Raw genomic sequence first — 66,791 nt, 5'->3', positions numbered from 1 at the left:
GGTTGGAAGATCATCCTTCTTCAAAGTGTGGCACAGAAATACCCCTTCCTTCCCAGGAGCCCAGCATCCCTACCCAGCTTCTTGCCTTCCTTCCTGTGAAGGACAGAAAGACAAGGGAGGATAATGTTTCCCAGCTCAGCCTCGGGCTGCTGGGAGACAACCGGGAGCCTCAGTCTCCTGTCCAGCCTTGCTGGCCGGGCAGAGTTTCATGAGAGCTCCGGGACCGCAGGCTGCCGTGACTACAAAGACAGCAGCAGCCTCCAGTGGCCAGCTGGCAAACAACACCAGCGTGGCAACACGGCCAGAGTTCCACACAAATTGCCTCATGGCAAACGTGCCATGGTCAGCACCAGCATGGCTTCATCCCCAGTGTCCCTTGGCCAACACCACTGTGGCCTTGTGTCCAGTGTCCCACAGCCAGCACCACTGTGGCCTTGTGTCCAGTGTCCCACAGCCAGCACCACTGTGGCCTCACACCCAACACTCATGTCCAAGGTCCCATGGCCAAAAACAACGTGGTCTCATGTCGAGTGTTCTACAGCCAATGCCAGTGTGGTTTCATCCTCACTGTCCCACAGCCAACACCAGTGTGGCCTCTTGCCTGATGTCCCACAGCCATCGTCACCATGGTCCCATGTCCAGACTCCCACGAAAATGCCAGTGTGGCCTCGTGTCTAACCCACAGCCAACATCAGTGTGGCCTCACACGTGGCATCACACACCAAACACCAGTGTGGTTTTATCCCGTGTCCCGTGGTGAATTCCAGTTTGGCCTCACATCCAATGCCCCAAGGCCACTCTCAGTGTGGCCTTGTGTCCAGCATTCCCTGGTGACTCCAGTGTGGCCCGGTTCCTGACATCCCACAGCAAGCACCAACACAGCCTCGCACCCCAAACCCACGGCAAACAGAGTCTGTGTCTGTGGCTGTGCACCCTGTGTCCTCCATGTAGCACATCCCTACCATCCCTCCCGTCACATCCAAGCCCACAGGGGCTCACAATTGGCCCAAGGCCAGAAAGATGTCACTCACTGAATCATGGAATCACTAAGGTTGGAAAGGCCCTCTGAGATCATGGTGTCCAACTGTTCCTTCAGCACTGCCAAAGCCACCACTGGCCCATGTCTCCAGGTGCCACATCCACACAGTTTTTAAATCCCCACAGGGATGGGAACTCCACTGCTGCCCTGCCCTAGTGTGCCAGGGCTGGACAACACTTCTGGTGGTGAACTTTTCCCAGCTAACCAATCCAAACCTTCCCTGGTGCAACCTGGTGAAGTCTTTTCCTCTTGTCCTGTCACTTTTTTGGGGAGAAGAGACCAACACTCGATGAAACCCTTCTTACCAAAAAGGCAACTTTTTATGATGCAAGATGACTCCCAGTCCTCAGTGCCACGGTGTCACCAAGGCCCTCAGTGATCTCGTGACATGGCTGTGCCTGCTTCAGGTCCCCAGGTCTTCACCCTGTTTTTCCTTCTGTACTGCAGGGGGAATACCTTGCAGAGCAGGAGCCCACCCAGGTGCCTGGACAAGCTGCAAAAAGAGGAGTGGGTGAGCTGTTTTCTTGTTGTCTGCTTTCCCTGAGTCCTTTGAAATAATCACAAACACAGCAATTATTGCAAAGATAAAATGCCAAGGATTACAGAATCCTCACAGGCAAAGCTCCCCATCAATTAACTAAACCAAGCCTTGCTATAAAATATAATCCACTACAAGAAGCCACAGCAAGAGAGAATTAATTTTTTTTTTAAAAAAAAAAGACACAACAAATAAATATTTGTGGAAGAAACTGATGGGAAGGAGAGAGGAGGGATTTTTGTCAGAGATCAGTATCATTTTGTGTGCTTGTATGTCACATGCAAGCACCAAAAATATCTCAGCATGGAGCAAGCCAAGGCACAGTGTGGGGTTTCAGATGTAACTGAGCAACTTGGCAGTGTCATGAGTTTGGGGGTAACACACACAAAGAAGATGGGTGAGGGGTTTTAAAAGTGGTGCATAAAATTTGGGTTCTCAGTCCAGTTCAGGGACAAAGAGCTGGAATAACTCTCTGGGATCATCAAGTCCATCCCCCCACATCCTGTTGTTTCATCCTCCCCTCACTCCCACGTCAGTGCAAACCTCGCTCCTCTCCAGGGAGGGCTGAGTCTGGGGATGGTGGAGGGGCTCCTCCCCAGGCCCCCTGCTCTGCCATCAGGAACTGATTGCTGCAGCCAGCTGAAGTTTCTCCCAGTTCAACCCCATTTCTCCCAGTATCATCATCCCCTTGGAACCAAATGAGCCACCAACCACTCCAGTGCACTCTGGGAGTAGAGGAAGCAGCACCCAAACCTCCTGCCAGAACCACAGACTGAGCAATTAATTACCATTGTAATTGAAGTTTTGCCTTGTAACTCTAGTCAGGAATCAAACATCAATATTGTAGAATCAGAGAATCATGGAATGGTTTGGAAGGAACATTAAAGCCCATCTCATCCCACCCCCTGCCACAAGCAGGACACCTTCCACTATCCCAGGTTGCTCCAAGCCCTATCCAGCCTGGCCTGGAACACTTCCAATGGGAGATGCTGACCTGAAGTGAACACGTGTCCTTCTGGGGAGCCCAAAATCGACACATCTGGCAGTGGTGGGCACTGATGAGCACCACGAGGCTTTGGGGACACATCCACCCAAAGCTCTGGGGCTCCCATGACACTTGGGGTTGCACCTGTGTTGCACCAATTGGGGTGGCTGTGCCACACAGCCTCAGCACCAGGTTGCACCTGGAATAAGGATAACAGCCATGTGTGACCGGATTTGGGGTTATGGTTCAGATGAGTCTCCAATTTCTCCTTCTCCTCTGTTTCTCTGTCCTCTGCTGGGTGTTGCACCACATGTTCTTTCTTCCTACACCCATATACAGCGCTGAGCACAAAAGCCCTCGGTACTGGGGGAGCTCTGGGCTCTCCAGGCAGCTACAACCACATCCCAAATCTGCTCTTCTGCTTTGTCTTCCTTTGGAAACCCCAAGCTCTGCTGCTGCAGTGGAGACAAACCATGAGAGACAATCAAAAAGGTGAATAAAAAGTTGGAAACACACTTAAATGACAGCTCAGGCTGGAAATGTGAGTCTTCTGTTTGTTTTTCTTTGTAGCCCGCCCTGAATATCCCTGCTAATTTTCTGACTATTGCTGGAGTGTACAGAAGAATTGCTGATGACACATTTTCCTAACACATGCATTACACAAAAGGAGATTAAATTTTAGCCTCTTTTAGGGACTATAAAATCAGATTCATCCTAACGAAACAGCATATAAAAAGGGGTTTCCCTTTTCTTCCTCAATCTCTTGGCATTTTTCCTCCTGTGGTTTTATTCCTCTCCTCCCCCCTCCTCCTTCTCCCCCGTTATCTGTGTTTCTTGCTCATTCCAACTTGATGACATGTTGCTGGGACAACTAAGTCTCGTAACCTTCTTAACTTTGCCATTGTTACTGCCTGGAGTGTATTTAGGAGAAGTGTTTTAATTTCTTTTCGAATGCGCAGCGCCTGCCCCGTCGGAAGATATTAGAAATGGGAAAAGGGGAGGGGGGAAGCTTTTCTTCTCTAAATGTCTGCTATTCAAATCATCTCTTTTTTTATTTCCTTTAAACCCATCATTTGTATGCTGTAGGTCGCTACTTTAAAACCCAGCTCGCTGTTGCTGAAAGGATCACCCGTATAATGATGTCATCCATATTCAGCTGGAATCTTGGCTCCGCTGGAGCCCAGCGCTTCCCTCCTCTCCCACTGGAAGCTCAGCCGCCGGCTCCCCACTGCTCTGCGCTCACCTGGAGTTTGGGAATGAGTCGGCTCGGCTGGAGGTGGGGGAGGAAGGGGTTCCTGGCGGGAGGTGCATCAGGCACATGGAAAGATGCCGTGATGTGCACATACAAGAGCAAGAAGCAGTAAAAACACCTGGTTTGGAGACCATTCTGGTGGAAGGTCCTTTCTTGGGGTCACCCCATCACAGGAGGACCACCTGCTGTCACTGACATCACAGGAGAGAGAGCTGGGGGTGTTCACATGGAGAAGAGAAGATTCCAAGGAGACCTTAGAGCCCCTTCCAGTGCCTAAAGGGGCTCCAAGGAAGCTGGAGAGGGATATTGAACAAGGGCCTGGAGTGGCAGGACAAAGGGGAATGGCTTTCCACTGCCAGATGCTAGGATTAGATGGGATGGTGGGAAGGAATTCCTGACTGTTAGGGTGGGGAGGCTCTGGCACAGGGTGCCCAGAGAAGCTGTGGCTGCCCTATCCCAGGAAATTTTCCTGGCCAGGTTGGATGGGACTTGGAGCAACCTGGGACAGTGGAAGGTGTCCCTGCCCATAGCAGGACATAGAATGGGATAAGTATTAAGGTCCCAACACAAACCATTCTGGGATTCTGTGGCTGGGTCTGTCCCTGCTGTCCCAGCCCTGCCAGCCTGCGAAGAGCCAGGTTTCATGCATGGAGCCCACCTGGATGCCCCCTGCCCACTCCAGCTTGTCTTTATTAAAATCTTAATTGTATACGTGTCGTGCACAAAATCCCGCAGCCCCTTTCATGTCAGCCCTGATGTTTCCCTGACACACTCATTGTACCTGGATCAATGCTCTGTTAGCAACTAATTGATCTTTTATTAACATATAATAACTTACTTATTAAATAGAAATTAAAGACTTAATTGAGACACTTAATCTAGAGTGGCTCAGTATATCACCCTCATAAGCATAATGTATAATTTAATTAATTGACAGAGCTGATAATAGCATGTCATCTGTCACCAGTTCTCCTGACCTGGGAGCTGTTTGCAGCCGGAGGTGTTTGCCATGGGTGCAAATACAGGGCTCTCCCAGGAATGGTAACATGGGATTTGGGGTATTCCAGCTCATTACGCCCAGCACAGACACCTGCAGGTGATCCCCATCCTGCCAAAACGCACTCAGGGAATGTGGCCATGGCCAGGATCATAAATCCATTCTGGAGTTTTTCTGTGGAGAAGGAGAAGGCTGATGGGATGGACCAGCTCATCCCAGTGCTCCCCAGGGCTGGCAGACGAGGATGCAAGGACATGGTTGTGCTGCCTCTCTCCTCCCTCCAAGCAGAGATTTCTCCCCAAAAACAGGATTCAGGCAACATCCCCCGAGTGGGGAGGTGACCCCACATTCCTTGGACCAACCAAACAGGGATTTATTTTCCCACTGGTCACTATTCCTTCTGTGCCAGCTAAAATTTGGGTCCATGCACCATTTTTCACAGCCAGGCACTTACATCCTGCTCCCCCTTCCCCATCACCGTCTCCCAGCAATAAAGAATTTCATTTTAAAAACTGAAAGATTTAATTTAAAAATACAAAATGGCAAAGGGAGGGTTTTTTAAATAAAAAAATAAAGGTAAAGAGATGATGGTTGGAACAAAATGTTCTAGAAGAAAGCTGTTCCCTTGGGGTTTCTTTTCTTTAAGCTTTGCATATTACAATTTGAAATTTTTGTAAAGAGATCCCCATTTTATATTCACACTGGTAGCCTGAATTTAAATATCTCTCTCACCTGAGATTAATACAGGCTTCACCCTGAATTACTTCCCAGCTCTGAAGTACAGCTCTGGAGAGCTCAACTCTCCACAAATTCACTTCTCTTTTAGAAGCATAAAAGCTTATGAAATATATGAAATATTAAAATAGCATGTGTGCCAGGGCAGAGAGGGGGAAGGGAAGGCTGGGTCAGTGCAGGGGGGCTCCTTTGATATGAAAACACACTTTTCCCTCAAATGAAACCACAGATCTGTTAGCTCAGGACAAGAGCTCCATTAAACACTGGAGGCAAAGATTTGAGCCCACAGGATGATGCTTTTCTTTATTTTATTTAATTATTAAGCCCTGCAACCCACGTGGTGTGGGATAGAAATCATCGTTCCCCTCTGCAATAGAAAATATCAAGTTTCTCTGAAGCAAAACAAAGTATCCCCTGCAAACCAGGTTATAAACAAAGTTGTAAATGCTGGCTCCTTGTCAGGCCAACTCAATAATAACCAAATCCACCTGATGGGGGAAAAATACCTTGTTTAGATGCTGAGTACCCATTAGCTGATTGCCACAGAAATCCAGCAGTTTATGAAAGGATTTAACCCCTGAGGAGCTGTCAGGCTGGTGGTAGGGTTATGCAAGGTGGGACCTCCTGGAGACCCAGCATTGCTCAAATTAATTCCAGGAGCTGGAAGTCCTGCAAATCCCTGTTTTCTCATGAGCCACGAGTGGGAGAGCATGGAATCACAGTCACAGAACTGTTTGGGTTGGGAGGGATTTAGAGATCATCCAGTTCCATCCCCTGCCAGGGTGGGCACACCTCCCACTATCCCAGGTTGCTCCAAGTCCCATCCAGCCTGGTGATGGACACTTCCAGAGATGGGGCAGCCACAGCTTCTCTGGCGGCTTTTCTGTGCATCTGCAGAGAGCACCAAGCCCAGGAAATGGTGGCCCATCTCCAGCTTGGGACATCCTGGATGTCCCCAAGGTAAACGTGGTGGCTGCCAAAGTCAACTGGACAGGCACACTTTGGGAGATGTAATGGTGTCAACACAAGGTTTGTTCTTGGTAGGAGGAGAAGAAATAGTTTCAAGTTGAATCAGGGGAGGTTCAGGTTGGATATTGGGAAAGGTTCCTCTTGGGAAGGGCTGTCCAGCCTTGGCACAGCTGCCCAGGGTAGTGCTGCAGTCCCAATCCCTGGAGGGATTTAAAAGCTGTGTGGATGTGGCGCTTGGGGACATGGATTAAAGGTGGCCTGGGCAGTGATAGGGGACTCAGTGATCTTACTGGCCTTTTCCAAGCTAAACCTTTCCATGATTCCATGATCCTACAGTGGTTTCTCTTCACTGCAGCATTTCCCAGGTGCCCAATGATCATGTGCACTGTTCCTTGGGAAGGTCCCCAGTGCTGCGGCAGAACGACTTCAGTGCAGCTGCTCCATTCTGCCAGCTGCAATAAATTCCTTTGCTGGCGCTGCTTGACTGAATCGAATATAGTTTATTTCATTTTAAGAAGTCCTTTTTCTTTCTTTTTTTTTTTTCATTTCAGGAAAATGAATGTTAGAGCCAGATAAGAAACTATAGTCTGCTTTCAAGAAGGTTACAAGAAAACTGCATCTTGCATTACTAATCCTTTATCTTTCATGTTAACAAAAAGATTACTGACATATTTTTGAATGAAAGAAAATAAAATAGCAAACGCATCTAAAGAACTGTGTAACTTTCATGCAACACACAAATCGGTTGTTAAACGGGGCAAAAAAAAAGGAGGAGAATGAAGGGAAAATTCATAATACATTTCCCTTTGTAAAGTGAGCAAATCAACTTTCTATAATAAGAGAAAACTAGTGGAGGACTAGAAGATGCTCCTTTCATGAGCAGAAAACCATGCTATTTTTGCCCGAGGCTGGATTCAGGCAGCAGAGGAGGAAATGTTCCTTGCCTAGGTTTTCCAGGGAGGGGATCAGGAGATGCCAGCCCTGGCAGGGCCATCCTGCTGCATCCCACAGCCCCCTCCAGCAGATCTGGCTCCGAAGAGCCAATGATCTGCCCAAACTCAGAGGAAGGGGGAACGTGTCCCACCACAGGGACATGTCCAAGACAGATGGCCATCAAACGGAGCCTGGATGGTGGCAGAGGGAGCTCGCAGCAACCCGGCCTAGTGGAGGGTGTCCCTGCCCATGACACGTTGGAATGAGATGAGCTTTAAGGTCCCTTCCAACCCAAACCATTCTGGGATTCCATGACTCGATGATCTCTGTCACCCCACCCCAAATCCAGCTGGGAGGAGCTCTCTGGTGCTTCCCTCCCAAATCTCCCTAGAAATCCTAGCCCTGATCCTCAGCCCTGCTTTTCCAGAAGCAAAAACACATCCCCTTGCCTTGGCACAGAGTGGTTCATTAGGAAACCCATAATTGAATTCCCTGACCATTCAGTTCTAAAACCCCTTTGATCAAGAATTAGTTAATTACATTGGGCCCGGTCTATTCCTTGTCACAAATTTCGCCCATGTCCCCCAGATATGCGGCGGCAGGATCCGCTCCTCCGCATTGTGTCCTTTGAAATGCATTTAGGATCCTTTGAAGCTCTCCCCCCTTAATGACGCATTGTTCGTTAATAAGTTGCCTGTAACGTTTCCCCATTAGGAAATAGCTGTCTGCGGCTCACTTGGGCTTCAATGAGGAATAATAATCCAAATGTAATTGATAATGTTGGAGAATAAATGGGGAGAAGCGGTACCTGGGGAATGGGCTGGAGCGGGGCGCAGGGGGAGAGCGGGGTCCCCCCGCAGCCTCTCCGCCACCGCCCGACCTTGGGCGCGCTCGCCCCGCCACAAAATCCCTTTGACTTTGAGACAGGGGCTCGATCAGGACTCACGGAGCCTGATAAGAGCCGGGGAGATCACAGGTGGGGAGTCTGGGCAGCCGGCCCTGCCCCCAGCAGGCTGGCTCTCCGGGAAGGTGAGAGGAGATAAGGAGCAGCTGGAAGCGTGGCAGGAGAGGAGGCAGATCGGGAGATAACTGCGCTGAGATGGGCAGATCGCTCCTCTCGCCAAGGACGGCTTTAATGAGGCGGCTGGGGGGCTCCGCAGAGGAAGGTGGCGACGACCCTTCCTCCTTCTCCTCTAATCCCGGTGCTGCTCTCTCCAAGCAGCAGCAAGCTCAACAAAAAGCCTACTCCAGGCTCCCAAAAAAACAGCTTTTTTTCCTAAGGACGCGCCCCGCAGCAGCAGCAGTACCGTGGTGGGGTTCTGCCCAAATAACTCCCCCGGGAGCTGCTGCCCGGGGTGTCCGGGCATCCTGCATCCACACAGGATCCTGCCTGTTCCCGGCCACCTGCAGCTCCCACACACAGGGATTCCGGCCTTCCTTCCTTTTGAAATATTTTCAATTTATTTTATATTTTAATTATATATAATATATAATACATAAATATATATAAATTATATATATTAATATTATATATTAATATTTTATATTATTTGAAATAATTGAAATAAAAAAAGACAAGGTCACAAGCGGGAATCTGCCAGGAGAGACTTCCCCGCTGTGCCTCTGCAGATGCCCTGTCCCGGCTGTGAGGGCAGCAGTGGGATCACGCTCCTGCCATGGAATGCTTTCCTTGTAAAACATCCCTGTGTGACTCCAAAGGGTTTGGGGGAAAAAAAAAATAAATTAAAAAGCTTAAAATCCATAGGCAAATGACTTGCAGTAAGCAGTAACAGAGCAGGAGAGGAGGCTCCTGCCCAAGCTCTGTCCCAGCTGGTCCAGCAGCAGGAAGGTGGAAGGGGATCAGGTTCCCAACTCTCCCCTGCCGTGGTTTTCCCTCTGCAGGGAGGAACGGAGCCCGTGGGCAGTGCCAGCCCCAGCCCAGCACATCCCTCCTGCCAGGGCTCGTGTAGAACCAAAAGAGGGCTCCAGGCACGTGTGGAATTCGATTTCCAAGAGATGCAGAAACTGAGCTGGGCTCAGTCACACAATTACCCGTGTGGAATATAATTGGGGCTGGGAATTCTCAGAGCCTTTCCTCCCAGCATCATCCACTGGGTATGATCAGCCATGCAGCGTTTTTCATAAAAACTGACCTAAAATCCAGAAGGTTTAAACAAACGTGCTAAATATTTCCCTCTCCTTCTCTGTCCAACCCTGAAGTGATGAATTTAGGAATTAGGAAATCATCCGTTTGCTGTAACTCCTACCAAAATAACCTTAAATTGCTCTGTTTTGCTCCGACCTCCTTCAGCGCCCCCCCAGCCCCGCTACCTGCACAGCGCCCCGGGTGCACCGTTCCCAGCTCTGGCACATCCCTCTGCCTGTACATCCTCCTGCACATCCCTCCGCTTCCAGGTCCCTCTGCCTTAGAATCTGCTCGTGTTGCACATTCCTAGCAAGGTCTCGTCTCTTCCATTTGCTTCTGTTGCCCTCTGCTGGGCTCTGGCAAAGGGAGGGATGGCGCCCTGGGAAGCGCCCTCCTCTTTCTCTCCTCTCCTGCCTCTCCTCTCCTTTCCCTCTGCAATTCTAGGGGAATCTCAGAGCCCCATTTGGGGTGCCAGCATCCCTCGAGCCCGTGCACACATCCTGGAGAGGCATCTCCTTCCCACTGCCACGCTCTGAGACACAGCCAGCCCAGCACCTCTGGGTGACAGGACGTGTGTGACAGTGGCCAGACACTGACGGAGTCTCCAGAACCTCTGTGTGTGACAGATATGAACCAGCTCCATCTCTCCCTGCCCAGATTTGGGCCAGAGGAAAAATGGAAACCTGGGCTGGATGTGTCCCACTGTCAGGGGCCTGGTAACAATCTGCAGGGGCAGAGCTGAGTTTGAGTGTCCCACCTTGGGCTGTGCAGCAAATTCCAGGCCACATCCCACAGATGTGCTGCTCCATCGCAGTGACATCCATGCCCCATGCTGGGCCACCACCAGCCAGCTCAGGAAAGGAACAAATTGGCAGCATTCAGAGGAATATTCTTAATTTCCAAGCATATAATTTCTGCAGCCCCTTCCTCAGCTTTTCAGCAGCTTTTGCATTTCATCAGCCTGAATCCAAGGTGGAAAAGGGAAGAAACTGGAGATCATTTGCCTTGGAGAACTGGGGAGATTTCAGCAGCAGAGGTGCTCTGGGGGCAGACTGAAGCTCCCCTGTCTGCCTCCAGAGCTGGATGGAAGGGATGGGCCAGCAAGGACAGGTCAAGGAGCAGGAGAAAGGACCAGGATGTCCTGGAATCCACTTCTGATGATGACCAGCTCTGAGGGGGATGTTCTTTCCTCCTCCAACACAGTGCCACCTCCCACCACTGCCCCATCCCATCCAGACCTGCTTTCCCCAGCAGCTGGAGAAAAATTTTGGAGGAGAGTGATACAGGAAGGAAAAGAGGGGAAAATTACAGCAGGTCCTTGGGCACCAAGGGGATGGAAATGCAGGTGATTTCAAAATTTCCAGACCAGCCAGCACCCCTCGGTCACAGCCAGTGCCAGGCAGGCTGAGGAGTGGGGACAGACAGACAGACAGACAGACAGACACCTGCCTGCATGTCTCTGCTTCTAGAAGTCCTCAGACATCCACCGGATTACAGATGATGGAGGAGAGGAATGCCTTATACCAATTAATTCCTAAAGTGTAATTAACATCTGGGCCTGTTCCATGCGATCCCCAGCTGCTAATGAAGCATGGCACCACTTTAATTCCTGCTATGCCACACCATCTTCTCATTAAATCCAGGAGCAGGTTCCATCACACTTCCCTTAGAGGGAAAAAACGGAAAGAGAGAAATTGAGCAGGATTTGTCTCAATGAAGTATGATAGATTAGAGTTTGCTGGATAAAGAAAGTAGGGATGGGGGGAGGGCATGGAATGGGAAATTTAGGTGTGTGCACGAGGGCATCTAGATATTCTCTCTCCCCATGACTTCCTTACACCCCATCCATCAGCCTGGGGTTGGCTTATTCCAAGCAGCAGAGCCTTTGCTCGTGTCTAACAGGCCCACCGGACACAATCTGCATGCCAATTACTGGAGCAGACCCCCTGATACTGGGAAATGGAAATTAGCTGTCAAGGAAAAACCAGCATCAGCACAGCTGGGCTCGGATTGCTGCGCTCCCCGCTCATCTCCACAGGCGCCCTGCTCCGTGTGCTGCTGTGGCAAGGGAAAAATGGAAAAAGTCATCTGGAATAGCAATAAAATAAAAACTGATGATAAAAAAAAAACACCCAAGCACCAGTTTATTGTTATTTGTGTCAGTTGCAAATGTTGAGGACACAACGTTCACCCAAGGGCAAGAGCCTGGAGGACAAGGAGAAGGGGGGAAGACCTGGGATAATTGGGTTTTAAAAGTGGGGAAATCAGCAGTGAAAGGGAAGGACATGAGAAAACATTACCTTAAGGGCAAACCAGATCCAGGTCTGGCTCCTTCCGTGCTGCTGGGTGGATGCACACCAGCAGCCACAGAGCTGGAGCATCCCAAACCCACCAGTGTAGGGCATGTAGGATGGAGAGAGAGAGGGACATTCCCCAAAATCAGGGTGGGAAGTGGCTGGAAATGCACTGGGTGGAGCTCACCCACATACAGGAGATTTTCCATCCACAACAGGAACAGCAACAGGCTTGTTGTCAAAAAAAAATGCAGGAGCCAAGCTGTGCTCAAGCTGCTGCCCTTGGAGAGCATTATCAGGAGCCAGGGGGGGAAAGGGGAGCTGGAGCTGAGGGCTGGTTGGTCCTGGAGAAATATTATGGGGAAGAATACAGTGAAACCTAACTGTGGTTCTGGATCATCTGCATCCTGCTGATCCATGATGGAGAGGAGGGGAGGAGGGATGGAAGTGGGTGAAGATCCATCACCCTTTGCAGGGAAAGGCTGGAATAGGGAGGGGGTTAAGGGAGAGGGGTGACAGCAGGGAGAGGAGGAAGAAGGGGAAGGCAACTCTTCAGCTCTTTGTGCTGGGGGAAGTCCAGGGGGCTGGAGCTGCCCCCTTTTGGCAGCTCCTTCCCATTCCCCACTGGCAGCAGCTTTCCTGGGAGGTGGCAGCCCCGTGGCTTGATGAGCATCACTCACCCTTGGCTCCCTGCTCCATAATAACCTCATACATCAACGGGAGGAAACTGCAGAACACGGCTGGGAGGGCTCTGCTCCCACCTCCAGCGTCATTGCCCCAAAGCCCCTCGGTTCCGTGTACAAACGGGCTGCAGGCCCCCGCGGCTGCCAGGGCTAGGGTGCCCAGCCATCAGGTATTCCTGCCCGGAGCCTGTGCCTGGCACCTGCCTCTCCTCTGCCAGCACCGGGCAAAATGAGACCTTCCTGGTGGCAAACTGGGCTAACTGGGAGCCCCCTCTGCTCCCTGCACACCTCAGGTGGCCAGGGAGCTCTTCCTTCCCCTCGGGATCACTCAGCAGCCACCTCCCAATGCCAGGGCGGCTCCCAGAGGCACTCACTGCCTCTATCCCACATCCAGCTTGCTCTCCTGCTTCCCAGTCCGTTTAAGCAGCAGAATCCCTTGGTTCCCACCGAGAGAGGACATCCTGCACCTGGCACACTGGGCTGCCAGAATCGGGATGGCTTTTTCCTAAAGGAGCAGTGGGACAGAGGGCAGGGGGTGCAGAAGGGGATGGCAATGAGGCGGTCGGGGCTGGCAGGGGGGTGTTTCGCTCAGAGAAGGCTCCGCTCCACCCCAGCTCCCCCGAGACAGGACACATCGCACACAAATCCCAGGAATAAGCAAGACCAGGCGGAGCTGAGCGACTCAGTTGCTTTATTGGGGGGGTGTGCAGCCCTCTCACGGGGCTGGCTCACTCGGAGATGCTGCGGAAGGACTGGACGGCGGGGCTGGCCGCTCCCCACTCCACGGGCTTGCGGTACTCCCCCTTGGGCAGCACGTACTGCCGGCCCCGGTAGTTGGGATGCTCGTAGAACACCCAGACGCCCTCCAGCACCCTGCAGGCGTGCACCTCACGCATGTGCCACTCCTCCATGATGGAGGGGCAATCTTCGGTGGCTTCGAACATCTGCCCGCCAAAATCTCCCTTCTCGAACACCTGGATGTGGCCTCGGCCTCCACTCGGCTAGGGAAAATTAAAAAGGGAGAGAAAATCATAGTCATGCAATGGTTTGGGAAGGGATTTAAAGATCATGCAGTTCTACCTCCCTGCCATGGGTGGGCACACCTCCTACTATCCCAGGTTCCTCCAAGCCCCATCCAAGCTGGCCTTGGACACTTCCAGGGATGGGGCAGCCACAGCTTCTCTGGGTGACTTCATTGGCAAGCGGAGCATCGGATGGGACACTGACATGTTCCAGCTCTGACATGGGGGCATGACTCAAAATCAGGTACCAACCACCCTCAGCACACCAGAACAAGGCTGAAATCTCACATCAGCCTCCAAAAGCACAGGGAGAAGCAGATGGGGTGAATTTTAACAGAGCATCACATGCAGAGTAGCTCCAGGGATAAGGCTGAGTCAACAGTGCTGGTCTCACTATCCCGGGTGGCCTAGAACCCCTCTCAGTGCTCCACGTGAGCATCAGAGAGCCAGAGCCCCTCCAGTCCCCTCTCCTCCAGGCAGAGAGGAGTTTAATGAGCTGCTGACCCCAACAGGGCCATGTTGCTGCGGAGGCAGCACTGGTTCCCACCGGGATTGGAAGTGCTCCTTGCCCGAAGGCACTGCGGCAGCGTCTAATCTTGCAGCAGCAAGGACACCTCTTCCCCCACCTCCTCAGCCCACTCCCTCCTTTGCCAGCCCCAGCCGAGCTCTGCGGGGTCTCGAGGTCTCCCCAGGGCAGGAGGGAAAGCCAGGTACCAGGTGGATATGCAGGATAAGGCTCCCACATTTCACTCTGGTGGAGGAAGCTGTGCTGCTCTCGCATCTTGCACGTGTTTTAGCTCTGTGTCATAAACCAGATCAGTGCTCTGAATGGGCTGGAAATTCTCCCCGCCCCATGAAAAGGGATTTAGATCCAGCTCAAAGCCAGAACAGGCTCAGAGGGGCGTTAGACTCCCAGGCAGTAAAGCAAAACCCGTTCTCAGTTGTGAGATCTGCTCCATGCAGTGGGAATTCATGGCCGTGCTCCAAGTCAGCAACCTGCAGATCACCAGTGTCTGCCCCACTACTGGCAGAACCTCAGCAGCACCAATCCACACTTCACCCACAATCCCAGTTTTAAAGGATGCTCCTCCACCCCATAGGCTTCCCAAAAGGATCATTCCTTCTTTCCTTTCTCCCCATAATCAGTTAGGAGGGGATGAGCAAACCTGCTGTGCTCTCCTAATACCAGGAGGCACCAGGCTGCTCCAAGCATGACCCAGGAGGGCTCCAGGCATCCCTCCCATTTCTGGGCATTCCAGGGCTGCTGCTGGGCTTGGTCTCCCCATGCCCAGGGTGGGGTGGTGACATGGATTCAGTTTCCTGTATCAGAAGAGAGTCCTGGCTTGCTAGAGGAGAAACCGCCCTTCATTCCGAATGTTCCTGCAAAATCTACATTCCACTGTCACAGGCCTTGAGCCTGTTGGATCAGTTGGTTACACACCACAGAAAAGGCGAGAGGCAAACTTTGGAGCTACCTGCATGGACACTGAAAGCCCTAAAGGAACATGCTGATGAAACTACATTGCTGTTCCTGTGGAAACTCACCCACACTCAAAGGGATCTGCCTTTTCCCACTGCAATCCAGAGTGGGAGAGATTCACCTTCTCCCCCCACCAAACACCTTGCTACTCCCAGAGCCGGCCCGTGGGAGCAAATCCCCTGCAGCCACCCCCTGTGTGGTTCCCCAGGAAGATGGGCACCACGTTTCCTGATGTGAAACCCTTTCCACAACAGGTGGAAATGACAGTATCCCCTGGCAAGGGGTGACACCTACGATCTGGATGTATTTGCAGGAGCCCAGGCGGTCGTTGAGGCCCATCCAGTGGTGGTAGTCGGGATACTCCCCATGGGTCAGCACGTACATGTTCCCAGCATAGTTGGGCCTCTCGTAGGCCACCCAGGTGCCTCCATCCACACGGATGGAGTTGCAGCGGCTCAGGTAGGTGTGGAAATCGGGGCAGTCACTGTCACACTCGTAGTAACGGCCAAGGAAGTTCTTGTCTTCATAGAAGGTGACCTGGAATGAGCAGAGGGGGGAGGGTGGGGAGGTGCCTCATCCAGCACATCTCCATATTCCAGCCACATCACGGCAGGAAATGTCTGTAAGCAGAGTGCTCAAGATATCAGAAATCATCAAGCCCAGCAATGGAACGGGACCAGCTGCAGTCAGTCAGACTAATTCACCTCTCTGGCCCCAATGCCTCCAGCTGCCACCAGTGTTCTGCCCTTCCCAAACCTTTGTTCTTTCCCAGTCCAACCCAACACTCCCACAGAGAAGTCCCTGTCCTTTTTCCAGCAAAACACTATCAAAACAATTCCCTCCCACCTTCTCTTCAAGAGTTACTAAATTATGGCTGGAGAGCTGTGAGAAGTCAACGGAATGTACAAAGCAGGATTCTGGGGACATGGGTGGGTCTGGCAGCCCTGGGTTAGCAGTTGGACTTGATGCCTTTAGAGGGCTTTTCCAGCCTTAATGATCCCGTGATTTCCTTTATATTGGCTCACCAAGCATTTGCAGGGAGATCTTTACTGATAAGGGAGTGGAGGAGTCTCTCTCCTCCCAGGTCATGTCTTCCAGCCCATCCTTGCTTCCACTTGAACAATGCAAAACTTCCTTTCTCAAAACCCACTGCCCAAAGCTGGACATCACACAAACTTTGCCCATGCTAGAAGAAACTAAGGGAGCATTCCATGTGCATGGTGGGTAGCTGTTTTATGGACATCCAAGGATTGTATTTGCAGTTAGCTTGTTCTGCTTTGGTTGCTGCAAGTCCACGAAACCTCTGACAAATTCACAGTCCATCCCCACATTTCTTTCCCAAGAGCTGCTCTATAGCCATGCTGCTGACCCCAAAGCACTTTATCCTTGATCACAACCTGGCTTGAAACGATCTTGGGACCTGATGAACCAATCCCACTCCTCCTACTTGAGGCATTACCTACCCAGCCAGCCCTAGAGAGGAGACCCAGTTTTCCATCCTTTCATGGAAATATTGCCAATCCCTAGACCAGACCAGTCCTTTCTCCAGCTCCATTTTTAGATCCTCCCAAGTGACAATTACCCATCAAATGTTGCTCTTCTTCGAGAGGATTCCCAAACCATCATGCTTATCTTTTGCTCGTTTGCGGCACCAGATGGTCTAGAGAGAATCCTTCTGGCCACACCCAACATGCACTGTTCCACAGTTCATTTTTTCCATGTTTTTTTTTTCTGTGGTTGGAGTATTAAGATACACCCACACCTGCTGTACTTCATCTACAGTGCTTTGGCTACTGCTATCAATGTAACCTTGCTCTTAAAAAATCATTCATTGTCAGGGTTTCAACCCAAATCCAGGACAACTTGCTCATTTTTTATTTTTAATCATTTGTTTTGTGCTAAAAATTAAATTAGCCAGAGGGCTCCTGGAGCTGGTTGGTCAGCAGGTCCTACCAGCCTGACCAGGGGATCTGGGGAGTCAGACTGATCATGCCAGAGGAGTCATGCTCTTGATTTTGTGGCCTGTTACTGGACATTTATTAGGATAATATTATTTTCCTGTTAATTTCAAGGACTGATCTGCCATCACAAAGCAGTTGGTACACACAAAACAACCCGTCCCTTAACATCCTGAGCAAGTTCTTCCCACCTTCAGTGGAGAGCTGGGAATCACTCTGAACTTTCCAGCAGTGAATAAAAGCTGTGAAAGCAGAGCACTGAAATGTCCAGCTCCTGTTTTCCCACCCTTGGGCAGTTAATCACGCTGGCCAGGTCTTCCCAGCCACAACCCGCTGCCTTTTCCAGATCCTGCTTGTTGATCCTAAAGGTATCACCCAAAAAAGCTGCCAGCCTCACCCAAAGGCAGCACCAAAAGCTCTGTTCACTGGGTTTGGCAGTCACCCTCTTCTTGAAGCCAGCAGTCAAGGAAGCCACAGCATCCCTGGAAAACGCTCTGCAGGGATTCATTTACTCCTGGTTCAGCATTATCCTCTACTGGGATGGCTGATCCCTCTCTCCAACACACGTCTCCAAGCTCTGATCCTGTCCCACTCCTGTCCATGTCGTGAGTGTCCAACACAGTCGATGATGAGCTCTGCCCAATGTGGCTCTGCTTTCTGGGCAGAGGGAACCTGGATAAATTCAAGGCCAGGTTGGATGGGTCTTGGAGCAACCTGAGATAGTGGAAGGTGTCCCTGCCTATGGAAGAGGGTGGAACTGGATGGGCTTTAAGGTCCCCTCCAACCCACAACATCCTGGAATTCAGTGATGTTCCTTCACCACCCAGCCTAGCACAACCAAACTGGAGCCTGGCAAAGCTTCCTGATATTTCCAAGGGGGCGTTTCCCCTGTACTTATAAAACCACAAAGCCAAAGAAATCCAAAGGCACTTCAAGGATATGGCTGTTCCTACAGAACTGTGTCCAACCAAAGTGCTGCTCCTTGGTTTAATCTCAGAATTTAAGGGATCCTGCCCACCCGTTCTCTGGCACAGCCCTTCTGACACACCCTCAGCTCACTTCAGACCTTTGTTTCCCAGCTTTCCTGCATGGATCCAGCCACCAACAGAGCTGGTTGATGTTTTCACCCATAGAATAATTACAGATTCCAGATTTCCAGCTTTGTTTCTGTCCCCTCTCACTCGAAAGGAAACTGCCTTCCTTCAGCCAAACACTCCAGGAGCTCCGCTCCCAGCACTCCCCTGTTAACCTCTCCCTGCCCTAACCTTGCCTTTTCTGGGGTTACCAGACACATACCAGGTTTGCCAGAGCAGATCTTCCTTGCAGGAATGTAAAACTCTCACTTTGGTCATATCACCTGAGTTATTACATATTTCTTTTCAAAAATAGCTTAGCTAGAAGAAAACTCATAAAATATATCCAGTAGTGTTTCCTTTGTCAGCACTGATCCTTTTCCAGAGCAGATCACTCACTGGGGTTGTGAGAAATGGTGTTTAATTCCCTACTTTGCCCTTTCCTGGAATGTGCTAAACAAGAGTACAATGTACAGAAATAGGAGATAACTCTTCCTGGCCATCCTGCTGCCCCTATTCCATTAATTCCCCATGGTACACTCCAAGGGGATACGGCTTTCAACAGGGAAAAGGCAGAATGTGCTCAAGGCTTTCCAAGCTGACAGGAGACTCAAGGATGGAGCAGCTGCAATTCCCCACCACCTTTTTTAGACTCAGGTACAGAAAGTTTGCACCTCAGGATCTGGGAGCCACCAGCACACTCTCCTTGGCTTCCCAGACCACCAGCCCAACCCCCGAGAGCCACAGAGCTCAAGGACATGGAAAAGCCAAGACATTCCATGGCATTGCCCAGTGCCTTCAAACCCACTGTGCTCCCAAAGCCCCGTGGGTCTCACAGCCCCCACAGGCAAAAAGGAATCCAGCTCAAATCTAAACTCAGATGAAGCTCTTCCTGCAGCATCCTAATAGTGTTTGACATTCCATAGGGGACACTGGCCCAAGCCCTCATCCTCATTTCCTTTCCCAGCTGTTTCTCCCTGCCCAGTCCCAGACCCAGTACAAGTTCTGTGCGAGCAGCCAGCTCAGCTCTGTTAAACCCAAGCCTGAGGAGCTGGATTCCTCACCCAAGATGTCACTCCAGCTGAAGCTGAGCTTCCCAACCTACCTCCTCCAATTTCAGTTCATCCCTGCTGACTGCACTGAATCCCAAGGCTGGTGTGCACCCCTTAGGGAACACTATTCCCTTCAGTGCCATGGCCATCATCCAGGAGTCCTTCTGTCACAGCACACCCTCTGCTCCACCATGGAAAAGGGATGTGGCAGCTCTGCTGGTGCTGGAGTCAGGCTCTCCCAAGGCTCTGAGGGAGCTTTCCATGAGACTCCGCTCTGCAAGCGCAGTGATTCCCAGCTGGCACAGCCCCCTCCACCCCCAATTTACAAGGCATCAGATCCTGCTGATTTAGAACCATTTCAAAATGCCTCCTCACCAGTCACTGCACTTGACTCCATCCTCTGGCAGAGCCACACTTAGAGGAACCAGCCAAAATCTGGGAAAATACTTGGGAGGGCTCAGCTCCAGCTTCCCTCCACGTGAGGAAGGATTTCAAGCATCTCCCCCTGCCCACACACTGACAAAGGGGGAAGCTGTCAGCAGAACAAAGAAAACAAACTTTCTCCACAATTCATCCCCGCAAAATTCTGCACTCTTAGCCAAAATCATGAATACACTGCAAAAAATCTTACCTTGGTTCCAGCTCTGGACATTTTCCGTTCCAGCCAAGCTCCCCTGTGCCGGAGGAACGTCAGCAGCTGTTACAAACAGCCAGGATCCGAGGTGCCCTTTTTATAATGGGCTTGTTTTAAACCAGACAGCTGCTTTGTCATGAGAATAGGATCCAAAAATTGAGTCAGTGATTCTGAGGCTATAGCCGATTTCCAGAAAAGCAAACAGGATTATGGAATAAAGGAAGGCTTTGCCATCCTCCCTTTGTTACCATTTGCTGAGTCAGAACACCAAAACTCTGCCAAATGCACTCAAAACATGCAGCCCTCTGCCAAGTCCAGGAGGACAGGTGGTAATGTGGTTGCTCCCTCCCTCCCTTCCAAACTTGTTAAACAAGAAGGAATCCTCGTTATCTCTTAGACACCCACCCCATTTGTAAGGATACTCATCAGGGCGTGTTCCAGTCAAGTGAAGGGTGCAATTAAAAAAACCATAAACAAGGGCTCAGAGCAGACACCAGGGGCTTGCAAAGACCAGCTCTGCACTGAAAGCTCTCAATGGAAACATCTGTGCAGCAGAGGCTGCAGATTTTCCTGGGACACCCTCAGCTGGAGCCACGATGCTCCAAACACCTCTTGACATAGAAGGAAAGAAGGATGTGTGGCCACCTCCCCACAAACTGAGTTATTTCACACATCAAAACGATGCCCTGGTTGTCTCTGCAAGTGCCACACATTCGACTCCCAACTCTCAGCCCAGCACCTGAGGTTGAAGCAGAGGAGTTTTCCCTTCGGCCACACTCCAGCTCTCAGATGGGGGAGGCCGAGGATCACTGGCTTCCACAGCCACCCCCCCGCCCCCGCCAGAGCATTATGAAAAACCACCTCTGCAGCTATTCAGTGCCCCAGCCCAAAGGCTTAGGGAGACAAAGGGACATGAATTTGGCACAGCAGCGCCCGAAACACGCAGCACCTCTTTCAAATCCGTCAGGACAAGCACTCTCGCAACAGCAGCTCTGTAAATGCAGGCAGATGGGACAGCCCGGGGCACACACATTCAGCAGCTGCTCCTCTTCCCATTTTAGGAGCCTTGAATCACCCAGAGCTGTTGCTCTCAGTGAGGCCACTTGGATTGATTTAATTTTTAATTTCTGAAGATCAGCGTTCAAGCACGAGCTGGGTTTTACCAGCAAGTTCACAGCTCAAAGCTGTGGGCTCTTCACACATCCCTCCTTTAAAGGTTGGTTAAATACAATAAACTCATCTCACATAAATAAATATAATAAACTCACCTCACCTGCTGGCCCAGGAGCCAAGAGAGACTTTCAGAGGAATTCTGAAGCTGTGCACTCCAGAGTACTGTGACTTCCCCTCACTCTCAGCTTGGATAGCTCTTCCCAAGGCACCACTAGCTGCTGCCTCCACTCATCCATGCAATGCCTTTGCCTATTTTCCAAGCTTATTTAAGTGCTCAGCTACAAGCACATCTTCCCAAAACACATCCCACTAGCACAGAAGAATGGTGCTTATTCAAGCTGATAATCTTTATGAAAATTATGAGATAGGAACAGGGCTTGTACCAAAACCATGTGCCAGGGCAGACTTCAAAACCTTTCAGCTCCATGGCTGAATTTTACAGGAGTTTCACTTTCAGCCTGGCAGGACTTACACTCTTTTTTTGCCCCACTTTCCTCATAAATTAGCAGTTTCTCTCTCTTTCTCACATTTCATTAAGGTAAAAGATGCTGTGTCCCTCTAAGACTGGCTGTACAGGTAAAACCCCTTCCCCTAGGACATGTGCCAGGTAACCCAACAACACTGGTTTATTGACATTTGTCAAAACAATGCAACCATATACAAAAATTCACCTTCACAAAAATGCCATCTTCATATAAAAAAAAAACCAAACCTGTTGGACTTAGTTCATAAAAAATTTAAACATTTCTTTTTCACATTTATAAAAACAACACAGCTGGTTTGTACCATGAGGATGCAGGTGATGCCCAGGGCCTGCATCCAGCTTTGTCCCAGGAAACCTGGTGTGCTGGACACCTGCTCACCATGGGCACTAACTGCAGGGACAGCCCTGAAACAAGGCACACTTCATCTTCCCCCAGTGCCAGGCACCTCTCAGTCACCAACAGGATGGCTACAGCACATTCCTGAGAAGGCAGCAGTGCTCAGGAACCCTACAGCAGCCAGGCAGTCCAATCCACACCAGGGCTGGGTGTTGGATCCACTGGGTGCAGGTGGAATGGCCACAAAGTCTTAATGAGTAATAGGCTGGGCGGACCACTGACTGTTCCCAGAGCTCTGGAACAAAATAAAAAGAGACAATTTTACTTCTAACACCTGCAAAGAAAAAGGAATTCAAAGGCTAAGTAAAAAATAAAACCATTTTCTAATGAAATGGTTTGAAACATGGTGTAGCAGAAGAACACAATTAGGGCAGGTCTCCAGCTCCTAAACCACTTCTGCTTGGGAAGAATAAGTGAGAATTATCCAGTCTCAGTGTAAGAATTACCCAAATTCTCATCAAAAGAACAACCCAAAGTATCACTCAACTCTCTTTAGCAAGAAGTGAGATGGGCAGATATCAATACACAGTTTCTTTGAAAGAGCAGCTATTCCAATCAGTTTTTTATCACACTATGTGCAATATGCCCATCTGCCTTACAAATACCTCCAACAAATCAAATTTGACAGCAAGGCAGCGCTGAGTACACAGATTTCAGCTGAAAATGGGGTTTGACAGGAAAGTAAGAACTAAAGCCAAGTGCCAGACTCTTGAGAGAAGTCACTCAAGGGACCCCTGCTTTTCCTACCTCTGCCTTGGCTGTGCACACAAACATGGGAAAATTGCTGGGAGGAGAGAAGAAGCAAGAGAAGGAAGCCTTTTACCCACCTCCCTTTCCTTCTGCTGCCCAGGAATGTTGTCCTGCCCAGGAATGTTATCCTGCTACCTGCTTGGAGCTGACTGCAGGAGGGACCAGGCTGTCCAGCTGCTGCCGGTTCCCCGTCTCAACCAGCCACTCATAGAATTTGTTTTCTACCAATGTCTGGAACTGTTTCCTCTGATCCCTGAAACAGAAACATCAGCAGGGAAATATGGAAAAATCACATTTATTTACAGTATTATACTTCTAACATGTCTTTACTATCCAAACAAGCCTCCAGATGTATCAGGAAGAGTGAGGCTTGGTTCCTGAACCATGCAGAGACAACCAGAAAAGGTTTTTACCTAGTGAATGTGACGATAATGAATCCCAAAAGCAGAACCTGGTGGAGCTGGAGAAGTCATACAAAATTCCCCATCCCACCAACACAACCACCCTGTTCCAGGGCTACCTCCACTTTCCCCTCAGGCCACAGCTGAAAAACTGTCTGAAAAGGGAGAAAATTAAAATTAGCAACCAGTGATTAAGCACTAAGGACACAAAATTCTGTTCTGACAGCACCAGAGAGGATGGAGATCAGGGAAAAAATGCACCTATAAACATACCTCACATCATTCCTGTTGCTCATTATGAACTTTTGGGGTGTTTTTGGTAAGTCCAGCAGTAACAGGGTGAGCCACTCAGCTCAGGCTAACTGGCACTGGTCAGATGCCCAAAAGCATCTCCAGAACAGCATCCCAGTCCTCTGGGATCAGCTCACATCTGGAATTTCTTAAGCCAAAGGTGGCACAGGTGTGGAGTAGCTCCTGATAGACTTTTTCAAGGAGTTACCACAATTCATTTCTGAACACCAATGAAAAATGAACATTTTTCAGTATTCTGGAGATTTTATGTGGGTTTGCTTTGAACCCATTCCTAATGTGATGTGTTGACCCCATCCTGTACTGGGAAAAGCAGGAAACTGGCTCCAGAGGAGACCATGAAGGTGCTCAGAGAGATGGAGCATCCCTCCTCTAAGGAAATGCTGGGAGATTTGGAATTGTTCAGCCTGGAGAAGAGAAGCTTTGGAGTGAAATCACTGTGGCCTTCCAGTGCCTGAAGGAGCTACAGCATGGAGAGAAACCCTTTCCAAGAGCCTGAAGTGACAGCACAAGGGGGAATGGCTTTCTACTGACAGAGGGCAGGGTCAGATATGATACTGGAAAGGAATTCTTCCCTGTGATGGAGGTGAGGCCCTGGCACAGGGAGCCCAGAGAAGCTGTGGCTGCCCCTGGATCCCTGGAAGTGCCCAAGGCCAGGCTGGATGGGGCTTGGAGCAACCTGGGGTAGTGGAAGGTGTCCCTGCCCATGGCAGGGGGTAGAATCTGGTTGGATTTTTAAGGTCCCTTCCAATTCAGGCCATTCTACTCAGCCTCAGACAAGCTCCGTGTATCCACATCCTTTTTTCAAGTTAAGGCTGCTGTCTGTATGTTCTCTTCCATTTGAGCCATTCCCCAAAAAGCAGGCTTCTGGGACACAAACTAACCCAAATTCCTCCCCAGTGAACACAGACACTTCTTTTTTCCCTTATGGATTTATCTTCTTCAAGAGTTTTTTCTCTACCTTGATCTGCTACTGACCCTGAAAGACTTTGTGCCTGATACGCTAGAAAAATGAATAAACAGGATTTTATGCTTTTGCAAGTTGTTCTTCAAGCTGTCTTCTTGGTCCTGTCTTACGGGGGTTTTACTTTCAGCCTGGCAGGATTTACATTCTTTTTTTGCCCCACTTTCCTCAATCAGACAACTTCAACTTCTTGAAAGATGTCTTCTTATTTCTAACACTCTCTTTCACCTCCCCACTTGAGCACAGCAGCTTTTTTCTTTCTACAAGCCTGATATCCTGTTTGCTGTAAGCTTCCTACTTGTCTCCCTTCCTGCCTCCCTGCCTGCTGGAGACAACAGACATTTTACACTGTCAGCTGCCCAGTTTCTTTTCAACAAGCTTCTAAACTTGCCAATTCCCCCCACTTTTTATGGAATAAGCAGTGAGCTCTTGCCTCCTGCAACTGTGGCAGACGATGGCAAATCTAAGCACATCATCCCTATTTCCTCCACTTCTTTCACAGGACGGTCCTGACAGGTCAAACCCCTTCCCAAAACTGTGGTGGGAAGCAGCAGCCCTGGGAGAACAACAGATGTTTGAAATAGGGTTTTTTTCCCCATTCTGTGCTCCAGGGGAATTTAAAAGCTACTGCCCACAATGTCATCTGCAAAGATCCACGTGCACATTCCCAGCTCACCTCAACAAGGGCTGGGACAGTCATTTACAGCTTCAATCCCAAGGTGAAGGTTGGGCTAAGAGGGTCCCCAGGCAGCTCAGGCTGCACACCCAGCCCCGGCCCAATCCACTGCCAGGGTGGATCCCTCACCTCAGCAATATCCAGGAATGCTTTTCCTGGAGTCTCACAAGCTGGGAAAATGCAACTTTGAGAAAGCACCTCCTTAGGAGCAGCATGGGTGAGGGAGGGCACTGTCCCCCTTCACTCCACTTGGTGAGGCCCCACCTGCAGAGCTGCCTTCAGCTCTGGGATAGCTGATATCCCAGCATAGCAAGGATGTGCCACTGCTGGAATCCAGAGGATGCCACAGAGGTGTTCCAGGGGCTGGAGCCTCTCTGCTCGGGAGCCAGGCTGGGAGAGCTGGGGGTGTTCACCTGGAGAGGAGAAGGCTCCAGGGAGACCTGAGAGCCACTTTCAGGGCCTAAAGGAGCTCCAGAAGAGCTGGAGAGGGACTTGGGACAAAGGACTGGAATGACAGGACAAGGGGGAATGGTTTCCCACTGCCAGTGGGCAGGGATAGATGGGACTTTGGGAAGGAATTGTTCCCTGTGAGGGAGGTGAGACCCTGGCACAGGTTGGCCAGAGAAGCTGTGGCTGCCCCATCCCTGAACTGTCCAAGGCCAGGCTGGACAGGGCTTGGAGCTACCTGGGATAGTGGAAGGCAATCCACAGCAGGGGGTGGAACAGGATGAGCTTTAAGGTCCCTTCCAACCCAAAGCATTTAGGGATTCTACAACTCTGAGCTATGTCTGTGAGCATTACTCTTCAAACCTTACCAAGCAGAATCTCAGGATTGCCAATTACTAATGCTCTAGGACTGGTCTGCAAGACATGGCTTACAAAACCCAACCCATCCTTCAGGGATTTCTGTGGAATCCCACCAAACAACCCTCTGTCCATGTGGCCAAGCTCTGCCCTTCCTGGAAGGCACTCACCTGGACAGCTCTGCCTCCTTCACCATGCGCTGCCACACCTGGACCTTCTGCTCCCGCTGGCTCAGCACCTCCTGGTACTCCTGGGGAAGCCCCCCTGGGGTCTCTGTGGTGTCTCCTTCCATCTCAAAGGGAATCACAAAGGTGTAGAAGTCTGAGGGGGGCAGGAGCTGGAAGACGCTCGCGTCACCGCTGTCCCTGCACACCAGCATGGGGCTGTCCCAGTAGTTTGGCAGAGTGGCCAAGCCCACCTGAGCCATGTGGTCTTCCAGCATGGGATAATGGGTGTGGAAAGGGGCAAAGCTGATTGCCTGGTTCCCTGAGAGGATGAGGGGCTGTGTGGGTGTGAGAGTGTGGAAGGTACAGCCAGTGGTGGACGAAAGGGACAAGCGATGGCAAACCACGATGACCTTGATGTTGTCACAGCTCTGGACGTGGACTGACGTCTCCACGGGGCCCAGGACAAAGGTGCTATTCCGGCACTTCTCGATGGACACAGATCTGCCAAAGAAATACAGAACCATTAGGGCTGGAAGGAACCCAGCCCAAGGCAGGGTCACCTGCTGGAGGTGACACAGGAACATGTCCAGGTGGGTTTGGAATGCCTCCAGAGAGGGAGACTCCACATCCTCCCTGGGCAGCTGTTGCAGTGCTCTGCCAGCCTTAACGGAAAGAAGTTCTTCCTCATGTTGAGGTGAAACTTGTGTTTTAGTTTATGGCCATTGCTCCTTGTCCCGTTACTGGCACCTCTGAGCAAAGCCTGACACAACCCTCTTGCACCCCCTGGAGATCTCTGCATGGATTGATGGGATCCCATCTCAGTCTGGTCTTCTCCAGACTAACCAGGCCCAGCTCTCTCAGCCTTGCCTTGTTAGGAAGATGCTTCAGTCCCTTCACCATCTCTGTACCATCCACTGGACCCTCTCAGGAGCTCCTTGTCCCTCCTGAGGAACCCAGACCTGAACACAGCACCCCAGCTGTGCCTCACATGAGGGGCAGGATCACTCCCTGACCTACTGGGAATGCTCTTCCTAATGCCCCCCAGGATCCCATTGGTCTGGCCCCCAGGACACACTCATGGACAGCCAGGAGTGCAGCTGTGTCCCAGTAGAACCCAAACTCACCGCAGAGGGGACAGGAGGTAAATGAAGGACTCGTTGCAACGATGGATTCTGACATGAGCCCCCACCAGAGTGTCCGAGCTCTTGGCCAGGGTCTGCCTGTACACCTGGCTCATGATCACCATAGGGGACACCTCTGGCACCACCCGGGAGCTGCAGGCAATCCTGGCTCTCCTGGTTGTTCCTTCCACTGCAAAACAAAGCCCACAAAAGTTCTGAGTCCAGCAATTCTTCAGGAAAATCGTGAGTCCCAAAGTTCAGGGATGGTACTTCCCATACCAGTCACACCATCCCTGATGCTCCCTGGGCAGGCCAACAGCATGAGGAACCAGAAATTTCAGAAACTGACAGACACTGAATGATCAAAACCACTTCAAGATTACTTAGGAGTAGCCAAGGCCTCCCACAAGCTCCAGCCAGCACCGAGCAAAGAATCTTCAGTTCCACAAGCCTGTTCCTGAACGCAAGACTCAGCTTACCAGGAAGATCCTGAGAGCAAGTTTTGAGCAGGAATTGTGTGTTTTAGAAAGGGAAATGATCCCTCTAGGACACAATCCTTAAGTCCTTCCCCATCCTCCCTAACCCACTGCTCCTCTTGGAATCCTGCAGTCAGGGAAACAAAACACTGAGTTGAATTCCATACCCTAAGGGGGAAAGTGCCTTTGCTCCACTGTCATGTCGCTGAAGGAGAGGGGCTAGGAAACCTAGACCAGGTCCCACCCCACTGCCAGACCCCTGGCCAGCAACAGGACCTGAGTTCCCATTTCTGCTTCTTTTTTTTTTTTCCCTAAATTTTACTTATACTATTTATCTATATTTATTTTTTCTGTATTTCTAATTTTCTAAATTTCTGTATTTCGATTTCTCTATGCTTTGTATTTCTGTATATTTATGTATTTCCATATACTTCTGTTCCTACTTTTCCATATTTCTATCTGCCATATTTCTGTATATTTCTATATATTTCTCTTTTGCCCCCATTTCTGTCTTTCTAAGAAAAGCTTCCCAGCAGTTTTGCCCACCTTGCTGTGCCCAGGCGAGCTTCTTGCCAGCCTTGAGGCAGACAGTCATTCCCAAGGGATTAGCAGTGAGGGAGGAGCGCAGCCAGCTCTCCAGCTTGGGCAGCGAGAAGGCTCTGGACACCTTGGAATATCCATTGTGGCCGTGGCAGGGCTGCCTGAGGGCCAGCTCGTGGAGGGGCCGGACGCTGCCGGAATTGCTGACGGTGCCCTCGAGCAGGAAGCTGAGGGCACACACGGCTTCAAAAGACACCAGGCTGCTGCAGCTGGAGTGGGAAGAGGCTGAGAGCTGCTCTGGCTCCAGCAGCAGCTCCAACATATCCAAGAGGTGGCTCTGCACAAAGGCAAGGTGCTCCTGGTCGTTCCAGTTCTGGAGGGGAAGGAAAACACACAAGGGAGTGAGTTCTCTGGGCTCAGAAGCTCCATGGACATCATCATACAAGTCCTTGCTTAGAATCCTTCCAGAAGAAGGAAACACAGTCAGACACAGTGCTCATTCCTGCTGCTCTGCTCTTCCAAAGCCAGAAAGACACCTCCCCACAAAAACTCAAAACATTTCATTCCAGCTCAAGTACCAAATATTTCCTTCTAAGAGAGCAGCACCAGGCTTTTCTACAATCCTACACAAATCCAGGCCACTGCTGCTGGCATTCAAAGGGAGAAAATAAATCAATAACTGACACTCAAGGTCTTGGAGCTGCTCCACTGGAAAATCCCTGCAGCTAGGCCAGACGTGCAGCCAGGATTCAGTGCCACCTTCCAGGATAAAAAGCTGACAGCCATTCCTCCACAGCAAGTGCACCAATAAACCAAACCCTCTGAAAGAATCCTTATATCAAATTCTCCAGTCCAAAAAAATCAGGAGACTGGAATTCTGGCAGAGCTTCATAAAGCTGAGTTTTGCTGAAGGAACACACAGTTGTGATTACACCTTGTCCTCACCACTTCTGTTCAATGTTTCAGGATCAAGTTACCCAGCTCCTATTTTCAATGATTCCAGCTTGCCCCAAGCTACATCTCACAAGCTCATCCCGCTCACAGCAGCACGTGAGCCAGAATTCCAGAGGTTTGCATGGCATTACACAGGGTTGCAAATTGTAATCCATTCACCCACACAGAGCTGCCCATGGGACACATCCAACTCACTCCTTCCTAAATACCCAGAAGTATTTTAAAAGGAAACAGCATTTCCACACAGTGGATCTACAGCTGAACAACCAACTCCCTTCTCAGAAACAGAATGGGATGCCAGGGAACCTCCTGGGATCTAAAACTCCACACTGGATCACAGGAAAGGCAATATGAGCATAAGGAGAGCTTCCTCCTTGGCTAATAAAGCTAAAAAAAGGCTGTTGCTTCTTAAAAGAAGACTTGCCAAGACTTTTAGGGAATATTCAGTCAGCTTCAGACTCCAAAAAAGTCTCATGGAAAATTAAAAAAAAATAAATTTCATAAACTATAGAGATCACAGCAACTTCCCTTTAGAATTCTGCAGCTAGACCCTTGCTCACGCTTTACTACAGGTGAAACCCTCCCAGGAGCAAACTAGCGCCTTTCCAAGCCCCCTCCAGGCAGCTTGCCACGGACAAGAAGCTCCTGCATGGAGAATCGCACAGGCACGAGCACCTTATTCCCGCCGGCCGATTTCCCACTCAGGCTGGGAGACTTGGTCCTGGCGCTGGGCCACTCGTCCCCGAGCAGAGATCGCCGCAGGGAAACGTTGTGAAGCTGCTGCACGTAAAGGAAGAGCAGGAACTGCAGAGTGTCCACGGAGAGCTGGAGAGCACGGGAGAGACAGACAAGAGTCAGGCTGGGCCGGGCTCCCCTTCAGGCGGGGTCGGGACTCGCCCTGCCTCAGGCCGGCTCCGGGCTCTTGCCTTGCTCCGCTCCCGCTCCAGCTCCTCGGCGCTGGCGCAGGCCGCCTCGGCCTCGGCCCAGCGCAGGCGGAGCGGCGGGGCGGGCCCGAGGAGGCCGCGGAAGAGCTCGAAGTAGAGCCAGGCGATCTCGCGGCTCAGCTGCAGCTTCCCGCAGGCGATGTGCCGCCAGCAGGGCCAGCGCAGCCGCGGGAAGCAGCCCTGGTCGGCCCGCGCGCGGGCGTAGGCGGCCGCCTTGCGAAGGTAGTGCGGGGTGAGGCGAGCGGGCGGCGGGGCCGGGAGCGCTCCTACCAGGAACGGCTCCGTACGCACCCACAGCCGCACCGACCCCGCCATGGCCACCGCCGCTTCCGGGTTCCGCCGCGGGCACCATAGAGACGGCCCCGCCTCCAGCCGGGAGCCGCTGTCCATTGGCTGCGACTGCCAGCGCGGGGGCGGGAAAAAGCAGTGCGCTCGCTGACTGGCTGTTCTGGAGGAAGTCAGCCTGGAGGGGTGGCGGGGCGTGGCCGGCGCGCTCGGAGGCGACGCTCCGGCAGGCTATTGGCCGGCGGCGGTGAAGTGTGAGCAGCCCATTGGCCGGCTGCAAGCGGCGGCGCGCTCGGATTGGCTAGCGGGGAACACGCCGAGCTCCCATTGGCTGGCGGCGGCCGCCGGGGCCGGGGCGCTACGGAGTCTCCTGGACGCGCCGCTCCTGCCGCTCCCCCTCAGCCGGCAGGGCCGGGCCCGCCATGGCCCCCGCATGGATCGGCCGCCTCTGCCTCCTCCTGCTCTGCCTCTGCGGGGAGGCCGCCGCGGGGTGAGTGCGCCGGGCCGCGCCCACGGGCCTGGGGGCTTCGCCTCAGCACCGGGCCTTCCCTCTACTCAGGGTCGGCGGCCGCGGCGCTGACGGGACCCCGCTCCCTTCCTCTCATCGCTTTCCTCTCTCCTATTTCCTCTCACCTCTTTCCCCTTGCCCCTTTCCCTTTCTGTCTCCCTCCCGTGCCCTCCCTCTCCCATTCCCCTCTCCCTCCCATCCCCGTTTTCCTTCACCATCTCCCCGTTCGCCTTCCCATACCTTCTCTCTCCCCCCACGGCAGGCGAGACTTCTACAAGATCCTGGGGGTGTCCCGCGGCGCCTCCATCAAGGACATCAAGAAGGCCTATCGCAAACTGGCGCTGCAGCTCCATCCCGACAGGAACCCCGACGACCCCCGGGCTCAGGAGAAGTTCCAGGACCTGGGCGCTGCCTACGAGGTGAGGCTGGGAGCCGGGAATATCCTCCCCGGGCTGGGAAGGATGCATGGGGCTCGTAGTAAAACAGGCTGGAGCGTGGCCACTGAGACTCGTGAGGATTCATTCTGTAGCATTCAGGGTACGGGAAAGGAGGTTTTTAGGGAATGTAAAGGCTCTTCCATAAGGTGCAGCTGGAATCCATCCTTCACCTGTTACTGTGTGAAATTCCATCTTCCCCTTGTTAATATACTGAATTCTATCCTACACCTTTTATTATCACAGAATCTCAGGGTGATTTAGGTTGGAAGGGACTTAAGGATGATCTCATTTCGTCCCTTTGTCGTGGTCAGGGGCCCCTTCCACATCAAATTCCCTTTTTTCCTTCTCATCAACTTCCCTGTCTTACTGCATCAAATTCCATCCTGCCCCTATTAATACATCCAATTCCAGATACTCTCCCAAACGAAAAACAAAGATCCAGAGCATACCAGGTTGCTTGGAGAGCTGCTCCTGGCAGAGGACAATCCAATGCTTCAGCTCTCTAAGCCAGGAGGAAGCCAAGACACCAGGTTAAAGTTGCTTGGAATTTATTCCCAGTTCCTCAGGGGAGAAGTGAAGGTGCAGCAGCTCCAAGGGTTTTAGGGCCTGGCTGGGATTAGTCTGAGCTGATGGGAAGTGAAAGGTGCTGGCCTTGGGTTTAGAGGATATTAAGTGAGAAAAGTAATCGTGGGTCACAGGAGGGTTCCTGTTATTCCATGATGATGATGTGGCATGCAAATGATCCCTCACACTAATAGCACTGTTCATTAAATAAATCAAATGTAGATTATTGTATTGCCCAAAGGTCTGAAGTCAAAGCCTTTCCTTGGGTGTACGTACAGAGTGATGGAATGCAGGCTGTTTCCTCCATGTTTTCTGTCCTTTTTGTCCTCCTTCTGTCACTGTTGGACTCTATCTGCTCCTGCTCCCCCTGTGCAACAGAGAGACCCAGAGGAAAGTGGTGCTGAAAAATTCCATTAGCAAGGGTTCCTGGCAGTGCCTTGCTCTGTGGGTGGGAGGTTGGGGTCGTTTGGGAAGAACCCAGCTGCAGAGGAAAGGGATTGTAGCCTGGCTCCTGCTTCTATCCCTGGTGCTCCTCAGATATGCAAATATTCCTCAGAAGTGAAGAACCAGCTGGCATTTATTTCTCTGTGTGAGAAAGAAAACTCTTCACTTTTTTCTCAGACCCCTTTTTAGTTCAGACTTAAATAAACTGGCTTAATTATCACAGAGAAAACTAATATAAAGAAAGTTCTTTTGGATAAATGTAATCTCCTATCACTTGCAGCACCTCAGGATTGATGCATGTGAAGCTGGGAGCTTGGTGCTGCTTCTGTGAGCTGGGATCTTATTGGCACTTTCTGCTGCCAAAGGATTTCTCTGCCTTTTCCTCGAGTTCCAGTTGATTTAAATCTTTGCCAGCAGTTGAGATTATTCTTTCTATTTAAAAGCTGAGTGAAAAAAATGCTTGTAAAATCAAATCAGAAATCCAGTGTTGATGTGTGTGAGGTTTGGAGGAAGCTTTTGATGCCCTCCCTGCAAAGTCTTTATCTGTTTAGCCAGGACACCTTGGAAATCCTTCTGCTGAATGAGCTGTGGGATACAGTGAGTTGATTTGGTTGTTTTGGGCAAAGTGGACCAGAATTGGGTGTCCCTTATAAACCAGATTTTTTTCTCACCATAAAGCTTCTGTTAACAGCAGTGCTGCTCAGGATCTGGGTAGATGATTATGGCAAAGCTTTCCCAAAAAATTGAGGGGGAAGTAGGTTAGTGAACCTGCTCAGTCGCTTCTTTTTCACAGGCTCGGTGATTCCCACCCAGAGCTGTATTCAGCTGTTCCAGCAAGGAAGGAGACTGATCCCAGGAGAGGGAGCTAAGACTCTTCTACAAAGAGTCATGAGTCTCAGGATGGATTTGGGAGGAGTTTCCATGGGAATCTCAGGTGGCAAAGGGAGAACTGAACCTTTACCCGCTGGGTGAAAGCAGTGAAGTCAGCGCCGATTTTTTCCCTGTTGCTAGCATTTATCAGTGGTTATAATTCCACAGAATCCCAGGATGGTTTGAGTTGGGAGGGATCTTTAAGCTCATCCAGTCTCACCCTCTGCTATGGGCAGGGACACCTCCTGCTGGACCAGGTGGCTCCAAGTCCCATCCAGCCTGGCCTTGGACACTTCAGGGGTGGCGCAGCCACAGCTTCTCCAAACACCCCAAATTCAGCTGGTTTTCATGTTTTAGCTGCTTTTCAACCTGTTGAGTTGCTTCTCCATCTGTTCCCTCTCCTGTTCAGCCTTCTGAAAGCCAACCTGCCAACTCTGGCTTTTCTAAATATGATCAGTGGGGGAGGAAGGGTAAGGAAGATGAAATGTGACCAGAGACTTCTGGATCTCTGAGGCAGGAAAGAGCGAAGATCAAAACTTAGGAAATAAAATTGATGCTTAGAATTCTTAAAAGTCATGGCTGAGACACAGGGATGGTGGTATGTGATTTTTTGTCTCAGTATGTCCTACTTTGTAGGATTTGAGTTATTCTTTCTGATTATTTTTTGGTATTTTACATAAACTCCATGTTTATACTTTCCAGGATCTCCTGCTTTTTTTAATGAACAAAATGTGCTTGTTATGGTCTTAACTTTTCTAGACAGCACAGCAAGCAGCTCTCCTGTAGTGTCCCCAATGAAAAGTGCTGGGGACCCTCAGAGCCTTGTTCAACACCTCTCCTCAGCTCCACATGAGCCTTTCCTACATCCCTGCCTTTTCCAGGTGCTGTCAGATGAGGAGAAGAGGAAGCAGTACGATGCCTATGGTGAGGAGGGCCTGAAGGATGGGCACCAGAGCTCCCACGGAGACATCTTCTCCCAGTAAGGAGGTTTACTCCCTTTGGGCTGTCCTACAGCTGCCTCTCTGATTCTGTGAGGCTCAAGCACCCTTTTGATGGGGTCTTTACCTGGCCCAGAGTCGCTGAGAGTTGAGAATTTGAAGAAATACATTTACTGTGGGTATCCCACATGCAGTTTCCAGTTTTGGTGTGGCCCAGTCATTGCTGCAAGCAGGAATGAGTAGAGACTTCCATCATTGGCACTTCTGGGTACTGTGGGTGATTTTTCAGGTGCAGCACCTGCTTCAAACATGTGGAAACTTTCTCCGATTATCTGTGTGTGGTTGGGGTTTAACCTGTTGTCACACATCACTTTGGGGACACTTTTCCTTCTGCAAAGCAATGCTGTGGTTACTTGCACTGCACCTGTGGAATTCGGAGAATTAAAAACCAAAGGTACTTGCACATTGCTTGGACAGAACCTGATTTTCTGCTCCTTTGGATAAATTTCCTGAAATAATTCCGGAAGTTGCTCAGCTCCTGTAATCCTGGGTGAGGACTTGCACTGCTGCTCTGCTCTGTTCTGAGGGACAATATGCAGGGTTCCTAAGGAGTTTTCCTCATCCCTCTTGTCCTCAAACTACAGAAAACCAACTTGCTAGCAGTGACTTGCAGCACTACTTGGAATTTACACCTTTTGGTGGTGGCAGCTGAGCAGCAGTGCAGCATGGAGAGCTCAGATTTTGAGTGTTTTGTTCCAAATTTTGTTTTCTTTAGTGCAGAAAACTCTCCCAAAGTGGCTGCTTTGTTTGAAGGCTTTAGTTGTGTTCTGCAGGAGCAAAAAGGTGTTCCTGGGTTTACTCTGAAGCTTTAGGACTGCTAGGAGGCTGTTTTATAGTGGAGTAGTAGCATTTTCCCAGAATTCCTTCCTGACCTAATCAATGTGCTTAACTCCAGCTTCTTTGGGGACTTTGGATTCATGTTTGGAGGAAACCCTCGCCAGCAAGACAGGAATATTCCCCGAGGAAGTGACATCATCGTGGACCTGGAGGTCACACTGGAGGAGGTGTATTCAGGAAACTTTGTAGAAGTAGGTTTACTTATCTTAGTGTTTACAGGTGTTCCCAGGTTCGAGGTGTCTGACCAGAGCTCAGAATATCTTCTCTCAAAAATTAGCAGCTGAAATAGATTCTCCATTTCTGTGTCTGGCAGTGGAGGATGTTGTGGTGCTGTTTCCTGTAGTTTACTGGAGAAACTACACATTTATTCACCTTTTGCAACTGGCAGTGTCTCCATGAAGTGTGATAATACTGATTTATTGGCTGTCAGTCACCAGCTCAGCTTGATTAGTGCAGCAGCCCAGTTGGAAGAGATGTAACTTGTCCCTGTGTAGAACTTAGGGATATTTGAGGGGCTGTTCATAAGCTTCAAATTCACTTTGCAGTTCTTGCAAAACCACATTGAGGATTTTTCAGTCTCCTTTTATGGCCAAACATGTCATTGCAAGTTTCCAGATTATGTAAGTTTGAAGAGTGTGTGGGAAATTATTGTCTTCTTTTCAGCAAGCTCCATCTCTGGTGCTGACAATCCCTCCTGTCTGCATGTTGGCTTTCCATTGTTTGATTTTGTGTTGTGGCTGTTGGGGGAACTCCAGATAATTTTCCTGTTGTGTGGGACAAGGAAGTGTCATAACCAAAGCATGGTGGGGTGTTCCATCCTACTGTTATCTTTCCTCTATGGAAAGGTGTGGAAAATGAAGAGGAATAGCAATAGGGATGTCAGAGAGAGCTTTTCTGGTGTTTAACGTGTGATCACAAGGTGAAACTTTGTCAGTGTTTTGCTGAGGCCACATTTGGAGCTATTATGGCAGCACCACACAACGTGTCCCTGCCCATGGCATGGGGCTGCAATAAGGTGATCTTTAAGGTCCCTTCCAAACCAAAACATTCTCTGTTCAGAGAAATCCAGACCCTTGTGGAGACCCAGGAACACTGACATCAACCTCTCCCTCTTCCCTGCAGGTTGTCAGGAACAAGCCAGTGGCAAGACAGGCGCCTGGCAAACGGAAATGCAACTGCAGGCAGGAGATGAGAACCACCCAGCTGGGGCCTGGGCGCTTCCAGATGACTCAGGAAGTTGTTTGTGATGAATGTCCCAACGTCAAGTGAGTTTGGTGCTCTTTCCTGCTCCACAAAATCGTAAATTCCGTGATTTTATGTAGCGATATAGGGATGTTTATTCCAAAACTCACCACTAGGTGGGGGACGCACCTGTATTCCCAGGAAGAACCGGTGACTTTGGAAAGGCTTAACACAGGCTTAACACGGGGTTCTCATAGCCAGGGAGCCACTCTTTATTCTTTTCCGCTGAATGTAGAGCTTCCCTGTTTCCTCTTCCAGCCTTTTATTCCTTGCACAGTCACACTGCAGTGGAAGTTCCACAGCTAAATCTGAACGGGAAGCACACAGCTGGGAACAACTGGATTTGGAATGCCATGCTGTAGTCACATACCCTGATGCTGACTGTGTGTTTGGGAGCTTTCAGCTTCACCTTCTCTACTTCCTGAGTCTCAGCTCACCAGAAAGGCAGCTCTAGCCCTCTAGGTTTAGATGTGAGCAAAGAGAGCATGTGTGAGCTTTATGGGGGTGTTCTTCTTACCCCAGTGGCACAAATTAAAAATTGAGATGAAGTTAGAATAAATAAAGTTGAAAACTGAGTGCTGGGTGGCTCTTCCCGTTTTCAGACTGGTGAATGAGGAGCGGACGCTGGAAGTGGAGATAGAGCCAGGGGTGAGGGATGGCATGGAGTATCCCTTCATCGGGGAAGGTGAGTGTGTGCTCAGCTCTGAGCTGCTCCTCTGCCACGGTTCTCTGGCACTGGCAGTGCCCAAACCCCCCATGTGGTTGGAATTGCTGTTCCTCTTCACGTTCTGGAATCCAGGAGCATGTTCCTACATCTGGATAGCACAGTTACACTCTCTTAGCTGGGAGTGGGGACATGAACAAAACCAGCTCTAAAGCTGATGTTTCCCATAATACTTGAGCAGGAGCAAGTTCCAGGCTTGAGCCTGTGAAGGGATCCCCTCTGCCCTTCAGTGACTGAAGGACATCATTAATATGCAGAGGTCTCCCAGAACAATAGAGGTGTGACCTTGCTGAGGCAACCCTCAGAAAGCCCTAAGCTCTTTAGTTTATGTTTAAGCAGAATTCTGATCATCTAAAGATCAATTACTTGGGTTTTTTTTCCCCTTTGACTTGTGAGCTGCAAGTCTGTAATATCCTGCTTGTCTTTCCATTTCTTCCTAACACATTTCCTTTAAACAAAGCTTTTCTTTCTCCCCCACAGGTGAGCCCCACGTGGATGGGGAGCCAGGAGATTTGCGCTTCCGAATAAAAGTTCTTAAGTAAGTCTCTGGCCTAGTTAGGCTCTTGCTTGGCCAGATGGAGCTTGCCCTTCAGTAGGGCAGGTGCAAGCCTGGCACTCAGGGCTGTGCAGGATGCTCAGCCTTCATGGTGCTGGAGGAGCTGGACTTGAAGCTGTTAAAAGTGGAATTATCAAAGTACCTTAATTTTTTTTGGCTTGAATTCACCATGTGTGATTCAGAATAAATATCTCCTTTTTCCTAGCACACAGTCTCGCTATTGTAAGGAAATGCACTACTAAGAAAATTGCTGTGTGAGTCAGGACTTCTTGCCACACCTCGCCACTCACTGCCCTAGAAATAGAAAAGACACTTATCAGTGCATATCTTACACAGGAAAATGAGGTTAAATTTGATTCACTCCCCACTTCCCTTCCTATTTGTGATTTCTCCTAGCTCCCAAATAGAAGGAAAGAAACTCAAGGATGTGTTTCCCCTCTGGGGAAGGAGAAAAGTTCAATGCCTCTTATTTCCACAGGCACCCAGTGTTTGAAAGGAGAGGAGATGACTTGTACACAAACGTGACAATCTCGCTGGTCGAGGCACTGACAGGCTTTGAGATGGACATTGCTCATTTGGATGGGCACAAGGTGAGGCCTAGGGTGTTGTGTGCATCCCAAATTCACCTGCAGCTCCATGCTGAGGGTTGGCTTGCTCAGGGTCCAGTTATCCACAGTATTCCCTCTGGTGGAGCATTCAAGGCCAATTCCCATGGAGCCAAAATGGGCCCTCTCTACAAGGGGTGCACAGTGTGTCCCTCACTTCCAGGCTAACCCAGTTCTGGCATTTGCCCAGTAAAACTGCCTGGACCCACTGGATATCACTGGTTTTGGCAAGGAATCAGTGCCAGTCAGAGCTTTCCAGTGGGTTGGAAAGAGTGTTGGAGTATTGGGGTGCACACACACAGTATGGAGTGTCCAGGGAGGTGGTGAAGTCCCCATCCCTGGAGGTGTCCAAGGAACATCTGGATGTGGCCCTCAGTGCTCTGTTCTGGTTGACAAGGAGAGGATCAGTCATGGCTTGGACTCAATGATCTTGGAAGTCTCTCCCAACCTCAATGATCCTGGGATCCTGATCCTCTAGCACTAATAATGTTCTAAAATTCCTTTTCTCCCCAGGTTCACATTGCCCGGGATAAAACCACAAAACCTGGTGCCAAGCTGTGGAAGAAGGGAGAAGGTCTTCCGAACTTTGATAACAACAACATCAAAGGCTCCCTAATAATCACCTTTGACGTGGAGTTCCCCAAGGAGCAGCTGACACCTGAGCAGCGGGAAGGTGCGTGTCCAGAGCCCTGAACCTGGCACAGCTCATCCAGGGGCTGGAGCAGTCAGGAGGAGTCTGCAGCTCTAGATGTCTCTGTGCCCCTTGTCCAACATAACACTGTTGGCTGATGGCTTGTAATTGACTCCCACTTCCCCTGGAAGTGAGGAAGCTTGGCTGCTGCGGTTGTGGCTGAGGTTGGGATGTGCTGCTGCTGGAGTGCTTGGCAAGTTTGCAGGTGCTTTGTTTTGGTGCTGCCCATCTGTCTGACCCCACAGCCTTGCTGGGCTCAGCCTCTGTCTGCTTTGCCTCGGCTGGAATGGGATCACAAGGGGTTTCCAGCCCCTGCTCCTACTTTCTTGGAGGCAAGACTTGTGGAAATCCCTGATCCAAGGATGAGGAATGTTACAGTGTGTCAGGAGAAGGGTTGTTCCTCCCCGCAGCTCCTTCCACCCTACTCCCCCTAGGACGTATCTGCTGCTCTGCTTCAGTGCTCAAACGGAAACCTGATGAACCACATAGGAATCCTAAAATTGCCAGGAGGGTAAATCCCATACTCCTAGCAGGGAAGTCTTTGCTCCAGCAGCCTCTGTGGTTCTGCTGCTCCATGTCAGGATGAGGAATCAAGGACCTCATCCTTTGCCATGGGATGAAGATATTCCTGGCATGTACTAGTGCAGCTGTTCAGGAAATCCCCATCCCCAGAACTTCTTCCAGAGCTTCTTCTGAAGTGGATTCATATCTTTTAGTGGATTTCCTGGACTCCTCAAGTTTGCAGTGGAAAGCCAAGCACTGGGTGGGTTTTATTCCACCCTTGGCACTTACTGCTGCCTTGGCCACACTGTGCCAGCTGCCCTGTGCAGTCCAGTTGGTGGCTGCAGCTCCAGATGTCCCAAGGCTCTTCCTGCAGCTGTTAGGGCTGGGAGGTCTGTACTATGGGCTATGAGAATGATCCTGGTTCATAGTTTTATCCCTGTGCTTTCCTTCTTGTTCTTGTTCCAAGAGCGTTGTGCAGGGCACTATGACCACATCACTGTGGAGTCTCAGTCCAGGCTCTGCTGTCCTTCCAGAAGCTTCACCAGGCAACAGCAGCTCTGAAACAGATGTGAGGTTATTCCATCTGTTCCTCTTGGCAGTTTAGAGGACACTGGGCAAGGAGCAGTGACAGAAGCCTCCGTGTTTTTGACAGAATTGCTCACACACCTCTACAGATATCCGGGAACAAAGAGATGATGGCACTGGCAGGGGTGTGTTCAGGCACAGGGCCTTGGGTGTTTCTTTCCCTCCTAAAGCAATTCCACATTTCCCAGGGGAAGGTGACTGGGTTGGCAGTCAGATGCCTTATCTGTGTGGTGGGTATCTCCAAACATCTATGATTTCTGGAGTTTTATGAGGGAATAGGTCTATCCCTGTGTGTGGCAGCAGTTCAGTGTACACATTCAATGGAAAACTGTAGGCTTCAGAATTCAAAACATCCCTTTTTTCCTTATTGTTGGCAGTGGTCCTCATTTCTTATCTCCTGACCACATGCCTGGCTCCTGGGGCTGTCAGAAGATACTCTGGCTCTGAGAGCACCACCCCAAGCTTTGGAGTCACAGCAATAACATCCCTTCTTTCCTGCAGTGGGACTTGATCACTGTTGATCAGAGCTGCTCTGTGCTGTAACCTGTCACTTCTTGTTGGTATCAGCAACATTTCAAAGGAAAAATTGACTTCAGGCTCTAAAAAGTGCCTGAAGTGCAGTAGCACTAATTGTTAGGATTCCTAGTTGGAATTCCTGAGTAAACCTCAGGTACATGTTGAAATATTCTGCACTACTGAGGATGTTCTGTTGAGGCCACTGCCAGGGGTGTGGGAGCTGCTGGGAAATGAGGTGTGGGATGGTGGTAATCCCAATTATTTCAATGTTCCTGGAGCACACCTTTCTCCAGCTATGCCCTTCCTTTCTAAGAATAACACATCCAGGGGCCACATCCTCTCACCCACCAGCTGGGAAGTGACTTGGAGCCCCCTCTGGATGTCAGAGAGGAAGTGAATTTGCCTTAGAGAATGATCTGTTCCTAATAATGAGCAGCTCCTGGACAGGGGTTTGCTTTGTCCTGGTGTTCCTGAAAAGAGTTCAGGAATCTCTGGCCATCAGGAAAGGAGCATGAGAAGTTCTTGCCTGGCAGAGAGACATCCTGTTTCCAGTTACTACTTCCAGGACAGTTTTCCAGTATTTTAACACAGCTACTGTTACCCTTATGCATCCCATCACTGGTTTTTTTAAAAGGTTTAAGGATAGACAAGCAGGACAATGGTTTAAGGATAGACAAGCAGGACAATGGTTTAAGGATAGACAAGCAGGACAAGGGTTGCAGGGAGACAAACTGTTTTTTAGCAGGATTTCCTGAAGGATTTGCATGCCTGAAAGGTTGGAAGTTTTTCTGTACAAGTAAATTGGTTGGTTTCATTACTGATAGTCAATCTAAATCTCCCCTGGGGCAACCTGAAGCCATTTCCTCTCATTCTGTCCTGTGTTCCCCTGAGCAGAGCCTGACCCCCACCCAGCTGCCCTCTCCTGTCAGGGAGTTGTGCAGAGCCAGAAGGTCCCCCTTGAGCCTCCTTTTCTCCAGGCTGAGCCCCTTTCCCAGCTCCTTCAGCCTCTCCTGGTGCTCCAGCCCCTTCCCCAACTCAGTTCCCTTCCCTGGACATGCTCCAGCCCCTCAATGTCCTTCCTTTAGTTATTTGAAGGTCACCCACAATGTTGGGAGTTTCCCTCTGGTTTGGGTTCTGTTTTGGCTCGGTGGTTTTTGAGGCTGCTCTGAGCTGTGTCCTGAGGGGCTCCAGGGCAGTGAGTGACCAGGCTGAGTTAATCAGAGGGGACTCCCTCTCTAATCTCTGGAAAAACAGTGACACATCCACCCTTGCCACTCTGCTTCCTCTGCTCCGTGTGGACTTGCCCTTTAAGCAGCAGTGGAGACCTGCCAGTTCTTCCCTGTCGTGCCGACCCCAGGAGATGAGCTATTATGGATTTAAGGGCTGACTCACTCTTTTAGCCTGTTTGGTAAGAATTTGATACCGACAGATCCTTGAACTGCCAGTTCCTTGGAATGTTTAGTGTACGGGATTTCAGGAATGGGGAAGGAGCATTGGAAAAGTCATCCCACTGTCTTTGCTGTGCTCTGTGTGTGACACTCTTCCTTCTCTTGCAGGTCTCAAGCAGCTGTTGAAACAAGGATCAGTGCAGAAGGTCTACAACGGATTGCAGGGATATTGATGTGTGGAAAAATTGGACTTCCCTGGAAATGCAAAGTCAGATTTGTTTGCAGTCTTTTCTCCTGCCCACTGTAGAAGAGGGAAGAGGGAGGGGGGCGATGGTTGAGGTTTAGCTCATCTTTGGTTTGTAAATTATGGAAGTGCTCAGAGTTTGGGGAAATACTTTTTCAGGACATAACTGGTGCTGCCTATCATGTTCCATGTCCTGGAACAACAGAGATTCCTTGAGCAGGAAAACAGCTGGGGAAAGAAGTTTTAAATTCCACACAGATTGGAATTTCTGGTTTTTAAATATATTTTGATGTGACTTTTCTTGGCCATCTCAACATATTTTCATAGCTGCTCCTGCTTTTTACATCCTTTGTGTAAATTTCTTCTGAATTCCTGTTGTTTTGGGGTGATATTTTTAATCCCAGCCCTTCCTCCCCTTCCCCTCTGAGTCCAGAGTGTGGTATTGGTTCACAGACTAGTTTTGGGGCAGGAATACTGGTGCTGTTGGGAGTGCACTGGGGGCTGTGTTAGGCCCCACAATTGTTTGGGAAAAGAGTCTCTCGATGCCTCTGTGGGCTCTCTTAACTACCAAGTCCCAAGAGTCAACACCTGGTTTGAAATTTGAAGTTGCACCAGCTTAGCAAAGACTCCTTGGCCATGGTGGAATTTGGGAATGGCTCCTCATGGCCTTGGTTGTCCCTCGTTGCCCCCACGTGGAACCAGTCTGGAAAAGCTCCCTCCCCTCCTGCGCTCTGTCCTCCGTGAGGACGGGTGAGGCTGATGGGAATAAACTGTTGGAGTTGGAATGGCAAAACCTGCCTGGTGATGTGTTTCTGGGACAGACCTGGGTTTCCTTGTGCCAGGCAGCAGCAGAAATCATGGAATCAGTAAGGCTGGAAAAGCCCTCTGAGGTCAAGTCCAACCATTGCCCCAGCACTGCCCAGGCCACCACTGCCCCGTGTCCCCAGGTGCCACATCCACACCTCTGTTAAACCCCTCCAGAGATGGGGACTCTGCCACTGCCAGTGCTTGACCACCCTTTTAGGGAAGGAATTTTCTGTCATGTCCAATCTAAACCTCCCAGGAGCAACTTGAGGCTGTTTCCTCTTGTCCTGTCACTTGTTCCCTGGCAGAAGAGGCCAATGCCACCTGTTTCCACACTCCTTCCAGTTCCTTCAGGGATCTTGGGGGCTCTAAAGTGGGATCCTTCCAGCTTCTCCCTACCCCATTCCCTATTTGGGAAGTGGATGGGCTGTGGTTTGCCTACTGGGAAGTGCTGCAGCAGATGCAGCCTCAAGGTGGATTTGTTTTGGGTTTATTCCCTGTTTTCCTTCCTTGGGAGCAGGAAGCAGCTTGAGGTGGGCACAGCCCCTGTGTCCATGCTGCCCTAGGTCCAGCAAGTCCCACCCACCCCTGCAGCTCCAGTGCTTCCAACCAGTGGGAGTGACGCAGGGGAAGCAGCAGCCCCGGGAAGATTTCCTGTTGGATCCTGTGTACGTTTGCCTTGGCAGAGCACAGCAGGGGCTTGGGGAGCAGCTGAGACAAACCCTTGGTCTCTGCTTCTCCTCAGAATCCATAAGGATAAAGTAACCCCAGCTGAGGCTGCTTCCTCTGCCCATGATGGCCAGTCTTTTCCAAGTGCTGCCTCTGCTCCCTCTTAGTTCAAGTTTCCAGGAAACCTCAGATTTCAAAGGAATTCCTTCCCATATCCCTGTGCATGGGGCTGTTTGCTGTTATTCCAGCCCCTTGCAGCCGTGCTCACCTGTAGCAATAAATCCAAAAAGCCAAGATTTCATCCCTAAGCTTCAGGTTCGTCCCCAGGGCAAGGCGTAACCTCTCCTACCTGCACCCCCAGCAGAAGCCAGCGGGTTTATTTTGTTCCTGCTGCTGCTTTTCCTTTCCCTGCTAATTCCTTTCCTTCCTGTGGTTTGTTTTAATTGCATTGTGGGGCCAGACTCTGGAGAACACAACAATGGCTGCAGAGCCCTGGCTTGCTCACCAGGAAGGGGAAAAACAGGGAAAAAAAAGCCCCAAATTCCAACCAAGAATCCCTGTTTCCTTCCACCCTTTCCCCCGTGGTGTGGGGTGTGTTCGGAACCACCATCCAACATTTTTCCTACCTCCAGACAAAGCTTCCAGAGCTTCCATGCTTTTGCCCAGCAGCAACAGCAGTGCTTTCCCAGTGGTTTTGGTCCACTCGCAGTGTGCTTTTTTTGGGATCATGGAATATTTGTCCTCCAAGAATTGGAGGTGCAGAGGGTGCTCGGTGTCCTTGACATCTTCTGTCCCCTTCTTCAGTGACGTGGAGCTGGTGGGAGCAAGTCATGGCACACATGGACTCCTTTATCCACAGAAATACTTCCCATGAGATTTAAGTGTTCATCTTGGTCTGGCACCAGGCAAGGATGCTGACTGAACCTCCAGGGTGGGAATTCTGTAATGCACAGCTTGAATTTCCAGTCCTTTCTAAGCAACAGCATTCCCAAACTGGGAACAAATAAACACAGATTTCCTGTGCCTCTTTTAACATCAATCCTTGGAACAGTGAGGATTGTGAGGGTTCTGATGAGGGCATGTTGTTCAATTCTTCTAGGAAAACACTTGTCCTTGGAATGCACTCCCAGAAGTCCATGCTGCTTTGGGAAGGCCTGGCTAAAATGGGGTCCTGGTTTATTCCTGAAGGGAATGATTTCCAGCATCTGCAGGGGCTGTGTGTGTTCCTTCAGGCCCTCACCACAGGCTGGCTTTTAGATGTCATTGCCTCCATCAGCGCTGTGTTCCCACCCTTTGGCTGGATCCCTCCCATCCCAGGGGAGGGGAAGGAGCAGATGGATGAGGATTCCATAGCAGGTTGATGATGGGAGGGAATACAGGGCTCAGATCCATGTTCCCATCCTGTCCTGCAGCCTTGTCCATGTCTTCTGTCCCTCCACAGCCTGAGCTGGCTGCACCTAGAGCCACATTCCCCATCCCAGACTGGATGGCAAAGTTTTGGGGCTGCTCCAAGGAGTTTCAACCCTTGGTGTGGGAGTGTTGGGAGGAGGGTTTTGCTCCCAATGGCTTCAGTCACACTGAAGGCTGCTCCCAACTCTGGGAAGTGTGTAAAAGTGTTCCCAAACAGCTGTTTTTTCAGGGAAACTTCTCTGAAAGCACAGTGCAAGGAAGCTTGGGTTTTTCCAAAGAAAAATCTTGGTTTTTCACGTCTTTGTCTCTCTCTGAACCTTTCTGCTCCAGGGCTGGGCAGTGGAGGAGGAAGGGAGAAGGGGCTGGTGCCAGGAGAAGTTTGCTCTGAGGACACGGGTTTGGAGTAGGAGCCTCCAGCTGGGAAGGTGGAGCGATGATTCCTCGCTGGAATCCTTCCTGTGATTCCCAGCTAGGAGCCTCCATCCCTGCTCACCTGCACTGCAGGAGCTGGTGGAGCAGCCTGGCTTGCTCCCGAGCAGTCCCCAGGGAGAGGGCAGCGCTCTGGAGCAGGGCAGAGGTGTGGGATGGGTGGTACCCTCTGCCTGCATCCCACCTGCCACATATCCCTTCTCCTGGCCAGCAGCCAGCTCTCTCCTCCTGTTTCCTCCAGCTGACCTGGGAGGTGAGCGGGAAGAAGAGGGCAGCACTGGGCACCACCAAACACCCTGCGAGGAGGGAGTGGCCATCACGGCTCTTCCCTGTGCTGGGAGGCTTTTCCAGGGAGCTCCTCGCCTCCATGTGGGAGCAGGAGGTGCTAGAAAGCAGATTCACTCACCCTAGTGCAGCCCCTGGGGTTAACAAGGGTGTCCCAAAGTCAGGAATTAAAACATCTATGACTGTGACCTCTGAGAATTTGGAAGGATGGGGTTTGTTTAGTCCTGGAAAGCCACAATGACAGCAGTGCAGGCTCCGAGTGCGTAAAAGGTGTTTACAGAGATAATCCCGCTTCCTTCCAGATGGATCCCATCAGCCCCACTTTTTTTCCCTTTCCCACCCCAGCAGGCACCAGAGCCCATCACTGGTTTTGGGCAGCTCCTGGAGCCATCCAGCCCTTTGTCCTGGGGCACTGTAGTTCCCAAAGGAACTACAATACCAATCTTGCAGAGGGAGCTGATGTCCAAAAGGAAACAGGGTGACCTGCCCACCCCATCCATGGGATGGGGCAAAGGGAAGAGCTGGTCCCTGGCACATGGGCATTGCCTCACTGGAACAAGAATCAAGGCTTGGGCGTCTTATCTGAGCCCTTATCCAAGACAGCGACAGCGGAATGGGCTGATGGAAACCACGCATGGAAAACAAAGCCTTGCCCAGCAATCCTGCAGATAACAGGGATGGGTCACTCTGGGAGCTGGTTAAAGCTGCCAGAGGTTTCCCTGCAGGTTCATTCTCCCTCCTGCAGAATCCAAAAGTCCACCAAGGAGAAAACTGAAACCACCCCTCACTGATGGAACACACTGGCGCCTGTCCCAAGCTGTGATCTGGGGGCGGAAGAGAAGCCAAATTTGGGAAAGAATAAGCCATGCACATGGCTGCTGGCTGCCAGGAAGCTGCTCTGTGTTAGAGTGGTGATGGAGCAGGAGCCCAGCTCTCTGTTCTGAGGCAGCCAGGCCACTGTTCCCAGCTCCCACACCCAGCCAGACCTCAGTGGCCCTGCCATGAGACACTTGAGGGTTTTGGAGTGAGGAAGGGAAATGTTGGGGCAACAATGTGTTGGAGGTAGATGCTGCCAGCATAACCCCTCTGCTGCTGGCTACCACGTCCAGGTTGGACACTGATGCTGGTCACCACCAGGGAGGTGCCTTGGGATGGAGGTGCCAGGTTTGGGTGCATTGCCCACAGACACCAATGTTCCTCAGGGTTCTGCACTTTTGGGGGATCCCCACTGCCCAGTCCCTGTGGAAATTCAAGAGCTCCATTCTGGAGCATTCTCCAGACACAGATGGGGGGCTTGGGGGCAAGGAAAAGGCTTTCCCAGAGCTGCATGGAGAAGATCAGACTTGCCCATCTGTCTAAAAGATGACACATTTCTGGAACAAAAAGCTGTTCCAGGCCTCCCCGCCAGTGTTTGCCATCTGGGGGTGTCCTGGGTGCCATCCCTGCTCCCTCACAGCCGTGGGGATCCCACAGCATCCACGCTCAGCCATCCCAGCCAGAGCAAGGAGCTGCAGCCCAGGAAGAGGGGACTGGGAATGGGAATCACTCTTTGGGGGCCACGGTGCAACATCTGCAGGTAGCAGAGATGCCCGGAGTCCAAAGCTCCAAGCAGAGCTGGGAATGCAGCAGTTTTTCCCAGCTGGAATGGACTGAAATACCTTTGAGGGCAGCAATTGCAGCACGTGTGACCTTCAGCGCTGCCCTGGTGTCCCTGGATACCAGCGGCAGGGACACAGAACGCTCGGCCCGCAGCAAAGCTCCTGCCAAGGGCGCTGCTCCAAGGGCCGAGCGATGACGTTGCCATACCTCATCCATGTTGTTTTGGATTCTCCAGCCTCTCGGAGCCTGCCAAGGGTGGGGAGCACCCCAGCCTCTGCCCCAGGAGCCCAGGGGAGGTGGGGGCTGCTCCGTGGGTGGCTGGGAGCCAGGGTGATGAGGTGTGGGCTTTGGAGACCTCCTCCTCCGTCCCTCCATCAGGACAACCCCATAGGTCATCTTCGCATCCCTGCTGTCCCTCACCTCTTTTCCCATCTTCCCTCATCCCACCCTGTCTTGCTTGCAGGGTGTTTAGAAAGGAAAGAGCTGGAAGCTCATCCAGGAAAGCCTCTCTCCTGTGCTGTCCCCAGGCAGCTCCTGGCTCATCCCCAGCCCTTCCTGCCTCCAGAGCAGTGGAGATATGCAGGAGAGCTCAAAATCCCCTTTTGGGTGAAAGGGAAACATGGCCAAGTTTCTTATCAACACAATCAAAGTTTAAACAGTCAAAGTGGAGTTTTGAACTCAGATTTGGATTGTGGAAAAGGAAAGCTGTCCCCTCACAGCTGTGTGTGCTTGACCTCAGCATCTCACACTGAGCAAGGAAATGAAAAACATTGAGAAAATTACTTAATTGTGTCAAACCAAAGCTGGGAGAAGGTTGAAATGAGCTCAGGAGGTGCAACACCCTCCTACAAATACCACCAGCATCTTTCCAGAGACCTGGAAAACTTAGCACACAACCCAAGGTCTGGCACAGTGGCTGGCAATACCAACGAGCTCACCCAGCAGCAGCAGCATCTGTGGTCCAGGATGGATCCACAGCCCCACATCGGTGCTGCCAAGGGGAACAAGAGCAGCCAAAGATGTGGTGGGAGGTGATGGGTGGTTTTATTACAGCTGTGACATCCTCCCTCCATCCCCACTGGAACAAGGATAAATGAGGGTTTAACACCATCCTTTTAATGATTCCATGGCTGTTTCTCCTCCTGCTTTCCCCCCATGCCCCTCCCCTCCATTTTCCATCTATGCCCTGTGTTTCTGTGTGGATTCTCAGTGCGTTGCCCAGCGTGAAGACCATCCACAGGGCTGGGGGCTGCTGGGGAGGTCAGTCCAGCTGGGACAGGACTGGGAAGCCACCGGTGTCCTCAGGGAGCAAAGGCTGTGGCACTGGGGACACGCACCCCTTGTGAGGGATGGGCTCGGTCCCCGCCTCCACGGGGGGATGACAGATCCATCCTCTGTCTCTATGCAGGGATGATGGATCCAGCTCCTGCCTCCCCAGGGTGATGATGGATCCATGGAGAGTTGCTGGATCCTTGGGAAGACGATGGATCCATCCCCTGACTCCACAGGGAGATGATGGTTCTGTCCCTTGCCTCCAGAAGGTGGTGATGGATGCACGGAAAGATGATGGGTCAGTCCCCTGAGTCCATGGGGTGACATGGGACAGCCCACACTAGCAGCTCCCTCCTGTGCACAGGAAGATGCCCAGGGCTGTGCCCAGCAGGGCGAGGCTTCCCAGGACCAGCCCCAGGACCAGCGGAGTGCGCGATCGGCCGCTGACTTTTCCTGCAAGAGGCGAGAGGGTTGGAGGTGACAACTGGGCCACGCCACCGTGTCCCTGTCCCCAGCCCCGGCCCCACCACGAACCCGTCCTGGCGCTCTGAGCCTGCAGGATGCTGACACAGGTGGTGTTGAGGAAATACTGCAGGTCCTGGGTGGTTATGGGGTATTTCATCAGCTGTTCCTGGGCAAAGGTGGCCACCGGGAGCTCGCCGGGCCAGCGCCGCTCCCAGGTGGCATTGGGGACGTGGAAGCTGAGGAACGCTGTCCTGTTGAGGGACACCTCGTAGAAGCTCTGGGCTGTGCCGTTGGGGTAGAGGCGGCAGCCGAGGAGGCAGCGCAGGTGCTGGGTGACTGCAGAGACAGGGAGGGGACAGGGTCACCACGCTCCCACCCTCAGGATCCCGTGGCCCTCACCAGCGGCCTTGTGCCACCCAACCCACCCACAGCTCTGCTCCCCCTCTGTTTGAGCATGGCAGTGACTTTTCCAGCAGCTGGGATTATTTTCCCTCTCTTATCACAGCATAGCTCCGGTTTTACAGAGACGGAGGTCTTGGGCACAGAGCTGCTCGTGGCTGTCATGGATGGAGCGAGACACTGGGACAGGGACACTGGGAGGGCTGGGGCGGGTCATGCCAGAGACCCCACGGTGACACCAGGCTCCCCAAGGGTACAGCAATGTGGGGCTGGGGCAAAACCGGTTTGAGGGTAACCAAGGAAAGGAAAGGAAAGCACACCTCTGGCAGGAGCAGCAGAGGTGACACGGCTTGTGGGACAGAATGGGCAGGAGCACAAAACCATCGCCAGCAGTGTCCCACAGATCACACAAACTGTGGGATGCAGGCAGGGAGCGGGTGGGATGTAAGCAGGGTGCAAGTGGGATACAGGTGGGACGCAGGCAGAGCACAGGCAGGGAGCAGACAGGGTTCCTACACCTCACCACCCCACAGGCTGCAGCCCCCAGCCCTTTTCCGGAGGAACAGCAACAGGTTGAGCATTATCCCGTTCCCAGGGTGTGCTTCGGGGAAGAAATTCCCAGCTCCACAGAAGGGCTCTCTTTGCCCACAGCGAAGTTTTGCACATGGCCGTGTCCCCATCCTTTCTCCCACCTGTCCTTGGAGAGCCACCCCCGGGCCCTGGCAGCACGGAAGAGGCTCCCCTTCCCCGGGGCACCCACCCCTGTCCCCCGGGGAACACTCACATTTTGTGGGTCTCTCCATGTTGAAGAGCTGCACCAGCTGCCTGAAGTTCTTCAGGTAGGCGATCACCATGTCCTGCCGCCGGGCCCAGGCGTCCGGAGGCTCCAGCGGGAGCACCTGGGTGACATTATTCTCTTCCAGGAGATGGCTGAGCTGCCCATTCAGGCTGGCGTTCCCCCGGAACATGGAATTGCCCTTGTAGACTCGGGTCAGCTGGAGCATGGTGAAAGCGAGCGGGGCTGCGGGAGACGTGGGACATCACCCAGCATCCCGTGAGCCCCGTGTGCCCCCAGGACAAGCCCGGCGCCCCCCGCCGTGTCCCTGCCTTACCCGCCTGCTCCGCCCCGCAGCGCAGGGCCCCGCAGAGCAGCAGCAGCCGCAGCATGGTGGGGACGGGCACGGCGCTGGGGACGCGCTGCTGGCCCCACGGGCCGCCCGGGGGATGTTAAGAGGGCCGGGGAGGTGGGGCTGTGGGAGGAGGAGAGCGGGACTCCGGCCAGGTCTCTCCCATTTCCTTAACCCGAGGCACCCGCACCCCTTCCCTGCCGGATATGCCGGGCCCCACGGCGCCTGAGGATGCAGGATGAGGCTCCAAGCTCCACTCGGCATAGATGGAATTGGGCAAGCTGCCAGAATCTTACTCGGTTTCCCCATCCCTTGGCTGGGCAGGGCCCTGTCCCACTCCCCTGGGGGATGTGGGAGACCAGGGGAGCTCGGTGATGGGGACCATTCCCAGGGAATGGGGAGTATTGGAGCAGCCTCCCAGCACCGCACTGTACCCACCTGGTGCCGAGAGGGCATCCAGCAACAGGAACCCCCTCCCTGGAGGGGAGAGGAGACACTCTGGGTACTGAGCTGGGTCGTGGGGATGAGAAATCCATGCCAGGGATTCCTCCATAGGTTTGTTTTTTAATTACAACTAAAATAATTATAAATTAAAAATTTTAAAATGTGAAATTTGTAGTAAAAGCTCCAGCTCGTCTCATTGGCAGAGCATGGCACAGCCTGTGGTGGCATAGAATATAATCATGGAATGCCCTGGGTGGGAAGGGACCTGAAAGCCCATCTCATTCCACCCTCTGCCATGGGCAGAGACACCTTCCACTATCCCAGCTTGCTCCTGTCCCTGTCCATCCTGGCCTTGGACACTTCCAGGGATCCAAGGGCAGCCACAGCTTCTCTCTGAGACCTGTACCGGGGTCTCACCACCCCCACAGCCAAGAATTTCTTCCCAGCATCCCATCTAACCAGTTTGAAGGGGGGGACATTCTCTTGGGAATACTCAGGAGACGTCCCCTTGGGAATATTCTCTCTCCATCTTCCTTGTTGGCTCCTTCAGGCACTGCAAGGCCACAATAAGCTCACCCCAAAGTTTCTCTCCAGGCTGAACAATCCCAACTCTCCCAGCCTTTCCTCGCAGCAGAGCTGCTCCATCCCTCTGCTCATCCTGGTGCCCCCTCTGGACTCTCTCCAGCAGCTCCACGTCCTCCCTGTGCTGGGCCCCAGGGCTGGGGCAGCTCTGCAGGTGGGGTCTCACCTGAGCACAGGGGCACAGGGGCAGAATCCCAATCCCTTTCCTGCTGCCCACGTTGGGGATCAGCCCCAGCACAGGGAGGTTTCTGGGCTGGGGCATGGCCAGCCCTCATCACCTGCACCCCCAAGTCCTCCCAGGGCTGCTCCATCTGCTCATCCCTAGCCTGGACTGATCCCGGGAGTTGCCCTGACCCAGGGGCAGCACCAGCACTTGGTGGTGTTAAACCTCAGGAGATTCCCATGGGTCAATTCTGGAGCTTGTCCAGGACCCTCTGGATGGCCCTGCCTTTCAGCAGTGTTATCTCAGCCTGGTGTCACCTGCAGAGCTGCTGAGGGTGTCTCGAACCCTCTGTCTGTGTCAGTGATGCAGATCTGAACTGTCCCTGCTCCCAGTATGGACCCCTGGGACACCACTGGTCACTGATGGCCACTCGGAGCCACTGCCCCTCTGGATGTGACCATCCAGCCAATTCCCTGTCCAGCTAAGAGTCCATCCATAGAATCCAGCTCTCCAACACAGAGAGGAGGATGTTGGGTGGGATTGTGTCCAGGCTTCATAGAAATCCGGATAAATGTCATCCCTAACCTTTCCCTTTGTCCGCTGGGGGAGTCACCCCATCGGAGAAAGTCCCTGGGTTGGTCTGGCAGGACTTGCTCTTGGTGCCGGCGGTCCCGATTCACCTCCTGTCCTCCCCCTGCCTCAGCAGAGCTTCCAGGAGGGTCCGGCCCAGGATCCTCCCAGGCACAGAGGGGAGGCTGACGGGCTCCGCTCCCCAGGCTCCTCCTTTCCACCCTTTTCAAAGATGGGGACAAGGACTCCGTTTTTTTCCAGTCACCTGGGACTTGACCGGACAGCCAGGACCTTTCCAACATCCTGGAGAGCGGCTGGGCAGCTCCATCAGCCAATTCCTTCAGGACTCTGGGAGGACATCACGCAGGATGGCGCGGTCCGGGATGGCGGGGCGTGTGCCCACTGTCCAGCACGATATGGGGCACCATGTCGCGACACGACGCGACGTGTCACCCCGTGGGTCTCTCCGCGGCGGCGGGAGGGGCGTGTCCCGGGGCGTGTCCCCAGCCTGTGCGTGTCCCGGGGCGTGTCCCGGGGCGTGTCCCCGGTCCGTGCGTGTCCCGGGGCGTGTCCCGGGGCGTGTCTCCGGTCCGTGCGTGTCCCGGGGCGTGTCCGCGGCGGCGGCGCCGGTGCCGGGAGCGCAGCGATGGCGGCGGCGGAGCTGGAGCGGCTGCGGATGGCGGGGGCCGGGATGGCCATCGCTGTCCTCACCAGCGGCGGAGACGCGCAAGGTGCGCCCGGCGGGGCGGGGGGCTCGGGCCGGGCTCGCGGCCGCCCCGCGTGTCCGTGTCCGTGTCCGTACCCGGGACCGGAGCCCGCGGGCCGCGCTCCTCCCCGGGGCGGACGGATGGGGACCCCCTCCCGTGCGCTCCCGCCCGCGCCGCTTCTCCGTCCCCCTCGGGCCGTGGGAGGGCAGGGGCCCCAGGCGGGGAGCCCCACGGAGGAGGTGTGTTCGTCCCCGTCCCCCCCCCCCCGGGATCAGCGACTCCTCCCGGGCAGTTCCTCGTCGGCGGGCCCAGCTGTGCGCAGAGTTTACCCGGTTTCAGCCCACGTGGCTCCCCGCCCACTCAAGGGGACACCTCAGGGTCACCTATAGGATCCCATCCCCTGTGGGACGCAGGATCCCATGGGAATACTCCAGCTCACATATCATTTTTCCAGGTATGAACGCCGCTGTCCGCGCTGTCACCCGCATGGGGATATATGTGGGAGCCAAGGTCTTCCTCATCTATGAGGTTGGGGCTTGTCCTGGTCCCCGTCATGGCAGGGGGGATTCACCCCCCCTGTGCCCGGGTACCTTTCATCACCCTCTGCTTCTCCACAGGGCTACGAGGGGCTGGTGGAGGGTGGTGACAACATCAAACAAGCCAACTGGCTCAGCGTCTCCAACATCATCCAGCTGGTGAGGGTCACCATGGGGTCACAGGACCCCAGATTCCATTACCCCAGATGTGTGTGACGAGCCCCGTTCTGTCCCCAGGGTGGGACGGTGATCGGCAGTGCCCGCTGCAAGGCCTTCACCACGCGGGCGGGCCGGCTCCGGGCCGCCCGCAACCTGGTGGAGCACGGCATCACCAACCTGTGCGTCATCGGTGGCGACGGCAGCCTCACCGGCGCTGACATCTTCCGCTCCGAGTGGGCTGGGCTGCTGGAGGAGCTGGTCCGAGATGGTGGGTGAGCCCCTTCCAACCCTGAGGGTGATGAGGTCCAGAGGGTCACCCCGCTGCCGTGACCCCAAGGAGGGCTGGGCTCCAGCCCCATGATGGTGGGGACATGAGTGCCCTGAAATAACCGGTGTGGTGGCTATGACCCACCCCAGGGCAGATCAGCGAGGAGGTGGCGAAGAAGAACTGCCGGCTGAACATTGTGGGGCTGGTGGGCTCCATCGACAACGACTTCTGTGGCACCGACATGACCATTGGCACCGACTCGGCACTGCACCGCATCATGGAGGTCATTGATGCCATCACCACCACGGCACAGAGGTGAGTGGGATGGGGCTGGGGGCTGCCCCACCCCGGCCATCGCACCCACCCTCTTCTCTTCCCACCCGTGTCCTTGCAGTCACCAGCGGACGTTCGTGCTGGAGGTGATGGGTCGCCACTGCGGGTAAGCCCCTGTGGGTGGGGAAGCCCATTGGTGGGACGGGATGCCGCATTTCAGGGCCGGTGCTGCCACTGCTGTGTCTCCCCAGGTACCTGGCGCTGGTGTCCGGCTTGGCCTCGGGTGCCGACTGGCTCTTCATCCCTGAATCCCCTCCGGAGGATGGCTGGGAGGACCTCATGTGCGAAAGGCTCGGGGAGGTGAGGGGGCATTCCTACCATCCCATCCCCTGTTCCCCCCAAAAGTCCCCGCAGGGGCCCGGGCTGAGCCCTACAGCCGGTGCCCGGCCCCCGTGAAGCTTTGGGAGCTGCCACCATTGTCCCTGTGAACCGGGGCGCTCAGCCGAGTGCAAATCCAGCCCTCGCATGCCAGGGGCAGCGCTGGCTTGGGGGCTCAGCTGCCCGTGACCTGAGCCACCCCTGGGGCAGCACAGATGGTGGGAAGGGGAGGGCTCTCACACACAGCCCACGGTGAGTTTTGGCTCAGTTTTGGCTGAGCCGTAGTGGCCGTTTGTCCTCCCCTCGTGCCAGACACGCAGCCGGGGTTCACGGCTCAACATCATCATCATCGCCGAGGGCGCCATCGACCGCAGCGGCAAACCGATCTCCTCCAACTATGTGAAGGACGTAAGTGACTGCCCCGGCACTACCCTGGCACCCGCGGACACCGGTGGGTCCCCAACATGATGTTCCCTCTTCCCCACAGCTGGTGGTGCAACGCCTGGGCTTCGACACGCGGGTCACCGTCCTCGGCCACGTGCAGCGCGGAGGAACCCCGTCTGCCTTTGACCGCGTGCTGGTAGGTCCAGGGCAGGACATGGGGAGGGGGAACCCTGCTCCTGCCATCCCTCTGCCCAATGGAAAAGGTTTGCCAGCTGGCGTGAGGCTCAGATGGGCTCAGCCCTGCTGCGCTGTGCAAAATGTGCACCCATTTTGCCTCGTTTACTCCAAATTCCATTGATTTTTAAATAAAACCATCGGCTTTCCAGCAGTGAATCAGCAGCTACATGGTTTCCAAGCCTGTGGGAGCATGCCTGAGCATCCCACCCAGCTGACACTGGTGGCCCCAGTGTCACAGGTGTCCCTGTCCCTTTGCAGAGCAGCAAGATGGGGATGGAGGCAGTGATGGCGCTGCTGGAGGCCACGCCAGACACCCCAGCCTGCGTGGTCAGCCTCTCTGGGAACCAGTCAGTGCGGCTGCCACTCATGGAGTGTGTCCAGGTGGTGAGTACCAGGGAATTTGGGTGGGGGTCCCATTCCCCTCCCTGTGAACGTGGGTGTCATGGTGCTGCATCTTTCTCCCGGCCCAAGACAAAAGATGTGCAGAAGGCCATGGATGAGAAGAGGTTTGAGGAGGCCATCCAGCTTCGGGGAAGGTGAGGAGCACGGACCAAGACTGGGAGAGACATCCCTCTTGGATAGGGTCTTCTCCTTGTGGGGAAGCCATTGGCTTCTGCAGCCAGAAGGGTGTCCCCAGTCACACCCCAGGGGCACTCCTCCTTCTCCCAGACGTGCCTTGGGGACACATCACTGTGTCCTTGCAGGAGCTTTGAGAACAACTGGAACATCTACAAGCTGCTGGCGCACCAGAAGCCAGCTCAGGAGAAGGTGAGGGGTGAGGGGAGCAGCAGGGTACATCATCCCTGCCTTGGGGACACGCAGGGATGTGCTGTTCCCATCCCTGTCCCCACAGAGCCCCTTCAGCATGGCCATTCTGAACGTGGGAGCACCGGCCGCCGGCATGAACGCTGCCGTGCGCTCGGCCGTGCGCATTGGCATCTGCCAGGGACACACCATCTACGTGGTGAGCGACGGCTTCGAGGGCCTGGCCAAGGGGCAGGTAAGGGGCACGGTGAGCCTGGGACGTCCTGGAGCATGGGGTGTGTCACACTATATTAGGAACAGCGAAGCAGTACGACACTGACTCCCTTAGCTGCATTGTCCGAGAGAGCAAAGTTTATTATTCTTAATGTTCTTTTATACACATGTTCAAGAAGGTCCGAGAGGTAAAACTCTCATTGGTCATTAAAGCAACACATCACCAGCATTGGTTAAGTGGAACACCACCCCTTGACTGTTTTCCTAAACACCACCTGCAGAGATTGTTGTCCTCTACCAAGGACTGTTTGGATTCTTTCTTATGCTTCCTCAGGCCACAGTGAGAAGCCTATGTGACTTTGAGTTTCACACAGGCTCTGTGCTCCCTGCTTGCTTTTGCATTTAGCATCCACAAGGTTGGGCCTGGAGGAGGGGGGCTCTTCCCTCCCCTAAGCTCACCCCTAATGCAGGTCCGCGAGGTGGGCTGGCACGACGTGGCAGGATGGCTGGGCCGCGGTGGCTCCATGCTGGGCACCAAGAGGTGAGTACAGCCCTGGGGACAGGGACATAGGGGAGGGATGTCCCTGCCATCCTCACCCCACCGTCTGCCCCCCCTGCCCACCACAGGACGCTGCCCAAGACCTGCATGGAGAAGATCGTGGAGAACGTGCGCAAATTCAACATCCAGGGGCTGCTGGTCATTGGGGGCTTCGAGGTGCGGCAGAATCCTTGGCTCAGTGGGGGCCGGGGTGGCTGGGGGAATCTTTCTGGGATGTGGATCTGGCTGCAGGGCTAGCATTTCCCAATCCCTCGGCTGCCTGCAGGCGTACGAGGGGGTGCTGCAGCTGGTGGAGGCACGTGGGCAGTACGAGGAACTCTGCATCGTCATGTGTGTCATCCCCGCCACCATCAGCAACAACGTGCCCGGCACCGACTTCAGCCTGGGCTCCGACACGGCTGTCAACGCCGCCATGGAGGTGAGGGACACGGACGGGGACAGCTCACGGGGACACCGTGCTCCACCACCTTCATTGTGGCCTGGAGTGCCCAATGTCCCAGGCTGGGGAAGCAAAGGTAGCTCTCCCTGGTATGACGTCCCCTTCTTTGGGTACAGAGCTGTGACCGCATCAAGCAGTCGGCCTCGGGCACCAAGCGCCGCGTGTTCATCGTGGAGACCATGGGGGGCTACTGCGGGTACCTGTCCACAGTCACCGGCATCGCCGTGGGCGCCGACGCTGCCTACGTCTATGAAGACCCCTTCACTATCCATGACTTAAAGGTGAGCAGGCAGGAGCGGCTCTCTGGCTAAAATGAGAAGGAAGACTGGGGACGTTAGAGTGTTGAGGACATGGGCATGCCCTGCAGACACGGGGTTGATGTCAGGAGTGGATGGCTGTGGGATGGCTTCCGGCATCTCCGTGTTCATCTTGCAGGCCAACGTGGAGCACTTGACCGACAAAATGAAGACAGATATCCAGAGAGGGCTGGTGCTGCGGTGAGCTGGGGGCTCCTGGGGACAGTCACTGCAAACCCCAGCCCCAGGGCAGGGAGCAAGGCTGGAGTTGAGCCCTTCCCATGGCCAGAGAGGGGTCCTGGGGATGGTGAGGTTTGGCACAGTGGGCACGTGCCTGACCGTGGGGACACTAGGTGCCTCCGCTGCTGTCCCCAGCCCCAGGGTCCTCCTGGGGACACAGGCCAGGGCTCTGGGCCTCAGGGAGAACAAAACGGCTCAAAAAAGGTGTTAGGGGAAACAAAGGGGGGCCCCTGGGAATGCCAGCAGAAGGAGCAGCCTACCAAGCCCTTCCCTCTACCCCCCAGCAATGAGAAGTGCCATGAGCACTATACCACCGAGTTCCTCTACAACCTTTACTCCTCCGAGGGCAAAGGCATCTTTGACTGCAGGATCAATGTCCTGGGCCACCTCCAGCAGGTACAGAAGTACAGGGGACAGGGTGACATGGGCCTTGCTGGCCCTGAGAGCTGGGCAAGACCTGACATCTCCATTTCTTTGTCTCCAGGGGGGAGCCCCAACCCCCTTTGACCGGAACTACGGGACCAAGCTGGGAGTGAAGGCAGTGCTGTGGATGTCAGAAAAGCTGCAGCAAGTCTACAGCAAGGGTGAGCCGAGGGCTGGGGTTCCCATGGGGGGTGGGGGAAGGTGGTGGCTGCTGCTCCAGCCTTCCAGGCTTGGCCCGCAGTGAGGTGGCCAAGGTCAGCAGTGTCCCCCTCCCAGGGCGTGTGTTTGCCAACTCTGGAGACACTGCCTGTGTGATCGGGCTGCGGAAGAAGGTTGTGGCCTTCAGCCCTGTGACGGAGCTCAAGAAAGTCACGGATTTTGAGTAAGTCCCCACACCCCAGCAGTTCACTGGCTCCCAGGAGAACCTTCCTGGGGTATTTTTTCTAGAGCTGTTTCCCCCTGCACAGGCACAGGCTGCCCCAGGAGCAGTGGTGGTTGAACCTACGGCTGATGCTGAAGATGCTCGCCAACTACCAGATCAGCCTCACTGAGTACATCTCAGGGCAGATGGAGCATGTCACCCGTCGCACCCTCAGCATCGAGAAGGGCTTCTAGTCCCACCAGCCTGACCCATAGCCCCCGCTGTGTCCTCTCTGTGCCCACGTGCTGCTGGGGGAGCACTGTGTCCCCTCTGTTCTCAGTAGCCCTGTAGCTTTGCCATCAACCCCTTACAGCAGGCAGAGCCAGAACGGCACAATCCCGCCCCGAATCATTGCTGCGGGTTCTGGTCCCTGTGCGGATGCAGAAGAATTGCTTGAGCCTGGCCGCACAGCCCAGACCCTTAATCTTCCCTTAACAGTTTATTATTATTTAATGATGGGGTATTTTGAGTCCTTACTTAGCGGCTTGACCGCCTGAGCCAACTGCTGCTGCTTGTAGTCGCCTGCCCCACGTGCGGAAGGGGAGTGAGTAGGATGCAGAGCCATCCCGGAGTGGGTTGGAGCTGGTCCCAGGTACTTCTGGGTGCCCTGAGCCCCAGTGAAGCTCCATCCCCTGTGGGGGTCTCGAGGGCTGAGCACAGGGGTCCTGGCGAGCCCCTGTCCCCTTGCATGACGCTTGGCTGCAACCGTCACTGCGTGGCTGTGGGTGCCATGTCCGTCACCTCACCGTGACCCCCGGATCCTGCACCGACCGTGGCGCTGCTCCTCTCTAGAAATAAAACCTGCTGGAGCCAAACCTGCCTTCTGGAGTGGTCATTGTTGGGGGGACAGGTGGCAGGACATAGGCAGGATGGGGAGACAAGCAAAGCCTGATGGTTTTCCCAGGCTGGGTTAATGCTGGACCAAGAGGTTTCCTGGTTTTGTGCATCTTCAAAGCCTGGGAGCATGGGACCTCAGGCGGCTTCTCCCTGCTCAGGTCGTGGTGGGTGCAAGGTCAGCATCTTTGTGCAATCGCTTCACCATTCCAGAGAAAAATCACTTGGTTCCCACTGTTAAGAGAAACACCCAAGTGCTTTGGGGTGATGCTCTGCCTGTTTATGAGGCAATTTCTCAGAGTGCTGGCCAAGTGTGCCGGCCTGGCTGAGCTCCGACCGCTCAGGCTGCGCCAGACGGTCACAGGGAGCCCTTTCCCAGACCACTTCCCTCCGGGGGCTGATGGCTCCAGCCTGCAGGGCAGCACCAGTACGCATCACACTTTTTGGGGTCAAACATGCTGTTATTTTGTCCTCCCCATGGGGCTATCCCCAAGTGAAAGCTGCCCCTGACTTGCCTCCTGGCCTTCTCCGATGGGGTGACTCCCCCAGCGGACAAAGGGAAAGGTTAGGGATGACATTTATCCGGATTTCTATGAAGCCTGGACACAATCCCACCCAACATCCTCTTCTCTGTGTTGGAGAGCTGGATTCTATGGATGGACTCTTAGCTGGACAGGGAATTGGCTGGATGGTCACATCCAGAGGGGCAGTGGCTCCGAGTGGCCATCAGTGACCAGTGGTGTCCCAGGGGTCCATACTGGGAGCAGGGACAGTTCAGATCTGCATCACTGACACAGACAGAGGGTTCGAGACACCCTCAGCAGCTCTGCAGGTGACACCAGGCTGAGGTAACACTGCTGAAAGGCAGGGCCATCCAGAGGGTCCTGGACAAGCTCCAGAATTGACCCATGGGAATCTCCTGAGGTTTAACACCACCAAGTGCTGGTGCTGCCCCTGGGTCAGGGCAACTCCCGGGATCAGTCCAGGCTAGGGATGAGCAGATGGAGCAGCCCTGGGAGGACTTGGGGGTGCAGGTGATGAGGGCTGGCCATGCCCCAGCCCAGAAACCTCCCTGTGCTGGGGCTGATCCCCAACGTGGGCAGCAGGAAAGGGATTGGGATTCTGCCCCTGTGCCCCTGTGCTCAGGTGAGACCCCACCTGCAGAGCTGCCCCAGCCCTGGGGCCCAGCACAGGGAGGACGTGGAGCTGCTGGAGAGAGTCCAGAGGGGGCACCAGGATGAGCAGAGGGATGGAGCAGCTCTGCTGGGAGGAAAGGCTGGGAGAGTTGGGATTGTTCAGCCTGGAGAGAAGCTTTTGGGTGAGCTTATTGTGGCCTTGCAGTGCCTGAAGGAGCCAACAAGGAAGATGGAGGACTTTGGACTAGGTCCTGGAATGACAGGTCAAGGGGGGATGGCTTTCCACTGCTGCAGGGTTAGACAGGATATTGGCAAGAAATTACCAGCACTGAGGGAGGTGAGGCCCTGGCACAGGTTGCCCAGAGTAGCCGTGGCTGCCCCATCCCTGAAAGTGTCCAAGGGTTGGATGGGGCTTGGAGCAACCTGGTTTAGTGGCAAGTGTCCCTTGCCCATGGCAGGGAGTGGAGTGAGATGGGCTTACAGGTCCCTCACCTGTAAAAACCATTCTGGGATTCCATGATTTCAGCACTTTTCCCCTAACTGAACACATTTTTGGCTCTGGTGGAAGATGGTAACTTTTGTCTCCTCCATGGACCCATAAGTAGCAGACCTTGCTGATGGAGGCAGCATTGCTGCTCTTGAATGAGTATCTGCTCTGGGAACCCCAGACAGAGACCTGGCTTCTCCTGGAGCTCCATTTCCTGGGTGGGAAATGGGCTCTTCCACTCTTCCCATGTGCCATTCCACTTTGGGGGAACCCCAGCCCACTCTCTCCCCACCTCTCTCAGTCATGGACCTCACACCTGCCTCACCACCAGCCTCTCAGAGTCTCAGAGGATGGTTTGAAGGGAAGTGGCTCAGTACAGCTGCTAGCATTTTCCACAGCTGGGAATTATCTGCATTCCCCGCTCGATATTCCTGGCTGAGGCAGGGCAGGGTGACAGTAGGTCATGTGGAAAATCTGTCGGCAGCACAGCCCTGCAGCAGACACGTTTAGGGTATGAATGGGGACAGGGGTGTCCCCAGGCTCAGAGCAGCTGCAAGTTGAGGGACAGGAGTCACTGCAGCCCTCACACCTAATTTCCACCAAAAAAAATACCTGGAGGGCCCAATTCCTGTAAAAAAACAGACATGCACAGCCACTGCATTCTGAGGATGAGCAGGAGGGGACGTGACTGTGCTCCCAGACTTCCCAGCACATCCAGCCCACCCTGAAAAGGGGGCAGAGCAAGCCTCCAGGAGCATCCTGCAGTGGAATGCAGGATGCTGGGGCTCTGGAGGGGCTGAGCTCCCGCTGGGGTTTGCTGGGATGCTGCAAGGAGCAGTTGGGAGCTCTGAGGGCAGCACTGGCAACAGCCAAGGATGACGAGCACAGCACGTAGGCAGTGAGCAACCCAACTTCTCCAGGAATTGTGTCAGCATGGCCTCAAGGGCACAGTGATTGCTCCACCATGACCAAGTCCTGATGGATGCTTCCTTTGATCACTCACATCCCAGAAAAGCTGGGGGTCCAGCTCACCCCAACAACTCCCCTGTTCCTTGACATGGACAGGCCAGGGGCCTGGGAGAAGACTTGCACTCAGCAGGGTGAGTCTCCCAGGCCCTGACTGTCAAAGGAAGTCTGGGACATCATAAATCAATTGCAGCTGGGTTTAACACAGAAGGCATGAACAAAGGTCTTTCAAGGAGTTAAAGGCATCAGCAAATCTCCCTCTGAGTGACGAGGGTCAAACTGTGTCCCTTCCCACCAAGGTCAGGCTTGTGGACACAGGGCTGTCACCATCCCTGAGGAGCATTCCTTCCTGGTAGCACAGCCTGGAGACAGCACAAACAGGGACAGAGTGGCCATGGAAAGGCCAGTGCAGTGCTGGGAGGCACAGAGAGCTCGTGTCCCATATCTCAGGGCCATTGTCCTACCCAGGTGGCTCTGCACTGAGCTTTTCTCACCACCTCTCCTGCTCCCTGCCTTTGCTGTGGTTGCCAGGAGGTTGCAAGACTTCCCAGTGCCCCTGGAAAGCAGCGCTGGGAGCAGGCTCACTGTTTCAGAAGCGCAGTGAAGCGGGAAGGTGCGGGGCTCCCAGCCCTCCTCCTGCTCCACAGGGCTCACAATGCACTCCCTGAACCAGAGGTAATGGAGCAGTGCCCCCAGCCAGGCCTTTGCTGAACTCCAGCCACCACTTACACAGCCTTGAGGGATAATTTGGTTTATTTGGTATGTCACAACAGTGTAGTTTGTACTTAACAACTCTATAAAACTTGGTAAATGCAGTTTTATCAGTTAAAGAGTAAGACCCATCCCCCTGATGCCTGTGCAAAGCAGGCAGAATGCTCAGGTCCTTTTAACTGGGATGTTTCCTTAAGCTGCTCTAATGCCTGCAGGGAATGTTGGGGTAAGAGGACAGCTGAGCATTCAGGATGTGGGAGTCATTTCTGGTTCACCTAGGCTGCTCTGAGCTTTCCTTTGGGTTGTGTGCACCAGCAAGGAAGTCAGCCAGGAGCTGGAAAGTAAATTAATAACTGGACATTGACCTTCACCACCTGCACCAGACAGTTCTTGGTGACCATCTCAGGCAATGTCTCCCCATCAGATTCCACCAAACCAAATCTTTGTGGTACAAACTGCCCTCAGAGGTGCTGTGCACCCCCAGGCTTGCTGAGGGGCAGAGACCTCCCCAGCCGTCAGCAGGCTCTGCTCCCCCTCAGATCACACAGCACCTCTGGCTGCAGCCCTGTTCCCTTCTGCTCTGCTGATTTGCCCGTAGCTCCCATCCAAGAGCCCCAGCCACACAGGATACAGTGTCAGAGCCTGCAGCACAAGCAGGAAATCTCCCGAGAAGGAGCATCCCATCCCCCATGCCCTCACATGGGAAGCAGAATGGGGAGCACCGAGGCTTTGGCTGCAGCCAGGGATGTGTGGCCAGGACAGCACCGCGGGACTGGGGCTCCAAGGGAGGTTGGAATGGGGATGGGTGTTGTCACTCCTCCTGCAGCTCCTTCTTCTGGAAGGCCTGGAGCCTCCTCACCACTGTCTGCTGGATGATCTCCAGCCCCTCTGCATCCAGTTCCTTCATGAGAAGCAGGATGGCACTCAGGACATTGTTCTGTAGGGATAAGGCAGACACTGCTTTGTACCAGCCAGCCAGGACACGGACACTCGATTTTCCCTGAGCTTTCTAAGAACTCCTCCACCACCACCACCACCGGCAGCAGTTTGGAACAGCCACCTGCAGCCACAGGACCGGGTCTAACCACCAAGCCCTCAGGGCAAACGCAGACAGGAGGCTGCATATGGCACGTGACAGGGCTGGAATGCAGGACAAACCCATCCACCCAGTCCTGTGCTGGCTGCCCACATGCCTCTGGCTCCCAGCCACGCTCCAGCCTGGCTTCTGTAAGGAAAAGCACATTCAGGAGCAGCTGCCCTCGCTCTCCAGCATGTGTAGGATGGGAAAGGACAGGAGGCCTCTACTCTAAGGAATGAGAGCTGGTGCTCTCTGCAAAGGACCCTTGAAGGTCCCCAGCCCTGCCACCACCACAGGACCACTGACAACACCAGGCCATGGCTCTGTCAAATCATGTCCTGAAGAACTCCAGGGAGAGATTCCACAGCCTAAATAACTGTCCTTCTAGGGAGAATCTTTTGCCCAACATCCAACCTGAACCTTTCCACCTGCAATGGGGGGCCACTTCCCCTCTTTTTAATGGTCAGAGCCTGTGGTGCTGCTCTAGGCAGCTATGGCTGAGTGAGGCAGTGTGGGTTAGATCTTGCTCCGCTGATTGATGCAACAACACCAAATCCAGCACTCTGCAATTCCCAGCTCAACCACCAAAATCCAGGTTCATCCAAGGCTACATGATGGAGGGGGCTGCAGAATCACCTAAGATTCCTGTTCAGCAGCCCCTTCCCAAGGTTTGACACTGCTCTTGCTAAAGAAACACTTCCTAATGTCCAGTCTGAGCCTCCCCTGGCACAACTTTGAACCATTCCCACTCCTATTGCTGGATCCCAGGTAGAACTCAGAATCCCCCTCCCCACATCCCCTCCTCAGGAAGCTGCAGAGGGGCATGAGGTCACCCCTTGGCCTCCTTCTCCCCAGACCAAACAAACCCAGAGCCCTCAGCTGCTCCTAGACATTTGTTCCAGTCCTGGCATCAGCTCTGTTCCCCTCCTCTGGGGACATCCAAGGTTCTTCACATCTTTCAATGCTGGGGCTCAGCCCCACACACCAGGAAAAGCAATCTGGTCTTTAAATGATACTCACTCTCTTCTTGTGGCTGCAATCTGTCTCTTGAGGGGAAAAGGAGGAATATCTATCCCTGGGAACAAGCTTCATATCAAGCTCCTCCTGAGTTTTGCTAAAAAAAAAGGGAGGAAAAGCAAATATTATTATGTTATTATGACCTGGTGGGAGAACCTTCCTCTGCCAGGCCAATCCTTCCTCATCACATATGCATGGCAATGCAAGGGGTATCCAGCTGGAGCACCCCAAGGAATGGACTAGAGCTCCCAGATCAGAGAGGATCCATCCATGCAGCTGATGAGCTTGAGTCACCCCCCACAGCAGAGCCTGTTTGGCAGACACAGAACCAGCCCCAGCAGTGTCACTGATCCTGCACAGCTCCACTGCAGTAACCAGAACAAGGGGAACCTGCACTGGCTGCAGGCCTGGCCCCTGGAATGTCAGGATCCTCTCCTGCTACACAGGAGTTCATCCCAGAAATGCTGGCAGCTCCCCAGCCCTCACTTTGTCTCCTCCAGGCTGCAGGTGAGCAGCTCACTCTTGGGCTCTGTCGTGGATCCAGTGGCACTGGATGCGGTGGACTCGGACCAGCCATTCTCCACACTCCTCCGCGCTGGCGGGGCCGTGATCTCCACACCATCCACCAGGGCCTGCGACAGCTCTTCCTCTGTCACAGCTGCAAAGGCCACAACAAATGCCTGTTGCTATGAACTGCAGCAGCACAGGGGGATGGCATCTCTAGCAGGGCAAGTTCTGCTGCTGCAGAGCTGTTCCCAAGGGGTTTGGTCCAAAAACTGTCTGGCATTTTGCTTTCACCCTTCTCCTGCAGTGAAACCTGGGCAGGAGAATGCTGGAAGCAATCAACAGCCTCCCAAAGTGAGAAGGGTATCAGGGAAGGATGCAAACATGCTTTGCTATTTCTTGTCTCTGGAGAAGGGTCCAAAAGCTACCAAACTGCTGCTAGTCTATGGAAAAAAAACCAAACAGGGAAGCTTTTCTACAGCAGCAGATCCAGTTATAGAACCTTTGTCTGGCCACAGCAGAGAGAGCTCTAAAAACCTCTAATTAGTGGTAGTGTCTGAGCTATAATAGGCACTCAGTAGTGCTACCGTAGGGAAGGGATAGAGAAGGGAAGGGGAAAGGGGAAGGGGAAAGGGCAAAAGGGAAAGGGATAGGTGATGCAGATGTGGATGGGAATAGGGATGGAGAAAGAAAAAGGAGAAGGAGGAAGAGGAGGCAGATGAGAAAGGGGAAGAGAAACGGAAAGCGAAGACAAAGAGAGAAAACAGATTAGAAGCACTGGATCCAAGTCAACCCCTAACACCTCCTGACTCTAGGAAAACTCAAAGGCTGCCTTCAAGAGGAGCCAACACATCCCCATTTCCCAGGTGGCCCTGGCCTGGGGCTGTTTGCAGGTGACCAAAGCCCACCCTGGTTGTCAAGCTTCTGCAGGCTGGGCAGGTTGCGCAGCACAGTCATGCGGTAGCGGTGGGGGTCAGGCCCGCAGCAGGGGTTCTCCGCCAGCCACAGCACACGCAGCCGCGGCAGCGTCTTCAGGTAGAACAGCTCATCCAGGCTCGTGATGTTGTTCTTCCTCAGGTAGAGCTCGCTCAGGTTCTGGCACTGGTGCAGCGGCTCGAGGTCTGAGATGCCGTTCACGCTGTAGAGACACAGTCAGAGCACATCCCACCCTCGCTGCCCCATCCAGGAGGGAGCACAGCACTTCCCAGTCCCCTTTCCTACAACAGCTTCACCCCAGCACGGAACAGCAAGGGATGCTCAGCCCATGGTTTGTGGCATTTTATCTTTTGTCAGCAGAGGGAATAATTGAAAGAGCTGTTGTTCCACCCTGCTGAGGATAACAAAGAGCCTCTTCTCCCCCCAAAACCTGCCCCCTTTTCTGTAGCAGCTCCTCCGACCCACCCAAGGAGAACCTATTTTGGAGATTCCCAAATTAAAAGGCTCGAATTTGCAGAGCACTGGTTCCATGGGATCCCTAGGATAGGCGAAAGTTGAGTGTATTATGGAAAGGGAAAGCTCTGAGAGATCCACAAAATATTCCAACAAGTATTTTGGAAACAGACCACATACAGCGGCCAAGAAGATCCCTGTCGAA

General features: G+C 53.1%; 6 protein-coding genes across 12 annotated transcripts in view; 2 read left to right on the top strand and 4 right to left on the bottom strand.

Moving 5' to 3' along the window:
* Positions 1-13,243: 13,243 nt before the first annotated feature.
* On the bottom strand, positions 13,244-21,443 carry CRYGS (crystallin gamma S). Of its 3 annotated transcripts, none has more exons than XM_015638200.3 (3): positions 19,788-21,443; positions 15,368-15,610; positions 13,244-13,572 (listed from the first exon to the last, which is right to left on the bottom strand). In XM_015638200.3, the coding sequence occupies exons 1-3, from the start codon at positions 19,806-19,808 to the stop codon at positions 13,300-13,302; spliced, it is 537 nt and encodes a 178-aa protein (XP_015493686.1). In that variant the 5' UTR covers positions 19,809-21,443; the 3' UTR covers positions 13,244-13,299. The 3 variants fall into 3 exon arrangements, with proteins under 3 accessions (XP_015493686.1, XP_018863360.1, XP_033372621.1); XM_019007815.2 differs by lacking the exon at positions 19,788-21,443 and adding an exon at positions 19,210-19,525; XM_033516730.1 differs by lacking the exon at positions 19,788-21,443 and adding an exon at positions 17,429-19,201.
* A 128-nt stretch (positions 21,444-21,571) lies between these two features.
* Positions 21,572-30,277, bottom strand: TBCCD1 (TBCC domain containing 1). 4 transcript variants are annotated; one of them, XM_015638197.2, is made up of 7 exons: positions 29,933-30,277; positions 29,682-29,831; positions 28,059-28,425; positions 27,040-27,226; positions 25,919-26,416; positions 22,672-22,847; positions 21,572-22,079 (listed from the first exon to the last, which is right to left on the bottom strand). In XM_015638197.2, the coding sequence occupies exons 1-6, from the start codon at positions 30,263-30,265 to the stop codon at positions 22,718-22,720; spliced, it is 1,665 nt and encodes a 554-aa protein (XP_015493683.1). In that variant the 5' UTR covers positions 30,266-30,277; the 3' UTR covers positions 21,572-22,079; positions 22,672-22,717. The 4 variants fall into 4 exon arrangements, 2 of the variants coding, with proteins under 2 accessions (XP_015493683.1, XP_033372620.1); XR_001523384.2 differs by lacking the exon at positions 21,572-22,079 and adding an exon at positions 23,008-23,150 and having other exon boundaries at positions 22,732-22,847; XR_004498704.1 differs by lacking the exons at positions 21,572-22,079; positions 22,672-22,847 and adding exons at positions 23,008-23,150; positions 23,269-23,506.
* Positions 30,278-30,579: 302 nt separating this feature from the next.
* On the top strand, positions 30,580-42,741 carry DNAJB11 (DnaJ heat shock protein family (Hsp40) member B11). Its single transcript, XM_015638230.3, has 10 exons — positions 30,580-30,725; positions 31,006-31,162; positions 33,940-34,037; positions 34,952-35,084; positions 36,016-36,158; positions 36,738-36,820; positions 37,340-37,397; positions 37,894-38,005; positions 38,534-38,693; positions 41,873-42,741. Exons 1-10 carry the CDS (start codon positions 30,658-30,660, stop codon positions 41,935-41,937), a joined length of 1,077 nt encoding a protein of 358 aa, XP_015493716.1. The 5' UTR covers positions 30,580-30,657; the 3' UTR covers positions 41,938-42,741.
* Positions 42,742-48,169: 5,428 nt separating this feature from the next.
* PROCR (protein C receptor) lies at positions 48,170-50,707 on the bottom strand. 2 transcript variants are annotated; one of them, XM_033516830.1, is made up of 4 exons: positions 50,393-50,707; positions 50,065-50,275; positions 48,951-49,217; positions 48,170-48,869 (listed from the first exon to the last, which is right to left on the bottom strand). In XM_033516830.1, the coding sequence occupies exons 1-4, from the start codon at positions 50,669-50,671 to the stop codon at positions 48,757-48,759; spliced, it is 870 nt and encodes a 289-aa protein (XP_033372721.1). In that variant the 5' UTR covers positions 50,672-50,707; the 3' UTR covers positions 48,170-48,756. The 2 variants fall into 2 exon arrangements, with proteins under 2 accessions (XP_033372721.1, XP_015492600.1); XM_015637114.3 differs by having other exon boundaries at positions 50,065-50,301; positions 50,393-50,516.
* Positions 50,708-52,767: 2,060 nt separating this feature from the next.
* Positions 52,768-59,279, top strand: PFKL (phosphofructokinase, liver type). Its single transcript, XM_015638350.3, has 22 exons — positions 52,768-52,897; positions 53,328-53,401; positions 53,491-53,568; positions 53,647-53,836; positions 53,986-54,151; positions 54,231-54,275; positions 54,361-54,469; positions 54,800-54,895; positions 54,975-55,067; positions 55,367-55,492; positions 55,580-55,644; positions 55,813-55,876; positions 55,962-56,108; positions 56,557-56,627; positions 56,714-56,801; positions 56,911-57,063; positions 57,201-57,365; positions 57,520-57,581; positions 57,905-58,016; positions 58,105-58,204; positions 58,320-58,425; positions 58,511-59,279. Exons 1-22 carry the CDS (start codon positions 52,813-52,815, stop codon positions 58,656-58,658), a joined length of 2,343 nt encoding a protein of 780 aa, XP_015493836.1. The 5' UTR covers positions 52,768-52,812; the 3' UTR covers positions 58,659-59,279.
* A 3,343-nt stretch (positions 59,280-62,622) lies between these two features.
* CFAP410 (cilia and flagella associated protein 410) overlaps positions 62,623-66,791 on the bottom strand; it is a 5,750-nt gene continuing 1,581 nt past the window's right edge. Inside the window, exons 4-7 of the mRNA XM_015638241.1 lie at positions 66,106-66,335; positions 65,180-65,351; positions 64,697-64,790; positions 62,623-63,535 (exon numbers count right to left, since the gene is read on the bottom strand). Of these exons, the coding sequence (XP_015493727.1) occupies positions 63,410-63,535; positions 64,697-64,790; positions 65,180-65,351; positions 66,106-66,335 (622 nt within the window). The 3' untranslated portion in view covers positions 62,623-63,409. The remainder of the gene's footprint in view (positions 63,536-64,696; positions 64,791-65,179; positions 65,352-66,105; positions 66,336-66,791) is intronic.

Source organism: Parus major, chromosome 9 (assembly GCF_001522545.3).
Source record: "Parus major isolate Abel chromosome 9, Parus_major1.1, whole genome shotgun sequence".
Taxonomy (NCBI): domain Eukaryota; kingdom Metazoa; phylum Chordata; class Aves; order Passeriformes; family Paridae; genus Parus; species Parus major.
This window is presented reverse-complemented; position numbering and strand designations above follow the sequence as displayed.

What these genes read in the sequence shown, in the direction of transcription:
- PFKL (XM_015638350.3), top strand. Translation starts at nt 52,813, where the DNA reads ATGGCGGCGGCGGAGCTGGAGCGGCTGCGGATGGCGGGGGCCGGGATG. An exon ending in AGAAGCCAGCTCAGGAGAAG is followed by an intron (nt 55,877 to 55,961) that starts GTGAGGGGTGAG and finishes CTGTCCCCACAG; the next exon opens with AGCCCCTTCAGCATGGCCAT. An exon ending in CAGAGAGGGCTGGTGCTGCG is followed by an intron (nt 57,582 to 57,904) that starts GTGAGCTGGGGG and finishes TCTACCCCCCAG; the next exon opens with CAATGAGAAGTGCCATGAGC.
- CRYGS (XM_033516730.1), bottom strand. Translation starts at nt 17,539, where the DNA reads ATGAATCCCTGCAGAGCGTTTTCCAGGGATGCTGTGGCTTCCTTGACT. An exon ending in GCTTTTGGTGCTGCCTTTGG is followed by an intron (nt 15,611 to 17,428) that starts GTGAGGCTGGCA and finishes TGCTCATTCCAG; the next exon opens with GTCACCTTCTATGAAGACAA. An exon ending in CCTGCAAATACATCCAGATC is followed by an intron (nt 13,573 to 15,367) that starts GTAGGTGTCACC and finishes AATTTTCCCTAG; the next exon opens with CCGAGTGGAGGCCGAGGCCA.
- TBCCD1 (XM_015638197.2), bottom strand. Translation starts at nt 30,265, where the DNA reads ATGGCGGGGTCGGTGCGGCTGTGGGTGCGTACGGAGCCGTTCCTGGTA. An exon ending in GCTCGCCTGGGCACAGCAAG is followed by an intron (nt 27,227 to 28,058) that starts GTGGGCAAAACT and finishes TTTGTTTTGCAG; the next exon opens with TGGAAGGAACAACCAGGAGA. An exon ending in TACCTCCTGTCCCCTCTGCG is followed by an intron (nt 26,417 to 27,039) that starts GTGAGTTTGGGT and finishes TTTCTTTGGCAG; the next exon opens with ATCTGTGTCCATCGAGAAGT.
- PROCR (XM_033516830.1), bottom strand. Translation starts at nt 50,671, where the DNA reads ATGCCGAGTGGAGCTTGGAGCCTCATCCTGCATCCTCAGGCGCCGTGG. An exon ending in CTGCGGGGCGGAGCAGGCGG is followed by an intron (nt 50,276 to 50,392) that starts GTAAGGCAGGGA and finishes ACCATGCTCCAG; the next exon opens with CTGACCCGAGTCTACAAGGG. An exon ending in CATGGAGAGACCCACAAAAT is followed by an intron (nt 49,218 to 50,064) that starts GTGAGTGTTCCC and finishes CTGTCTCTGCAG; the next exon opens with TCACCCAGCACCTGCGCTGC.
- DNAJB11 (XM_015638230.3), top strand. Translation starts at nt 30,658, where the DNA reads ATGGCCCCCGCATGGATCGGCCGCCTCTGCCTCCTCCTGCTCTGCCTC. An exon ending in GATGAATGTCCCAACGTCAA is followed by an intron (nt 36,159 to 36,737) that starts GTGAGTTTGGTG and finishes TCCCGTTTTCAG; the next exon opens with ACTGGTGAATGAGGAGCGGA. An exon ending in GACACCTGAGCAGCGGGAAG is followed by an intron (nt 38,694 to 41,872) that starts GTGCGTGTCCAG and finishes CTTCTCTTGCAG; the next exon opens with GTCTCAAGCAGCTGTTGAAA.